We start from the raw sequence: 60,948 nt of genomic DNA, 5'->3' as shown, positions 1-60,948 counted from the left end.
CGCGCAGAGTTATGTCGTTTTGGAACGTCATATCTCCGCGCGGAGTTATGTCGTTTTGAAACGTCATATCTCCACGCGGAGTTATGTCGTTTTGGAACGTCATATCTCCGCGCGGAGTTATGTCGTTTTGGAACGTCATATCTTCTTTCGATTTTCGCAGCGACCTCGATTTTGAAAAAAAACGTGGTGATTTGAAAGGTCATATCTCCGCGCGGAGTTATGTCGTTTTGGAACGTCATATCTCCGCTCGGAGTTATGTCGTTTTGGAACGTCATATCTCCGCGCGGAGTTATGTCGTTTTGGAACGTCATATCTCCGCGCGGAGTTATGTCGTTTTGGAACGTCATATCTCCGCGCGGAGTTATGTCGTTTTGGAACGTCATATCTCCGCGCAGAGTTATGTCGTTTTGAAACGTCATATCTCCACGCGGAGAAATATTTTTTAAAATTGATAATTTGGCGCATTTTTGTTTACCGAAACTTTTTTGAAATTTCGAAAAATATATCAATATTTTTATCTACAGGGTCAATTTTCTAGAGAGTTTAGAGAAAACCGCTGCAGGATTTGTTTAACATTAATTACATTGCGAATTACGTAGTGTAGGCTCGGTGCGGATAACGCTGGCCTGATCCGCACACACACCCACACACCCACACACACACACACACACAGGTCATGCCGGCGGTGCGTGCGCCTGCAACTCACGATAGTTTCCACAACAATGTCAAGCCAATTAACACAGTAAACCGCAATTGCAACTTCCGACGACTAAGTGCACGTAGTGCTCCTATAGTTATAGTCCAACCCCAGCCACTTGCCACGCCTACTATGGGCTGGTTGGGACCATGGTCGGGGGGAGGGAAGCCTGTTGGTTGGCGGCTTGAGGGTCGTTTGTGACAAAGGCAACTAATTTAGTTTAATGCGCGTCGCGCGCGCTGCCGCAAAATTTCTTGCGGATCGTGTAGCGGCCGGCCCTCGACCAGAAACCAGGAGCCAGGCACTCTCACTGTGTATGTGTCTGTGAGTTTGTGTGTGCGTGTGTGTGCGTGTGTGTGTGTGTGTGTGTGTGTGTGTGTGTTTGCGTCCCTTACGCACTCATTAAGCATTTTTAGTCGAGCTTAGCGAGCCGTTTGTTTGCATTGTCAACTGACTTTGGCTCACAGCCCACATCCCTTGCGCGCCCATTGTTTCATGCCAGGACACAGGACCCACCCCGCGCCCCCCATTTCTCATACATAAATGTACACACACACACACACGCATACGAATATACACACACACACATGTAACTGGTTGGCTTTGGTGGTGCGACGCTTTTTAATTTCACTTCTGTTTGTTTGATTTTTAGCTTTTACAGCTGACAGTTTTGTGAGGCGACAGTTGGCAGCTCTGACACCACCCACAGCAGCCGCACCACCGGCAGCAGCCATCGGGTGGGTCAAATTAAAAATGTTGCGGCACTTTATTTGAGTTTTTGGCAGCAGCAAATGTAGCCAGCTTGACTTTGAAGTCGCTAGAAATTTGAGAGCTCTGTTAAATTTTTGCAATAAATTTTTATTTATTTCTTTATACTTTTTATATAATTTTTATATATATTTTTGTTGATTTTGTTTTTGTTTTTGCTTTCTTTTGTTTATATCGTTTATTTGCTTTGTAACTGGCCTTTTGTATACATAAAACATTTGTTCATTTCGCTTAATTACTGATAAAAATATCGACAGCTACCAAATTTAGCAATTTAATGCAATTCACTGTTCTTAATTGCTACCAAGAAGAAAAAAAAGAAAAACATCAACAATATATATATATATATATATATATATATATAGTTCGATGTGTTGCCTTTGCACTTTAAATAGGCATTTCTCATATGCAATTTTTTCATATATCAAAAACTCGAACGAAGCTAAAGGCTGTATAACTTATTAAATAAAAAAAAAAAGATGTATATATGTAGATACATGCTAAACTTAGTGTGTAAATGCGTATGTTAATGGCATACTACAGCTAGGATATATATGTATGCGGATTAATTAACGTTATACACTTAGAAGTACACTTAGCAAAATTGAACTTACGAACTTGTTGCTACTTTTTTCTTTCTTTTTTTTTAAGTATTTTTGCTTCAAATTTATTTGCCAGTTAATTAAGTTTTTGTTTAATTAATGTATTCATCTTTTTTTTAAGATTTGCTGAGCTTAGCGCGTGGGCGTGTCATAAGTTAAGGCGACTGCTTAAAAGTTGAGTATTTAGCTGCTAACTTTTCTATTTCAAATACATTTCCATCGCTTAAACTGTCTATTTCAAAAAAAAAAAAAAACTCTTAAAAATACTATTAGATATTAAAAAAAAAAATGCACAGCTTAAATACTATCAGGTACTTTGGCATAATTTTCTTAAGCAACACACACTGCTGCACATAAGTCTGCGCACGTTTGTTTTGCAAGCACATTAAATTAACTTTTCACATGCTTCTTTTACACTTCTTCCTTTTAAATTTTTTTTGTTTTTGTTTTTTCTGATTTGCGCGCCTCTTGTTGCACTTTGAAAAAAGTGTTGCCTACTTTTGAGCCGACATGGAGAGTTTCGGATATATAATTGAAGGATATGTAAGTGTTTATATAGCTTTGAGATATGAAACTGTTTAAAGGGAGAGAAAAAGTTTGTTTTTTGTATCAAAGCATAAGCCAAGCAATTATTAATCTCTTTTGCACAACATAGGCACGCAATTTGTTTTTTTTTTTCTTTCTATTTAATGTATATGTATATATATGTATCTATTTTATTTTTAAGTTTTTTCTTTTTTTGCCAGTTAAAATGTTTGTTTTCAATTGTTTGTTTGTTGTGTAATAAATAATCTTTGTAAGGCGTTTCTTAACATGCAGCAAGTTTCTAACAACTTGTAAATGCGCAACATTCTAGCTTATCCAACTATATATAGTCTATATAAATCGGGCCACTTACAACTAGCGATAGAAATTGAATTTGTTACGCCAAAGCCAAGCGGCATAGATCTGACATTCGACTAAGTTAGGCAAGAGAAAAAAATGTAGTTGCTATATATGTTTGTGTCTGTGTCTGTGTGTGTGTGTGTGTATGTGTGTGTGTGTGTGTGTGGGTGTGTAAATTTAAAGTAAAATACTAAGTATGTCTGTAGTTAGTTATAGGTCTACTAGTCCACCTAAAGTTAGCCTAGTTTCGTGCTGCCTAATCAGACGTGGCATGAGCTCTCTTTAACCTTAAGCTATACAATGCGAATTTTTGGTTGCTAAATAAAGTTGAAGGGTCCTCCAAACTTACCCCTCGACTGCCCTGTGTAACGCTCAACGCTCGCCCGCTGCCCTTGAGATCAGTCTTGCGAGTGGTTGCTTGGGCGGCTGCTTGGCTGGCGCTTAGCCTGGCCTGTTTAGGCGGCACACAGTCTGGCCGGCGTTTTGGGCAGTCGGCGCTTAGACTGCCGTCGGCGGCGGCAGCAGCGAGGAATTGGACGTGCGCAAATAGGGATTACCATAGATGGCGCTGTAGCGCGGATCCACGCTGAGGGCCATTGAGCTGGGCACCACCACGTGGGTGGTGGTGGCGGTGCTCTGATTGCTGCAGCTGCCATTTGGCGAGGAGCTCACCACCGAGGCAGTGGTCGACTGCAGGCTGGGCAGACCGTTCTCCTGGCGTATCTCGCGTCCTCCAATGATGCTGCCTGTAAGGCTGCCGCCGCTGCTGTTGGTCAAAAAGGTCATGGGAACGCTTTGCACCGCCGACTGTTGCTGTTGTTGCTGCTGCTGCTGCTGGTGATGGTGGTGCTGGTGTTGCTGCTGCTGTTGCTGCTGCAGCTGCAGCTGGTTCTGATGATTGTTCTGCAGTATGGTGGAGCTGCCATTGGACTTGGTCGAGCAAGAGGTCAGATACTGTGGCGGCGGGCTGTAGTGTGTGCTGTAGTCGCCATAGGGCACATAGCCGCCGGATATGTCCACCTTGAGATCACTGTAGTTGGAGGTGCGATCGCCGGCTTCCATTTTGCAGCTAACACCGCCATTCTTTGTGATCTGATGTTCGCTGATGACATCCGCTGGTGGCAGCTTGGTGCGCTTCTTGCACTTGAAGTAGATTACTATGATGATGGTGAGCATAAGAATGAAGAATGCCACCGCCGAAATGCCCACAATGGTCTTCAAGAGGGCAACGGTCTCTGATGAAGGGAAGAAATGGTGCGGGGGCAAGGACATACATTAATTAAGTACTAAGTGCGGCTAACAGACGTTTTTCTTATTCTAATAACTGCGTCTAAAGCTTACCTTTTGGCTGCAGTTGAATCTCGGCCACATCGTTGCCATAGTCGTTGACCACAGTGCAGTTGTATTTGCCATAGTGATAGTCCTGACTGTCGCGTATGATGAGCGTACTCTTTACGCCGCCTGGCACTGCGTCCACCAATATGGAGTAGTCGTGACCGGACTCGGAGCTGATCTCCTGGCCATTGAACGTCCACGAGACGTGGCGAGCGCGTGGCACGCTGCTGGCAAAGCACTCAATGCGCGCCGTATCGCCGACCAGGCCGTACTGGGATCGCTGCGAGCTGATGCTGGGCGAGCCCTTCAGATAGACATACGCATCCGCTGATATCTCAGCATAGCCCGGCACATTCGCCTTGCAGTAGTAGCGTCCGGCCGTCTCGTTGCTTACGCTGAACGTCAGATTGGAGCTGGTGCCAACAACTCGATCACTGGGATGCTGTATCCAGACAATCTCCGGCGGCGGATTGCTGTCCACCTCGCAATTTAGGGACACAATGCTGCCAAAGTCCGCCTCCATGGACTGTGGGCGCTGCTTGAAACTGGGCGCATCTGTTTAGGGATAGTGGAGCAGTCGTTAGGACTGCCGAACAGGATCGAACTAATGCACACTTACAGCTTATGTCCAGCGTCTCGCTGTCCTCGCTCTTGCCCACCGAATTCTGTACCTCGCATTTGACAATGGCATCATGGAATTTGCGCGTCACGTTGCGTATGACCTGCAGATGGAGATTGTGATTGCGTTTGAGATTGAGTTTGCGATTCAGTCCGAGGATTGCTGAGAATGACGGCAAATTGTGGGAACGTTATGTCTTTCCGGCAGCCGCAACTGGTTCTTGTTCGGGTTTGGTCTGGTTTACTCCCCAGCCCCAGTTGTAATTGCCATGACAAAATAGCTCAGCCCGACCCGGCCCACCAACATTACACAACATTTTTATCGCAGCGGCAGCAAACTTGCTCTAATTATGCGGCTCGCTGCTGGAATGTGGACGTGGCCAGGCCAGCAGCCACGTTTTTCTATTGCGCAACAACGGAAGAGGAACGGGGAAGGGGGCCCTGCCAGTTGCTGGAGCACTTACCATCTCAGTTTTTTGACCGCCTATAATTGGCTCGTCGTTGATGTACCAGCGATAACGGACATCGCTCGGATTGGCATCAGCACGGCACTCGAGTCGCACCTGTGCATGCTCCACGATGCGCTGAACGGCCCCAATGGCTGAGCCAGAGACAGAGCCGCTGGCGCTACCGCTTCCAGATCCAATCACATTCACCTTGACTTTCGGCGCGTACTTCACCTGTTAAACGGAAGGTTAAGCAAACAATAGAAAACGGCTAACGAAAGCAAACAATGCAAGAAATATGGCAAATAATTTAAGGGCCTAGTTCAACTTGTTGACTAGCCCAGTTGGTCTCGATGCCGATGGAATTTTTGGGACTGAAAGTATTGTTAGGAATGATGAGAGTGCAGGATTGTTGCAAGTTTTCCTATTCCTTTATTTATATCATCTTTAGTTCTTTCAAATAGTAAAAGAGCTGCGTGTGCTTCTTTGCATCTGGTCTGCTCATATTCCGGTCAGTCAAATCAGACCGAGGTATACTTTGGACAGATATTAATAAAGCGTTGAACTGAGTCTGATTGGAATGAGTTACTGGGGTTAGACTGAATTGAATTCTCATTAAGGTTAGCTTCCAGCTGTGCCCAGTCTGCCGGGACATTTGATTAGGCACCATCCATAATTAGTTTCAAGAGCGCTTCATGAATTTGTCAGCTGGTTGAGCTCCAGCTTTCAGTCAAAAAACGGAACACAGGACTGCAAATGTGTGGGCAATTGACAGACAAGTGTGGCACTCAGCCCGGATGTGTGGTAAGACTTTATTTCTGGGGCATTTTGACAGCTGGCCAAGGTCTTCGTAAGCCCTTGCATGCTTTCACTTAACTAAGGATTTACCCTTGCCCTGTGCCATATGCCTTATGTTGTACTATGAATTAGCCCATCACTGTCAGACCGTGTCCAACACAGAAGCCCATTCACAAAAAAAAAAAAAAAAAAAAAAAGAAAAAGAAAAGAAAACGAGTGGACTGGGCAACGGCACAGGCAGCACTGGACAGCATCACGTAATATTGATAGTTGGCTCAAGCGTTGACTGTGACGCGTCAGCGCATTGTGCTAGGCCCCTAGATAAGGCCTGGTCCCATTCACTGACCAGAGACTGATGCTGAAATTGCAATGGACCTGTGCAGCAACAGCACAGACAGCTGCACTGTTCGGTTGTGGGGCTTTGGGAATTGAATGGAATGGAATTTATGGGGCGGAATCTCAGGGTGGCGACGCTTACCTCGACACGTATTTTGGCTGAGCGATAGGTGCGGTCTGCCGTGTTCTGTGCCTGGCACGTGAAATTCGTGTTGTGGTGCTCCTTTTTGGGTGTGAGGCGCAGCAGCGATTTTGCCGTATAGCGTCGCAGATCGGGCAGCGGTATAACTGTATACTCTATGTTATCCGTTAGTACGTTGCCCAGGCCATCAATCCATGTAATCTGTAAGGGAGCGAGAGAGCCAGGGGAGAGAGACATGTTGCTGGTTAGTGTTAGCTCAATTTGGGGCTAGGTAGTCGTCTGGCAGTCTGGCAGCCGGGCAGCCGGGCAGCCTGACTGTCAATCGTTAACAGAGTCTAACTCGGCCACGCGGTCTGACTGGCGTCCATTGTTTGTTTGATTGGTTTCGACTGAGCTCGTGTGAAAGTACGCTTTCAACATGCTGCGGTTTGGCTGCTGCCCGGACTGTCGCGTACTGCAGTCGACTATGTACATAGCTATGTAGCATGCATGTATGCGTGCTGTTGCTTACCTCGGCTGCGGGCTTGCCGCCTATTGACACACACTCAATCTCCACCCTGCGATCCTCGGTGGCATAGATGACATCGCCCTGCGTTATTTTGGGCGCCTCCGGCGGCACCAGCACTGTGAGAGCCGCAAATGTGGAACGTATGGCTGGCTGGCCCTCTGGACCGGGACTCACTTGGCATTGATACTTGGCATCATCGTCCAGCATCACCGGATAGATATCCAGCGAATAGTCGCCCTCCTCATCGCTGCCCACCATGCCGTAGCGCTCAAACCCACTCAGATCACGGGACGTGCCCAGGCCAAAGTCATCCTTCGTCCACTGCAGTGTGCCCTGTTTGTTGATGACGCGACAGGGCAGCGTTACCCGTGCGCCGACCACAGCCGTCTGGTCCTGCGGCTCCATGGCGAAGCGCTGGTTCTGATAGCTCGTATACAGCGATGGAGTCGCCCCAGCCGCATCCACGCCCACTAGGACCAACAGCAACAGCGTTGCCAGTGCAAAATGCTTGTCCATGCCTCCTCGTTCTTGCTCTTTCCGCTTCGTTGTCATGATGCCACGCTGTAAATTGGTGGGAAAGAGAGAGCTGATTAGTCGCCGCGTTAAGTTCGTTTAATGCGCGTGCCTCGGAATTTTGCGACGCATCTAAAAGTATGCAATGTTTTTTTTGCTGGCTTGACATCGGCTCGGCCACAGAAGAAAACCAAATAGAAAAAAAAAAACGTAAAATAAACAATTCGCCATTTTGTTGCACAAATTGCTTGAGGCTCTTTTCAAGTATTATTATTGCGTTTATTGTTTATTGCTGATGTTTGCGCGTGTTTTTATATTCCATTATTTATGGTTTTATATGTTATTTCTCATTTTTTTGTTCTGCTCTGTGCCTGCAAGTGCAGACAGCCGCGTACGTGCGTACATAGGAACAACGACAAAATATATATGTATACAAGAAAATAAAAATATAGAAATAAAAAAATGAGCCAAGAAAACCGCGAACAAACAAAAAAACGAATAACATTCAAATTAGCCAAAAGTCTATAGAGTCTCAAGTGCGCGGCGCTTACACTGGTCCGCCTGGTACGGGCACGGGTACGGGCCCAGGGTTACGTTTACGACCACCGAAACATATAAACGAGGAATGTGCAAAAATGTGGCCCGGCAATTCGTAAAATGTTAAAAATGTACGCGCGTCATAAATATAAACAAGTAAGACGCTCTAGTCGGGAGCTCCCGACTAGGGGATACCCTGAACCCTCTTCTTCCAACATCAAATGCATATATATATTCTATTTTAGAAGCTATATGTCAATTTTGGGGACTCAAGCTCTTAGTATTTACCAAAATTACCCATAAAACAGGATATCGATATCGATTTTTATCGATTGTTTGAACACGGAGTAAGTTATCGATTATCGGAAACTAACTTGATCTGTGCCGGCACTAGGAGCACCTACATTTTAAGTCTATAGCTCTTATATGTTCTGAGATCCTTGCGTTCATACATACGGACGGACGGATGGATGGATGGACGGACGGACGGACGGACAGACCGACGGACATGGCTAGATCGACTCGGCTATTGATGCTGATCAAGAATATATATACTTTATGGGGTCGGAGATGCTTTCTTCTGCCTGTTACATACATTTGGATTTTGCACAAATACAAAATACCCTTATATCCATTTTTAATGGGTTCAGGGTATAAAAATAAAGATGCTAAATATGAAATGCGGCGTGCAATAAAAAAAGGATTGCCAGACAGCAGGGAGACAAACCGAACCACGACGGCTGCATACTCTGTCTCTCTGAGCATGAACAGCATATATATTCGATGTCAACCAGATCTTAGACAAGATGCACAAAGGTGCTTACGGCAGAGAGAGGGTGAGATAGGGAGGGAGCTTTGGAAAACTTTGTACATACTCTATACTATATGTATATGTCGGTTATTCTTTCTTATTATACTCTATTTCGTTAAGGGTGTTCATGAAGACTTTAAACATAGCTAGATAAGGTTTCAAGCTATTCTTACTGAAGCCTCGCTGTATGAAAAAAAGCGGGCGTTCATGCGACTTGTTCTTCAATTATGAACTATTTATATGAGTTTTGGCCATATTATTGATTTGAATATTGATCGTTGGCCTCTTACGAGCATTCGTTGAGCTTAAAAACATAATGAGTTTAACCCCAAACCAACTACAATATTTATGCAAATGTGTGTGTGTGTTTATCGATTAAATTCATAGGCAACGTTGCCGCACAGCGTTTAATAAATTGCAGCTGAAATAAATACCTACATTTGTACGGATATATACACACATATCTATAAGCACCATCTAACCAATCAGGTGGTGTGCGTGTGCACCACACGGCGCTGTCATTAAACGCTGCACTTTGGGACCGTTGATTAGCTCCCAACTGTCCAACCAGCTACGACCTCGACCCCGACTCCGTCTCCAACTCCAACTCCAACTCCGACTCCTACTGCGACTCCTACTCTAACTCCAACGGCGACTCTGTCTTCGACCAAGTGTCTGCCCTCCACTTTAACCTGTCCGCGGCTCATTGCTTGCTGTCAGGTGCGACCTGTGCTTGAATTTTCTCACGCATTTTTGTTCACATTTTCAGTATATATATTATATATGTACTTTATATCCATCTATATATATATATATATGTATATATATATGTATGTATCTATATTTCTTTGGCTAGTAAGTAGTTCGCTTCCGCCACTTGGCGTCTATTGCTTTTCAACTAATTTTGTTTTCTTGTAGTTCGCGGCTGTTATTTGTTTTTATTGCATTTATACGGAAATTGGCGCTTCTCACACACACTTACACACACACACACGCACTCGAGCAGACAGAGAAAATTATAGCAGGGCATAAAAAAAGAGACGACGCCATGACACCGAAGAAGAAGAAGCAGCAGCAGCAGCAGAAATCCATAAAACCAAAGAGCAGCCCAAAACGCACAAAGCAAAAGATTACCGCGTTTGCTTCCGTTTGTGACCAAGGGAATGGGAATGGGGAGCAGGGGATTGATGGAGGGGGACGGGTAAGGGGAATCAGGGTATACCCTAAGACCTGGAAATGACTTAAAATTAGAGCCATGCACTGAGTTTTCGGGCTCTCACATGAGTGCGAGTGGGAACCATCTGGACTGACCGAAAGACCGAGACGATGCCCGCTAATTAAAAGTGATTATAGACACGCTCGTTTATCGCCATCCCCACACCGTTTGCTACATCATTTCTGCTCCGTCTCTCTCTCTCTCTCTCTTTCTCAATCTCTGTGTGTATGGTTTTTTTATATTGTACTTCTTTTTTGTCTAACGTAATGCTGGAAAATGTCGAACAGCTAGAGATTTCACTTTCAGCTACACGCGATACATGTAAGTGTTCAGTTTATTGTCATTGGATACACGAGCACCATGTCGAATTGCAAAATAGTTGCCAAACTGCGCAGCCGGAGGTCATTTTACCTATGCGCTGTATTTTTAATTACACCATATGACACTGATTCCAATTTTATAGATAACATCGCCAATTGCTGATCTTAATGGAAGGAAAAACTATTAACTTACATAAATAATTATAAAAATATTTATTAATACTTTTATTAGTGGCTAGCAAACATAAATTTTAAGCTTTAGTATTTGGTCTTAATCAAGCTGGTAGAATATGTATTCAATAAATCGATGTGGGAAATGACAAGTTTATTGATTTCCTGAGAATTCTGCAGGCAATTTTTACGCTTTTTTATTTGCTTTAACATAAAATTGTATATTACAAAATCTCTAATCATATATTGTTTAGTAAAACCTTTAAGAACCCATACGATCAGATCAGCTAGCTGAGCAGGGCTTGAGGACCTATTCGGATGTGTACACACACACACACAGCCACACACAACCACACGCATACACAGACGCATAAAATAGGTATATTTAGCTTTTTATTTGACTTATGCAATTCTCATATCCGTATTTCAGATTAAAGATTCATTCCAAGCGCTGTTCGCATTTTATTAATTAAATATTTATTATGGGATTTATGAATTTTGATTCACTTAATTTTTAGCTGTTGTCTCTTTCCCTTTTAAATCTCTCTCTCGCCCGCTCTCTGTCTCTCTCTCTCTCTCGCTCGGGGACTCCACACACTGGCAATGACTGATTTGGCAGGCATGGGGTCCCCGTTTGAAACCAAAATGCCAATCATTCGACAAACAAAAACATTTCCGCTCCAAACGCTTTCCGCTCCAGTTTTCAATTTTTGCTGCCGCTTGCTGCTGCCAGTTGTCGGTTGCCCGTCGCCCGTCGCCCGCTGCCTGCTCCCGGTCGCTGGTTGCAAGCTGAGAGTTGCCCCAACTGGCTGCAGCTACAGTAATTATTTTCAGGCGACGCTTATCACACATAAATCTCTAGCTGGCTGTGGTCAACCAATCGATGCAGCAGCAACAGCATCGATGACTGGGGGAGCGAACAGAGCAGAGAACAGAGCGGTGGCAGCCGGGACTAGGGTAGCTTGTTTTGTCAGCATCACTTCCCTGCCATTGGGCTTCCTTTAGTGGCAGCTGCTGCTCGTAATGCTGCCGCTGCTGCTGCTGCTGCTGCTGGACACCAGACTGGCCACTGGCCACAAGATGGTTGCAGCTGCAGCATGCGTACAGCATCCTTTACGCAGCATGCCAAACATCTTTGCGATATTTATAGCCGACTGCAGCATTGGGGAACAGGTGCTGCGGCAACGCCCGATACCCAGCTCCGAGCTCCAAGCTCCGAGCGCCGAATCCCGATGCTTGACTCCAATGAAGTTATTTTTGTGATGAATGTGAGCTCTCTCAACTCAGCGCCCATCGCCCCATGCTAATTATTTTCTGCTCGACGCGCTCCGGTCGAACCAGTTTGTGGAGACAAGCCAAGCCAAGCCAAGTCAAGTCAAGCCAAGCCCCGCTTCGCTACGCCCGACCCGCCCGGTCCACTCGCATTATTATCATCTTTTAGTTATTAGATGCAAGCTGCAGCGGATGTTGAGCTTCCTTCGCTCTCAGACTTTTGTCATTTACAGTTTTGGCCTCATTGGCAGCCGGGCGACTCGACAGCGACAACGACAACGGCAACGGCAACTAGTAATCGGTCGAGCGACCTGCCTCTCTCATAAATCAATAAAAAGCCCACCTGGTACAAATAACTTTGGAACGATTTATATATATATTGAACGCTCGCCATTGAGCCGTGGCAAAGTTTTTGCCCAGCCAGGCCACTTTCTACGCCAATTTCTTGGCCAAGATTTAACGCCACAATTGCAGCTGCACACAAAGCGTACACACGTTTGTTCTGATGCAACCCATAAACCCTTCTTTTTTGTGTTCCATCTCTTCTAAGAAAGGCCAATCAATGGGGATCTTAACCCTGTACCTTTTATGACGACAGTTCAGAGAGCAGCGCGTAGTTTGACTTGCAAAACAATTAGCTTTTGTCCTGTAGACAATGAGCTGAGACACAGCGAACATATTTCTGTTGTTTCGTACCAGACAGCTTTTGTACGTAGCAGCGTAATAATAAAGAGAGAAAGATTTGATTGACGGGCCCAACAAATTGAGAGCTTCGATATAGAAGAATTTTAAAGAAGAGTTGTGGTTAAAGAGTGAACAAGGAAATGGATAGAAAGAAAGAATTATTGACATAGAAGGAAAGAGAGGGAGAGGGAGACTGAGAGAGAGAGAGAGAGCTAGAGCGAGACTCAAAGAGGGAAGCAGAAAGAAACACAAAAGTTCATGCATATGTGAGAGAAGGCAAGTCAATGCGATTGAGAAAGAGAGAGAAAACAAATCAAGCTCAATTTTAACTGTCATATTAACCAACAGTTAAAGTGTTAACTGTACCGTAAGCCAAAACCAACTGCTTTTACTCAGACTTAACTTACACGCACAGGCGCACGCACACAATCACACACACACACATAGTAGTCTTTCGGGACCGGTTAACCCCTCACAAAAAAGGGGCTACTTAAAGGACATTTGTTGAGAAAATGAAAATGGCAACTGCAAAGTGTCGGGCATGAGGGGATGCTGTTGGGAGGGTGGAAAGAGGCACAAGGACAGATGGCAACAGATAAAAGGTAACGGATATTGGAGCAGGCCAGGGTTAGGCAGAGATTAGGACAATTAAAAAAGGGAATGCTTAACAATTAAAATCAATTTGTGCACAGTCCCAAGTGCGTTAGTGTGTGCTCGTGTGTGTGTGTGGTTGTGTGTGTGTGTGTGGTTGTGTGTGTGTGTGCGTGTGTGTGTTGCACTTTGTTGTCAGTTTGTTTGCTTGAACAAATCAACTAAAAGGCAGCTGCTCCTATGCGTAAAGGGCCAAGTGGCAAAGCCAAAGCCTAGACCCAATCCCCTGCCCGAGCCCGAGCCCGAGCCCAAGCCAGAGCCCGAGTCAAAGCAAAACCAACAAATCCAAACTAACTGATGGCGCAGGGCGGCGCGGGTGGTGGGTGATTGTATCGAAGAGTGTAGTCAATAGAAATGTGTGGAGCACTTGGCAGGCGCCATGCAAAATGCTCCAAGGGCAACTCGTACCAGTGTCAATAAAAGACTGAGGCCAACGGGCAAAAAATAAACTTAAATCGCCTATTAATGGTAGTCCCTAGCAGCCCCACACACACATACACACACACACACACGCATATGCTAACAGCTACTGGTATTGGAGCCACGTGGGTGGTCCTTTCAAGAGAATAGTCCCATATCTACAAACTCAGCAAAACTTCAGTTTCGTCCTGTGCGCAGGAAATGCGAGATAAAAAGGACCACTCACTCGCCTCTCCACAAACGTGTATGTGGTTGCACGACGAGAGGGGGAGGGGGGGGGGGGGAAAGGGTTCGATCAGAAAGGGGCTCAAACATTTGCCAGCTTATCGTTTTGACATTTAATCAGTTCACTTTGCGGGCCTTTTTCTTGCTGCCCTCTCGATTAGCTGCCTCGACGAGCGCTCAGGTTGGTCGCTAAGCTGCTGCCCGAGGAGCGGGCACATCATTAGCATAATTCTAACATAATTCCTGACATGCTACAACGTTCAAGCATAAAATTATTAAACAAAAAAAATCATATGTGGCCCCCCAAAAACTCCGCTCGATGCGCGCGTCTTAACAAGCAGAAAATCAGAAAAGACCAAAAAAAAAAAAAAACGAAAAAAATTAAAAAAAAAAAAAAAAGTTGACAGCAACAACAACGCGCAGAAGAAGAAGACCAAAAAAAAAAACTGGACGCTCAACGAAAGTTGCCCAGCCACATCGAAACAGAATTTCAATCAGTAAATTGAACACCTGAACCTAACTGATTTCGTGATGTGGTTCTGCGGCTGGGGAGAAGTAGCGTGCGAAGCCGAAATTGAGAAAAGAAGATGTTGCCGCCGCAACGAGAGCGCAAACAACAACTACAACAACAGCAGCAACAACAACATGAACTACAGTAGCAGCAGGAACAACAAGCTTAAGTCGAGCAAAGGGGCGCAGCAGGAAATTAAGGCAGGCATATAAAGAAGCAGAGAAAGAGAGAGAGAGAGAATTGGATCCCCCAAATCTGCTTCGCATCGAAATGACACGCAAGACAACTTGGAAATCATCTTGCCAGCTGTCTGGTCAGCGACAGCTCCAACTCCAACTCCAACTCTAGCTCCGACTCTGAACCCAACTGCAACTCCGACGCCGACTCCAACTCCAACTCCATTTGCAAAGTGCTGTCAAAATCTGTGAAGAAATTCATGTTTATGGTTTTGTATTACAATAGTTTGGCCAGTTTCTTGGGCCCCTCTCCATCTCCATCTCCATCTCCGTCTTAGACTTAAGTTTTGTATAACTTTAAGCCTTATTAACATATTTTATGCCCCGTCGATCGTTTTGTATGCTCGATGCCAGCCCAGCTCGCTCGCTCGCCCACACACAGAAACGACTAAAATACAATTTTCGAGCCACACTTTTGCCATAAGACTCTTGACGTGAAAAGGCCGTGTGGGCTGGCCAAGATCGATCCATACCAATTCATTTCGTTCGCCCGCTTGCCGCACGCAGCAACAATAACAACAACAATAACAATTGGAGACTATGTTGAAATTTTTGTTTGACTGGGAAATGCCCAAGAAACTAGATTTTAGACCCTAACGGAATCGAACGATAAACTACGGCTGTTCACTTACATATACTCATATTCATACTCGTTGCTCTTATTATAATTAATACTAGCTCACGTCTTCATTCGTAATACTCGTTCAGATACTTAAAATACTTCTATTACAAATTCTCAGTAGTAGTCATACTCTCAATGTAATCGATTACTAAATCTGTTTCAAAAAAACTTTTTAAAATACTCGAGTATTAAAGCTTTTTGTTTTCCTCAAAACATTGCATTAGCTCACAAATATTTGGCAATTTCACTTGTATATTCAGAATATTCGTTAAGTTTCAGTTCGTGTACTCATCGTATACTCGTCGTGCTTTGTACTTATATACGTATACTTCTTAACTTATGTAATCATATATTCTTATACATATATTAACGTTCAAACACTTTATTGCTGTTGCACTCACCTTAATTTCTACACCTAACCCGATATACCTATAACAATCATTTAACATAATGTTACAGTAACTGAGTTTTCTAGTTTTCAATAGTATAGTAAGTACTATACCGAAACACTTATAAGACAATTTAAACATAGAATGCAATCTGTATTCTTAACTCGTCTATTCTCAATAATACTCTTATACTCCATCTCAATCTAGAATGCAATCAATGCGCCCTCAATTGACAAATATGACATTTCTGTGTGCCTTAGCTGCAGCCATAGCTGCCACATGGCTGGCTCTAGGTACCCCAACCGTGCACCAGCTAATTGAGTTATATACCGAAAGTCGGAGGCAAAGCCGCCGCTGGAGCCCCCCGTGTTCAATGGCCGCATGACGCAGCATTTGGGCGCAGAAAGTGCAACCAACGGGGCGCACAGGTGAACGTACAGCAAAGAAAAAACTATTTGGAATCGAAAAGAAATACAAGCACAAATCAATTCAATAAATTTAGATATATATATGGTATATATATATATCTATATATATATATATGCATGCATGCATACATATAAAAGACTTTTTCTATACAGGTTTTATTTTTATTTATTTATTTTATTTTTTCTTCTGTTTTTTTTTTTCGTTTTTGGATTGGATTGGATTGAATTCGGGTTTCGGTTGCGGGGCCTTGTTGTGGGGCGCCCCCTGGAAAACTTTGTGTGGATGTCGATGTCAGGCGCTGGCTGGCTTAGTTATTGGCTGGCTTAGTGCATTCAGAGTTTGGGCTAACGAATCGAATCAAAACGTGTTAGAAAAGAGCATAATAATGAACTAGCATAGACAACAACTGCAACAACAACCACAACAACAACAACAACTAACTGCGCGACCCACTCACGGCCGCAATCGAGTTTGAGCTTGAGTTTTTCTTTATGGTTTTTCATTTCGTTTGTGGTCGTTCAGGTTGTTTATGTGTGGGCGTGTTTGCAATAGCAAAGACCGTGCAACGACAACAACACTAAAAGCCCGGCCATAAGAGACACCTTCGGCAACGTTGTCGCCATCGACAACGCCAGCGTCGTCCAACTAAATCCGATTATAACTAATTATTATGAGCGCCAAACTCGAGCCACCGAGCGCACACCCCGAGAAAGAGACAGACAGAGACAGAGAGAGAGAGAGAGAGAGAGAAAGAGAGAGAGAGAGAGAGAACGAGAGAGAAAGAGTTGCCAGCTTTAGCAAGCAAGTGCCAGAGTTGTCAGCCACTGCGATTGCAGCGCTTAATTCAATGCTGGCAACGACGATTGCCCAAGCGGCAGCTCTCCAAGGGCTTGGCGTGGGCAGTCAGTGCCCCACAACGTTGTTCAGGTTGTTGTTGTTCATGTCGTTGTTGCTGTTGCTGCTATGTTTTTGTAGTGCATAGAGGAAGCTTGTCATAAGCTGCTCTATATAAAAACTTATTTAGCCCGGGACCAGTGAAAACAAACACAATGCAAATCTCATCTAGTTGAAACTGTCAAATGCATCATGCCCCATGCATAATTAATGTGGAGTACAAAACATGTGCACTTAAATCCACATTAATCTATTTTATATTTTTGTTTGGCTATATTTACAAAAAAGTGTTATATATGTATATGCATATATATATATATATATATATATATATATATATATATATATATATATATATATGTATATATATACATGCGAAGTTTTATGGGCGCATCTTTAAGACTGAGGGACTCGTCTATGTAGAAACAGCCAAACTCTACTTTTGATGCAGAAAAATAAATATATTTCATTGCAATTGGAGTTTCTCCTTCTGTCTCTTACGGTCAACTAAGTAAACATTTTTACCCACACGCTATAACCTATTGATTGATATAAGATGAAAGTGTAAACCACTCGTAGTAGTTATTTTAACAATTATTTGAGAAATTTTGATAGCAAATGATCAAATACTATTGTGGCGAACTTTTTGGCCAAGTTCATCGAGTATTTGTACTTTTATTTGTTTATATGACTGCTCGTCTATGAGGAGTATTTGACAAATAGACTTACCGCTGCTCTCAAGGCTATGGCTGCCTCCGACTTCGTCTGTGGCAGCGACTTTGTCAAAGCTGTAAGAACAATAATAATAGCATATGTAAATAAATATATATATATATATTTTTATATCAATATATATGAGTAGAGTTTGTGTAGAAGGCAGCTTATTAATTTGAGGTTTTCTTGTGTACATATTAATTGTTGTTATTGTGCGCAATTGTTGTTAAATTCTTGTAGTTGCTGCTGCTGCTGTTTAGACCATAAACACGCACGAGTCGTGTTAGGTCGCGCCGGCTTCCGCATTTGGCTGTTGGGGCCTTTGTCCTGGTACTTTGGGGGCGGGCATCACAAAATGTTTCTTAGACATATTATAGCCAGTGGGCCGATTGGTCTGCTGTGGTCTGCTCGGGTTCGTCTAGCTGAGGCACGCATTTTTCGCATAAAATCGACATGTTTATGCAGCCCTCATAATTACAAGCAGTAGGGTAAGGGGATTTACTAGCTGATGGCCATAATTGTTGCAGTTTTCATGTGTATTGAAAATTGATTAGTGGCCATTCCTATGGCACACAGAGGGTATGTGTCTAAGGCACAGCTTTAAACACACTGTCGGTTGGCTGGAGTCAAATTGGATTTAATTTCAAGCTAAATTTGATGCCATATTCTATTGACATGGCTGTCCACTAAGCTTCGACCACAACTCAAAATTCCAACTGGTTTACGGATGGCCACAAAGCGCAGCTGTTGGCCAAGAGCATTGGCCAAATGACCGACGACCGACGACCGACAACCGAGAGTCGAAGCAGCTGGAAAATTTCGTAGCAACAATCGCTATGCACATTCACATACATACACATATATCAAATAGTTCTTCCAGCCCACAGAGTTCTTGTTTTATGCTGCTAATGCAAGTTTTTAGTTGAATTACGCAAAAGCCGGAGACAAATGCTGAAAGATACCGACAGTCTGAACGGTCCAGACAGAGACCGAGATAACTGATGGAAATAGTTGCAATAATTTCTGCAATGTATTTTATTGCAACGCTTGCCCACAAATACTCTATGGGGTATATAAGGTTTGTATCTAAAGCTTGCAACTCTTTTCGATTCGCCTAAGAGATTCCTTGTGGCCGGTCTTCCAAATAATTGCCAACTTGTCAAGACTCGACTGCAAAAGATTTCAGATAAGGAATTCACCTTTTAAATACCCAATTTAACAAGCTCCAATAATTGATAAGAAAAGCCTTGCAATTGTGGAAAATGGGTGGAAAATAATTTTATAAGAATAAGTTGTTTACCAATCGATCTTTGTGTTAATTTAGAGCAGCTGTTTTTTATACTTTATTATTGCGGAAAATGAGGGTCAGTGAGAAAAATTTTGTTGGGCAATGTTTCGGATAAGCTGAGTTTGAATGAGGATTTGCATTGTGGAAAAGAAAAAGCCGAAACTTGAATAAGGTATTGGTAAGCGTATCTCCTAGTCGGGCTGATAGCTTCAGTACTTGCGAACTGTTTACCATGCCTGCACGTAACAAATTGAAAAATTGACATATTTGTGGAAGGGCGGGCGGTCGAGCGGTCGAGCCTGTAAGTAACCACAGATAGGGCTGTTCCTTCAGAGAGTCAGCCCGAGCCCAAGCTCCAGCCATACGGCCGGCAGACTTGCTCGCCTCCGATTGCATTTGATAAACAGCATGCCATGATTCATGAGCCAGGCTCTATTATCCTTTTGCATGCGCCAGAGCCTAACGAAAATGCATGCGGAAATGTTTGTTGCGCAGGGGCGCGACTGTGCAGGGGGGTTGGTAGCGCGGGTGGCATAAAAGTGAAATATATGCGACGTATTCATAAGAAAACATGCGATGCAATAAAAAAAAAAAAAACAACAACAAATATGAAAACAGAAATACAACGAGAAGGTACAAAACGTGTAGCACGAAACCGAAACAAACCAAATGGAACCCAAGCCCCGTTTGCTGAATGAATCAGTCCAAGTCTCTGTCTATCTATAAATGTACATATATCTGCCACTGTTTCCCTGTGTGTGTTTGTGTGCCTGCCCATGTGTGTGTGCGTGTGGGAGTAAAAAACGCACTCCAGGACATGGCCACGGGAGAACAGACAGCTACAAAATGGATGAACGTGGCAACAACCGTTAAGTGGTTGCCTGTTGTCCTTATTGTCCTCTGAAATGCTTTACAAACTCAACGGAAAATTGTTTAAAAAAAAAAACACACACACACACTCAAAAATATAAATAAATAAATGAGAACTGAAATAGCGGAAACTGATTGAGAGAACTGTCTGGCAAATGTGTTATAAGCTTCGCGGGTTTGTCTATTCCATTCTATTTTTTTCTCAGTCTTTTTCGGGGGGTGGCAACCCTCTGGCCGAGCGCGGCCCTGGGGTGTTCCAGCTGTCCCAGTCAGCTGGCCAATGCGCTAATTTACGCAGCAGGCGAGGGTGAGGGGCATAAGCCCGAAAAGGGGAGAACAAATATAAAAAAAAACATAAAATAAACAAAATAAAATAGGCATAGCAAATGAGACAAAGCTGCATGAGTCATCCTGTCACAAGGCGACATGGCGACAGGGTGACGTTGGGGTTAGAGGAGACACAATGCTGAGCTGTCAGAGGGTTGCGTTTTTTCTTTTCTTTGTTTTGTCTTTTTTTTTGACTACTCGATTTGGATTGGGGATTGGCGGAGGGGTTGTTGTGCAAGTACAACAACAACTACACAGTTTAACTGGAACTGGAACACAAAGAAGTCGGCCAAGATAAGGAACAGCTGGCGTTGGAGCGGGCGAAGTTGCCAGGGGGCAGCAATGAGTCACACCAAAGTTTAATATGACAGCTGAAATATATGTCGGAGTTGGGATAAGTCGTGCTGTGCGCGCAATTTCGATATTAAACTAGCTAGTGTTGTGCAGCGCACAGCACTTGAGTCTCCGTACAACACTGTTTGCGTGGCAAGGTAGCAGATACTGTCATTGAATGCTGCTTTGGTTTGACTGGACGTCAATTGGGTTGATTTGACAGAAAATCTTGGGAGACAGCACACAGAAAAAGCCGCATTGCACTCTCAATTTTAGCAATAAGAAAGTCTATTACATATAAGAAAGCAATATGCACTCTGTTAATACACCTCCGTCATATGTATATACATAAGTATGCTGACAAATATGCTCAATGCGCATCGAATCAAATTTATGAACATTTTTTAGCTGCTTTTACCAACCTGCAAACGCTTTTAATGTGCTTCATTGCTTTGCGTAATGTAGAAAAGGCTGTCTTTAAAAACAAAAGCTCATCAAGCACTACATGCTGTTCGCTCTATTCTAAAAAGGAGGTTGACTATACTTAAGTTTTCCAATAATCATTCAACATCACTTAATTTACCTGTATGTACTTGTAAGTACTTGTAAGTCATATACCTAGTAATTGATATATAACTAATATAATATAAAAATAAAGAAAACATATCAAGATTAATCCCAGACTTTATAGACCATTCAGCTAGTGTCATTTTGACTGAAATTTAGATATGCGGCACACATAATTGATAAATATCTTATGGAATGTAATCTAAATTGCATTCACTTGGCAGTTTATATTTATATATGTATATATTTATACATATATATATGCATGTATGATTGTATATCTGGGCAGCAATTATCTCTCTGTGTGGGAATATTCCTTTGGCAAATGGCCGCCACAGTTGGCCGCAAATATTTGCCAGTGTTTCTCGCATATCTTGTGGCCGGGCGACGCTCTCAAAGTTGGTCTTATCTAAATGCCATTTGGTTGGAGGGTACAAAGTTGCTAGCTAGATATTTAGATAGCGCATATAAGACAACCATTTGCGGTCAAACCGGGCCACTGAACTTGCCAAGAAGTTGTGCGGAGAGTCAGTCAGTCAGTTAGTTGATAAAACTGTGGCAGGGCTCAAATCCACTTGGGCCAAATGTAAATATTAAATTTGCGCATAAAAATAATACGGCCAGAGATACAAAGAAATGTTAAATGCTAGCCGAAGCTCAAGCTCAAGTTGCTGCAAATACATTGAAATATTGAAATGAAATACTGATGGGACCAAACAGCCAAAGACAAGCCTCGAGCTGAGGCACCGACTAAACCCAATCGTTGCTTGAGCTGTGCAAAAGCTGAAGTGAACTCAGGCACACACACACACACACACACACACACACATACCCACAGACGCACAGCTTGGCTTAGTGGTTGTGTTGGCAGAGCCAGGCCCGGCTATAAAAAGCTTGGCAGGACTATGAAGTGCTAGCCAAAGGTCCTGACGCAATTGACGCTCCGGCAACGTCAACGACAACGACAACGACAACGAGGTTGGAGCAAGAAAAAAAAATGGAAGACGACTCCATAATAATTTTATGCGCTTCCAAAAAACTTCCGCTCAGTCATAGCGTTGTGTTTCCGGCAAGGAGCGCCACGAAGACATTTCGCACACACACACAGACAGACACACCAGCTCGCTTACACACACACACACACGCACACACACACACACATGCCGCCAAATTGCCATAGAATTTTTGCTTTACTTGGCCCGTCAAGCTTTTCCTTTATGTTCGCCTTCGTCGGTGGCTTGATTTTTGCCTCGTCGGACGTCTTAGAATGGGAGAGGTTGGCGGGAGGATGAGTTAAGGGATTCAGTAACTGGCAGCCGGCAACCGGCAACCGGCAACTGCCAACTGCGGGCTGGGATACTGGTTACTGGGTACTGGGTACTGGGCATGGCTTGACTGAATGAATGAATGAATGTTCAACTGTCACTTCCGTTTGCCAAGCCACCCACCACACGCGTCGGACGACGACAACAGCGACAACAGCAATAGCAACAACAACAACAACAAGAACAGCAACATATCAGCATACATTCTTGCTGACGCGCTTCAGCTGAAGCAGCAGCAGCAGCAGCAGCAGGCACTGAGCCGAAGGACGAGGCGTCGACATTGTAGTTGCTGCTGCTGCTCTTGTTATTGTTGCTGCTGCTTAGAGGGGGTGTAGCCAGCAGAGGGGCAAGTTGACGGCGGCTCGGGGCTGTGTGGCAAGCAGCGACGAGTAATGACATATTCAAACGCAGCGCGAAGTTGTCGACGGGCGAAGGCGTTAACCTGCCCCGCCCCACGCTTCACCCACTCAGGCGTCTTTCTGTGTGCGAGTAGAAAGAAGTAAATGCGCACAAAAAAAAATACAAAAAATATACAAAAAAAAAAACACTGAAGCGTTGCCAGACATTTTGACAAAGCTGGCGACAAGGACGTACACTTGTAATAACATAAAAAGGATATTGTAAAACATTTTCATAAGTTCTGTCGCAGACGCTGCTTAGAAATCGCAAGACGATGGGCACGGGGTGGGTGCGCGGCGATGGGTTAGAGGCGTCGGTAATGGGAACTATTCGCTAAACTGTAACTGAGCGTTGCCAGTAGATGCAATTTTTATAAATGGCTGTATGCCCGTCTAATACATTGATCACTTGAGTTGCTTTACAGGAAGTTCCCAGTATCCGTTGCACATAGACTCTACCCCTATCTCATGTAGGGAAATAGGTAACAAAAAATTATGCACAAATTGTTGTATTGTGTGTAAAAGTTGCGAGCTACAAATGTGAGCTTTAAAAAAAATTAATTGGATAAATGCTATCATTAAAATATAAATAAGGCGGCTGGAAAGTTATACGCTCTGAAGTTTTAGTTAGGAAATGCACTTAGCAATATTTAAAAATATTATTAAATAGCAGTAAATGACCATGGATGATAATTATTATATGGAAACTAGATATACTAGAATTAAAACTAGGGGCGCTAAAAACCATTTTAAACTAATGCTTGAATAGAAATATGTGAGCGGTACTAAGAAATATTCTTCAACATTCCTAACTAATAATTGAATATAATTAAGTGACCATGCAAGAGACAAATCAAAGTGAACATGGATGACAACGAATAATTAAATGATTATAACATTGAATATCAAGCTTTATCGTAAGCTTTAGATAAGGGAAAATAAAATAATATTTAAATATACATATACATATGCGTAATAAAATATATGTTTGACTGCGATCGAACAGCAAATAACCATAGAGAACGTCGATTTGTATAATGAGAATTTAAGATTAGCAGCCTAAATAAAATCAGCTTGTCTTTATTGTTGTGGCAATTAGCGTAGGGAAGAACTTAAAATAATGAAAGCAATTTAATTTCTGGCTTTAGAGTTGTCACCATATGCCGAAACAGCTATGTGTTTTTTTTTTTTTTTTTTTTTGAGCCTAAGCAGCTGAGCCGTAATATTCGCTGATGGTTTTTGCAAAGCTGCTGCCAACAATGGGCAAATTTTATGCCCATTTGAAATCCACATTTGGCTTTCTATTTGCCATTCGGATTTGGGCTAATTTGACAGCGTTGCTTTTATTTTATTTCTTTTTTCTTTTTGGGCTGGCTGCCAACCCTTAAAGCACATGCCACGAACTACAAAGCACATACACACACACACACACAAACAGCCAAGAAGTTGGGCAGCTGGCAACCCTCAAGATAGACCAAAAACGGGGCACACTTCAACTTGCATGTGCTTTGGTTCAACTTTTCCATCAATGACTATTAATTGGCGTTCTGTTTGCGGGCCTCGTGGGTGGAAAGGGGGGAAGGGGATGCGGAATTGGTGTACAACTGGACGCTCTACTTGCATTAGGGCGGCGCCATTAAAGCTCATCCGAAATGCAGGCCAATGCCTTAGGGGGAAGCGCTGCAGAGCTGACTGCAAGCCAGAGGCCGCCCGAGCACTGCCTGCCCCCAGCACCTCCCCCTTGGCAAACCAAGTGGGGCACTTTAGAAGTGCCGCTCATAGATTCTCATTCTCATTTTAATTTTCATGAGTTCGTTTTCATTTATATTTTCATTTTCATTTGCAGCAGTTTGTTGTTGTTGCTGCAGTTGTTGTTGTTGTTGTTGTTGTTGTTGTTGTTGTTGTTGTTGTGGTTGCTTTTATGTCCATTTCCATTTGGCATGCTCCAAAGTGCCTGCCATTTGGGGTCGTCGTCGTCGTCGTCGCCGTCGTCTAATGATGATAGCTTGACAAATATTTATTGCTTAAGCATTTGAGTGCAAATATTTTAATTAGTCTGGCGACAAGGCAGGCAACACGCTCGTAAAAAGTATACATTGCCACATGCAGCACAATGCTGTGGCAAGCGAAGCCAAGCTGCCCAAACCCCTGGACATGCTGTACTGGAACTTAATGAACTGCAAAGCGGCTTTCAATTGCCTCCAATTAACCAAATTAACAATGGACCACGTCGTCCCTACTTAACGATATGAGAACTTATTGAAGACGCAGCAACAGCAACAACAACAGCAACAACAGCAGCAACAGCAGCAACAGCAGCAACAACGGCAACAACGTGTGGCAGCTGCAACACAAAATCACTGTGAATTGGAAATGGAGACGAGGCAACGTCAACCTGCAGCTTTGATCGCATCAGTTGTCAGAAATGCTGAATGACTGACAGGCCGCACGTTGCAGGGCGCGGCAGCAACATAATTTGTGGCATGCAAAGAGCTAACAAAGCGACAGCAAGGCTCATAAAAACAACAGCAGTAGCAGCAGCAGCAGTAGAAGCAGCAGCAGCAACAAAAAAAAGAAGCAAAGCAGCACAAACTTTCGACATGCTGACGAGGACGCGTCAAAACGATCGAACGAGTGTTGCCATCGTGTATCGAAGGGTTCCGCTTACCACAGCCGTTGCTGCTGCTTGTTTTTTTGCTGCTGCACAATCAATACGAGTACAGTTACAACAGCAACAGTAACTTGAGCATGTTGCACTTCCGCCGGCTGTCGTTGCCAGACATTTTAGCAATTTGCAACGCCAGCAAATTGGGCCAAATTATGAGGGGCAACAAAACTTGCTACGCCTCGGCCTGGGCCTCGGGCCTCGCTTTAATGTCCAGGTGTGGCAAGGACTGGTCGCGCAGACCAATAGCACTTCACTGCGAGCGTTGCCCGCAGCCATGCTCCAAAATGTCTTCTGTTTGGCTCCATTCAAGTATTTACCAAACACAATCTGTCGAGTCTTAAGCACTGATAATTGTTTTATATTTTCAAAATTTATTTCTCTGCTTTTCTATTTCCATCTATCGCCAGTCATAAATCATTCGAGAGTGCCGCAAGGGCAGGGGGGCGCACGTGTGCAGAGACATCTCGTGGAGCATCCAACAGCTACGAAGTTGCCAAGACGGAGCCACTAATTGTGGCTGCCGAAGAACGACTCACAGCTCAGCCGTGCTAGACTCAAGAGATTGAATCAGAAATTTGAATGAGTGTTACCCAACAATCTACAGGCCTAGCATTTGGGGCATGATCTACTGCGGCAGGGGCAGGTGCGCAGCTGGCGCTGAGACTTGAGATCTTCTGAATTGTCAGAATTCAAGTTAAATATATATAGCTTATATTAATATTCTTTCTGCTAATCACTAGTATTTGTTGCTGCCAGACTATTTAAAGATTGTTACTGAATTTAAAAATATATATTCAATATCCATGTCCATACAAAATATGTTGATTATTATGTATTTAGAGCTGTTGTTAGGTGTGTAAATTTTGAACTAGAACACACAATACCAACTAATTTAAACAATGTAAAAATAATCAAGTTACTTCGCCGCTGTCAGACAATATAGAACTATGACCTTTTGAATAAAAAGATATGCTTCGATTTCCCTTCTTTTCTCAAGCGTTTGTTTAGCTTCGTTAGATCTTTGTGTAAATCAACATTCACTAGCTAACTAGCTGCTTCAAATAAGTTTTTGTCGGTGCTGCCAGACTTTTCAATAAAAAACATTAACAAAAAGAAAAATGTTTTTCCAATAACTGCAGCTAAAACAAAAGTAGACTCCAACTTTTCGTGTGTTTTCAGCTAATGTAGTGTACGGTAATGTAATTAAAAGTAGTTTTTAGTGCTGCCAGACTGTTCAACAAAAAAAGAGAGAAAAACTCTATTGTGAATGCAGCTAAGGCAACTGTTACAAAACTGTTACAAGTGCCGCGCTGAAGCTTTTAAGCCATTTTAAGGAAATCAAGTTTTTTTTTTGCCTAATTGTTATCGAGCATCAACTTGGCAAAATTCAGTGCACTTTGGAATTTCCTTTGAAAATTACACTCTTCGCTAAAAGTTTTCCCCCCTAATTTATAATTTTATTTTATATATATATATATATTTTTTTTTTTTTTTTTTGCTTACTTTGGAGTTTGTAAACTGTGAAATCTGAATATTTGAGCCAACTTGTCAAGCCATTCAAAGGCGTCACTCGCCCCGGCTCCATCGCAAATGTCAGCCGCAACTGGCGGGCACAGCCCACTCAGCAGCTCGCCAACTGATTTGGCTGGCGGAAAAAAGGCTATAAAATATTTGGCGGCAACTGCAAAAGGTCAAAGTGCGCCTAGCGTATGCCCAAAGGCGCGTCGAGCGAGGCCAGTTCAAAGACAACAAATGTAGCGAAACGCCTTAATGCATTTACACGCGTTGCATGCAGCTTAAGTGGAGGCGACAACGCGCTGCACTTGCAGTTGTTGTTTTCAATATTTACGCACATGTTGGGCAACGTTTTGCAAAAAAAGAAGAAAAAAAAACGCAAAAAAAATGCATAATCCATCTGAAGCGGGCGGGCAAAATTGGGGGCAAAGTAAAAGTGAGAAATGCTGCGGCTGTGCCGCGGACAGGCCAAAAGCGGTTTATGGTTTTAGCTGTACTCACATTTTCAGCTGCTGCTGCTGCTGCTGCTGCAACCTCTTGTTGTTGCTGCCTCCTGTTGTTGCAAGCTCAATTGGCACGGCAAAAAAATGTAAATAAACAGCTGGCAAATTTCACTGACGCGCTGACAATTATAATCATATATTTGATTGATTTAAATTTGTTGTTGTTTTGGCACTTTTTTTTTTAATGTTGCAACTTGCGGCTGCTGCGGCGCCAATGCATGCACTTCATAACTCTTGAGACTGTTGCAGTTGCATCAGATAACACACTGGTAATCCACGCCGCAGTTGTTTCTCTTTTCTTATTTTTATTTATTTTTTTTACTTATATCGAGCACACTCAAAAAAAAAGAAGAAAATTCATGTGAATATCATTTTTTTTTACTTGCTTCAAAAATATAAACAAACGCACGTTGTCTTTGGGAATTGTTTTCGAGAATACGAGTTGAAACGACGCTGTCGAAATCGGAATTTTGTAGTTGTTGTTGTCTTGGGTTTCGTGTTAAGTCCGCCGACACGAAACGCACGCCACGAGCTAACGAAACGCAATGCGAGCAGCAGGTGAGGGTGCAGATACAGATTCAGGCACAACTGGAGTCGAGCCGAGCGCTTGCAACGCGAACATGTTCGAACGTGTTGCGCGCTGTTATGTTAAGCCACTGTTAAACGCCTGCCGATGCGCTGTTAAGCAGCAGTCAAAGACGAGACTGAAGAGAAAAAGGCTGTATAATAATGCCCATGAGTGAATGCTTATCAATCGAATGGAAATAAAGGAAATTTGTCTATAAAAAACTCTTCAAGTTCTGGTAATTCCTCAGCTCTGTCTGAAGCAACATTTGAGACCGAAGAGGAAAGCCACATGAAAAGGCACGTTCTTTTGAGGTTATAAAATAATGCCTATGAGTGCGCGTGAGTGAAAATAAACGAGAGTAGTCTATGAAAAACACTAGATAGAATTCAAATTCTGGTAGTTCCTCAGTTCTGATTAAAGAACAATATGGATACAATATTTAAATTGTCTTCTTTGTCTGCGTGTTCACTTTAATCTTCTTCCGTTGAACACACTTGTTAACTTAGGCATTTTCTTTTCTTCTGGCTTAGTTGCCAACTGCAGGCTTGGGTATCACCTCCATGTTAACTTGCATCACTTGACCGAGTGACCTGCTACATTTGTGTAGCTTAGATACGATATCAGTTGGCTTATTGCTCTACTAGTTCCCAATTCTGTCTAGCTGAGCCCTGTCAAGCGCCCATCCGAGCCAAGAGTTCTGTTCGTGGCGAGCCGCTGATCTGCTGTTCATCATTAAGATGATTGCTGGGGTATCATTTGGCGTTGTTGCCTATAATTTAGCTGGATTTGCTCAGCTATTGCCCGGCTGTCGATTGCCACTGAGGTAGCCCCCGCTGCTGGACCAGTCCCAGCAGCAGTTGCAGCTTAATTGTGATTTGTGGGGGGCATTTGGAGGGTTGATCAACGCGTGGGCTTTGGCCAATTGCAACTGCAACTGTTGCCCAAATTGAAGAATTCGCCTGAGGTCAATGCTGTCATGACACTCAGTGGAAATTTTAGCTTTTTTTTGTCTTTTTTTTCCTGCACTTACTGATAAATGGGTATATTGCTTTTGTGCAAATGTTTGTAACAGGTCTGCTCGGAAACTTTAAAAGCTACAAATTATATTCTTATATTCCTCTTATTTCCTTAATATCGTTAGCTTTCGATTATGAAATGAGGTTTCTTAAGCCGAATTTAAAGACCAGAAGAGCTACAGACACAAAAAATTGTATGTAGGCTTACGTTTCGAGTACTTTTTATAAAACTCTATCCGCACGCCCTAACTCTTAAAGTATATGTTGATAATGCCATATGCTTAGGATAATTTGTCGAATGCTTGATTCAGTGTTGCTGGGTGCAAGGTATCTTCGGGTCGTAGACACCCGGCTTGCGCACTATTGATTGCTATTTTTTGTCTTTTCGTTGAGCCGCAATCAAAGCCACAGCTGTTGCACCCACAACTGCTGCTGCCAACGGAAGACGGCCGTCTGCCGACTCCCGGCTCCCGAGTCCAGACTCTGGCAAGAGCTTGGCGCTGGGTCAGGCAATCAGTGTCGGCAACATCTTGCTTGAGACGCCGGCATATGGCGCGATCGTGAATAGGCGCTTGTGTCTGGCACAGGTTTTGCCAAAAAAAAAAAAGAGAAGAGAAGAGCAGAACAGATCAGAGTAGAGAGAGAGAGAGAGAGAGAGAGAGAGAGAGAGAGAGAGAGAGAGAAAGAGAGAGAGTTAGAGAGGTTAGGAGAAGGGCAATGAGAAAATTACAGCTGAAGACGAGAAGATCCAACACTGTGGGAGCCGCTTTGGATGCGACGTGTTAATCAGTTGTCTGCATGATGCGCCGATTCGGAGATCATGCATAATTGAATCGATACACAGACTAAACAACTGACAAAATGACGAACTGATAGACTGACAAACGGAATGACTGACACACTGCGATGGGCAAAGATATTTTCGAAAAGGCCAAAGAAAATGTTTATTTTAACTTTTTGTATGTGTAGAAAATTTATGGCACGACGCATCGCAGCGCAATTTAAACTACGCGTGTGAGTGCGAGGTGTGAGCGAGAAGTAAATAGGGTATTCCAGCGGGCTGTGAGGGTGAGCTCCAGAGCAGCTGATGAGCGAGCCAGCAGCTGAAAGTCTGTGCGTGGATGTGCTAGGGCGAGGGGAGAGGGAGAGGCTGTGTTGTCAGTTCTCTGCAGTTCTGTTCGATTCGGTTTAGTCGCGTATCCCTTGCATTGGTATCTCCAGTGATAAAGTGTCCGCCACGCTGCGCTCTATCCAATTTTCTCAGTGGAGTGCGTGTGTGTGTCTTTTCCTATTTTTTCTATTTTTTTTTTTTTTTTTTTTTTGGTAATTGTCGTGTAATTTATGGTCCACGCATGGGAATATCAATGTTTTCTGGTCTAAATTTACACATACATAGTTAGATAGTTGAGCAGAGAGAGGGAAAGGGCCGAGAGAGATGCGCTAGCTCGCAGCGTCAGTCTTTGAATGGGGCCTGTACGATTTTTTTTCTTGTGTTACATTTAACGATATCACAATTGTTTATAAACAATGCACAATCGACAGCGGCGAACCAGTTGGTTCAACCATATTTGTGTCGGATAGGTCACGGGCTGAGCTCGCAATGGCGCACAAAATGTGTTTGAATAAAGCAATTATTTCAGATTGGAAAATTCGGAAAAAGGTTTTCACATTTTAAATAACATTTTTAAAGCGAAAGAGACGAGTTTAAAGCGGGTAGACGAGTTCGTCTTTTAGGCAATCATTTTCCTTAGCCTGACTCAACTTATTTTCTTAATGCTGTCTTAAATTTCTAAATCTATCTAAATTCCGTATCTTGAGAGTCTTAAGATATTAAATTAGCTATTTTCTTGGGCACTTAATGAAGCTATTTCTTTTCGTTTACTCTTTTTATAAATAATTTGGTTGTTGTTGTAATTTTCAAAATATTGTATATTCCATCTTCCCCACTCGTCGCTGTCGTCGCAGCGTTTCCTGTTTTTTTTTTGTGGATAGTTTCTTTCTCCCCCACCCTCCAATAGCCATGCCGTTTTCATTGCAAGCATTTCGACAGATTTCCCTCATTTTCCAACAGTTCGCTTTCAAGTTTGTGAGTAGTGTTTCTCGTCAAAATTGTATAGCTTACACTTGAAAACTGTTTTGTGGAATTCCCAGTTTCAGAGAACTATGTAATTTTTACGTTATGCGACTAATTTAGTTGCAGAGCGGAACAGGCCCCTGGACAGAGTTCCCAAGATACTGGAGGTGGCATTGCTGTATTCTATGTTTAAAACGCGACACCCCAAAAACAATTAGACATTCTTCTGGCTCTTGACGCCGCTCAACGCGCCGACTTCGTACCTCGAGTGCAGTTATTTTTAACTGCTTGTCCCCGCCCCGCATGCACTTGGAAGTGCGGAGAGCGGGGGATGCTCTTAATGAATTCAATTCCATCAAATCAAATGAAATTTAATGTAATCCCTTTTACACCCAACGCGTAGGCACTCGCAAGAGTTGCAACACTCAACCACCACCTAGCCCAGGTCCCCGTTTAGTTGACAGTTTTGCTGTTCATTAGACAGATACCCTGTGTTGGTGGTGCTGGTTGTGCTGGTGGTGGTTTGGGGCATTGCTTAGACCATGTCCATGGCAACAGCAGTCAATGTCAAAGCTATTTGCAAAACTCGTGCCGCAGTCGTTTTTGCTGTCGCCATCTCATCTCATCTCAACTCGCCTCCTCTCCCAGCGCACTCGTATTGTTGTCACAGCCAGCAGCGGATGCAACGTTGCTTAAAATATCAGCCATGTCGCTTTGGGGTGGCCAATGCGCCCAGTGCCGGTGTCTGGGTCTGGGCCTGCTCCTGGGCCTGGGCCGGGCTCTGCCCTCGTATTCCGGACAGCTGTATTTCATTCAGATGGCGGCGGTTGCCATTTGGCACGCTTCTTCTCCAGCAACAACAACAGCAATAACACCAACGGCAAATGAGTTGTGCCAAATTCAAGGGCGTGCAGCCCATTTTATGGCACAAAAGCCAAGACGCCGCCAATCTAAACGAATTCCATCCAATCCCATGCAATGCTATTCCCCGTCTCCCATTCGAAGCACTCGCACTATTTTTGAACGTCCGGCCGTATCTCGTTACGCTTCCATATACCCTATTATGCATGGGGTATGCTAATTGGAATATGGTTTAGACGAGAGGCGTATTAAAGACAGAAGAATGGGAATGGAATGGGACTAGGCTTAGGTATTAATAATCATTATATATTCGACATTATTATATATAAGATCCAAGAGAGTGTACTACAATATTTTTTGCCTACCATTATTTATATTTTCTTGATTTTTGATTGTGGTTTAAAGAAAAACTTTGAGGTAGACTCAGGTTAAAGCATCAATAACTTGGGTCCATCTAAATTTGTGTGACACATGCACATTTTGGGTAATAATAAAATGTAGCCGGAACTTCTTTATGAAAATATCGATGGTTTGCAATATTTTCAGTAGAACGGGCGGTAATAAAATAAAAAATCAATTATGGCATTTGCATTTTGTATATAAGAGAAAGGTTTGAATCTGTAAGTCGGCTCAGACGTAACACGAAGCCACGTTTTTCTTCCTCAGCAGGCAGCCTTGGAAATATATCTTTATTCTGTACATTTTAAAATGCCTTTTAGTTCTTCTGTCATTTTGTATTCCCATTTCTTTTGAAGTCTTTCAGATGTATAAAGTTTAGTTAGTAATTCTTTATAGGCTGAACCCTACTTTGTCTCCAGTTTTCCTACGAATAATAGATATTAATTCAACTCGAATTTCAACAGCTAGTCTTATTCATTCTGACCCAGACAATGCACAGTTTTGCTGAGTATTTGATAGTCAGCTAAGTTGATAGCTTGTGGCTTGGCAGGGGTTGATGGCTGCCATTTTATTATCTTCGGGCTGGAGGCCTCCTGAAAAAACCATCAGCAACGTTGTGAACGACACGAGCGTCTCTTTTTATGTGTGTTTACTGTGAAATTTATTTTTAATTTAAACGACGCGCTGCCTGCAACTGGAGTGACTGTAGAGATATGAAAAAAATAACACGGGAAAACATTTAAACAGGATGCAGCAGCAGAGCGGCATCCCCCCATTCTTCGGCTGCATCCCCATTGGCGAGCAAGTCGAGTCAAGTCATGCAGCCGAGCTGAAATTGCTTAAAAATTGCCAGACAGTGCAAATATGTTTCGGGGGAGAAATGGCCCGGGGCCGCTTGCCGGGTTTCGGCTGGTTTCAGTTGCTGTTGCTGTCATTGTTGTTGTTGTTGTTCTTCTTCTTGTTGTTGTTGCTGGATCTCCGTGTACTGTTGCCAGCCTCGAGTTGACAGTGGCTGCAACAAATAGTTTGCCCCAAAAAAGAAACAAAACACAAGAGTACAAAAAGCGAGAATCGCACAAAGATCAACTGCTGGCTGCCTACCAGCCCCCATCTGCACACCTCCGGCCCTCCGGCCCACCGCCCGCCAGCCGCTGCGGGACGTCATGGGGCCAGCTGTCAGTCTGGGCGCATTAAAATGCAAAAGCATTTCATTTGCTGCCTCGCAGACAAAATTCAAAATCAGCAAATTACGTGCCAGCGGAATGGCGGCCATGTAACTAACACTTGGCAAACTGCAACAGCAACAGCAGCAGCAGCAGCAGCAGCAGCGGCAGTAGCCACCCCTGGGCGGAGGAAGCTTTCCTTTTCCAATGCCATGGCCATTGACAGTTTTGGTCTCGTTCTGTGTGCCTGTGCTGCCGCTGGAGCCGCTTAAGACGACATGTAATTATCGTTGGCAAAAAGGGAATTTGCGGAGCGTGTGTCACCAACGTTGCCGGCACTGAGCCAAACAGTGACTCCATCATTCACGGCCAGTCACAGTGACTGCTTTAATCTGGTAAGCTATACGAAGCTGGCTCTATCTAAAGCTAAAGTACAAAGCGAAACGCAAGTCAGATTACAAAGCAGAGAGAAGCAATTTAAAGAGAAAGACTCTGTTCTGTTGCATGAACTTTGATCCATTCGTAATTTATATATGCTAAAGCAAATGACTAGTCTGAGAGAAGTTTAGTAGAGCTGAGAGCTATCAGAGCCTTGTCAAGCAATAGAATTCTGTCTGTAAATATGCATGTGAAGTTGGATCTAATCTTCCTTTAGGTTGGGCAATTAATGGCTAGAGAAGCGAGTGTGAGATTTTAGAAAAAGAAAGGGATGATTCGAGCCAAACAGTGACTATGTTGATCAAGTTAGCTTTGAAAAGCTGCTTCTATCTTAATCTAAAGTACAAAGCGAACAAAAAGTCTGATTACTAAGTAGAGATAAGCGATGAGAGAAGCAATATGATAAGCGACTCAAAGCTGAGCGCTGTAGCGAGAAGCAACTAAAGAAGTTAAGCAGATCTAAGAGTTATCAGAGCCTTGTCAAGCAACATAAATTGGTGAATTCCTTAAGATAAAATAATCATTGTCGAGAGAGCAACTCTGATTACTTAATCTCTCATAGACAGCTAACAGGCATAAGGCGTAAGAAGCGATGTGAGAAGTTTTCAATCGACTTAGCTAGTTAAATTGGCAAACACAACAAAAACAATTTGTATAACTAAGTTGAGTGCTTTTCGCTTCGCACTGAAATGAACTTTAAGACAGTCACCCGATTTTGTGCTCATCACTGTTCCTGCTGGTCGCAAAGGTGCCTCAAGCAGTGCTGCTCGAGCGAGTACGAGTACGTTTGGCAACACCCTCGCCGTCTGAACGCAGGGCTTAGAGAAGTGCTGAATTCCTCGTGACTGGCAACAGCTGGCGATGGACACCGGCAACCGTTCGCAAGCCCAATGCCAATCGCCAGTTAATGAAGTCGGCTCCACTCTTAGTGCTTCCCCCCTTTTGAGCGGTCCGCCAAACGAGGCGGGTGGATGGGTTGGCCCCTGGGCCAAGTATTGGCCTGCTAGCACACGTGTTGGTATTTTTCGCTCAAGCTAAAGTTTATTTAAATTTTACGCCAGCCTTTCAGCTTGTCGCCCCGTCTGTCGCCCAGTCTGTCCCGGTGTCCAACTGTCCCGCCATCCGATTACTTTCGCTGTCTAAATAATTTCGCAAAACGGTTTCGGGTTATTTGAGCTGCGCTTTGGGGCTGCCTCAAGGTGAATGGCAAGCGAGCGAACGGTAATTACTTAAAAAGCTGCCACCTGCCGCCCACTGTCGCCATCCCCTGCTGCCGCCTGCTTCAACTCGAAATCGGACTCGGACTCGAACTCGAACTCGTGACTGGAGCAGTGACTGTTTACTCCTTGTGCGTGTGCCGGTTTATGGCACGTTTGGGAGCTGCTCGAGTCAGGGCGGGAACTGGAGCTGTGCCAGAGGGTGGTTGGATTGGGTTGGACTGGGTTGGCTCTGGTTGGGGTTTGGCTGCTCTGCACTTGAGCGGCTGCTGCCCGTTTGAAAAAGTGAAATGTAAGTAATTAAAAATGCCAGCATTACGTCTCGTAACAAGTTACTCGATACTCGCAGCTGGTAACTCCACATGCCAGACAATAGTTTCTTCTTTTTTTTTTTCTTGTGCCTGCAAGATCTGAGCTGGGCTCACACTTGCTGATTAGGCTCAATATTGACCGGTAGCTGTTTCCATTAACGCATTCCCTTTGCCAGTCACTGTCAACAATTACGATGCGTAGGTTCGCACGGCCCTACCAAACCCAATCCAAGCCATATCATATACCATTCCCAGACCCACTCTCAGTCTCAGTGTCGGACCTCGGCCTTACTTCCATGTCGATGAGAGCATTGTTTGTTGCCGGAAATTCCTCTCGCTTTGCACTACGGCTCTGGTTGCTCTGGCTGTGCCCATCTATATTACGTATATTATTTTTTGGCTATTTGTTTTTTCAGACACGGCTGCAGAAGAGGCTGCAAAAACGCCGAAAAGGCACGTAGCTCATTGCCGGAACAGCAAACGGAGCCGTGGCCATGGCACTTTACCACGTTGCCTGGCACTTTGCTTTCATTTCATTTCGTTTCGTTTCGTTTTCGATTTTCCATTTCTTTATGAAAATTGCTGATAATCACACAGAGCAACAGCAGCCAGCAGCCAGCGGCCCCCCTCATGCCAAGTGCGAAGCCCAAGCACTTGCCGCAGATCACTCGATATATACTTATATTTAAAGGGCTCTGAAGTGGCAGAGGGGGCAGGGAGGGTGCAGCGGAGGCTGTCAAGCTGTGTGGGAGCTGTGCGCAAGCACGAGGAATATAATTCTCTGGGGGCACAGTATGTGAGGCAGCGCATCGAAACTCGAGCCAATGCAAATGATTCGTTAGAAATTGCCAAACTAGTTAAAGCGCATTAAATGAAGCAAATAACTCGTGACCATTTGCAAATACCGAGCGTTTGTCTCGGTCCCAGCAAATGCAAGTGAAACGTTTGCCGTTTGCCGTTTGCCGTTTGCCAAGCTTTGGTTAGCCTCGCACTTTTTCATTTCGAGCTAGAGCTTGAATGCAATGAATTGGTCTTTCAAATGTACTTAAAAGTACTTGTTAGGCCGCAACTGAATGCAAATGCTGAGAGTGAAAATAGAAAAACTAACTTTCTTCAAGCACATTTTAATCATTGCCGAGTGGCGCTTTTCAAATCTCAGCTGCAAATGAGCAGCAAGAGCTAACAGAATTCAGGCAGAGACAATTCAAGAGTTAACCTAAACAAATGCATTCGGTTCTGCAGCCGAAAACGTATCCTGACTGCATCAAAAAACATGTTTAATAAATGAAATTCTCATGCCCGATGGGTTTGTGATGTGGCGTCTCGCTGCGAAGGGGAATCAACTTAAGATGACAACGTCATGGCTATGCCTCATGCTGATGCTGATGATGATGATGATGATCAAGATGATGATGAAGATGATGCTGCTGCTGTAGATGCTGTTGATGCTTTTGCCAGCTGACAATGACAATGTTGACGTTGTCGCTGCTGTTGATGACTTTGAATGACTCAACTCGGAATCAACTGACTGCTGGCAGCCAGTGTTTGCCTTTGCTATATTGAAAACACATCGAGCTGAAAAATCAGTTCTTCCCCAGCTTGATTCCAGACCGAAGCTTCGCTCTATCATTGGAGCTGAGTGTAATTATTACAAGCAGGCAGCCAGACAGCCAGACAGCCAGACAGCCAGACAGCCAGCCAGCCAGCCAGCCAGCCAGCCAGCCGGCTAGGCAGGCATTATCATTATGACTATGAGTGACTGATAAAAATAATGTACAAGTACCTCCACTCACCCCCAGCGGCCGCCCCATGCCCCCTTCCCGCTGTCGCAGAGCACACATCGAAGCTCCCCCAAAACGCTTTATGTTTCCCCAAGTTTAGCTTCAGCTTCGTCTGTCGCCATCAGCCGCGTCGTCAGCATCATCTCCATCTCCAGTTCCAACTCTATCTTCATTCAGACATTATTTTCATTGAATTGCTTCATGCTCGAAAATTTATTGTTATTATTAGTTGAGCGGGGGCTGCGGGGTGTGCAGCGCGCACAGCGGCGACACTCTTCGCACTCTTCAAGTTTTTTTCATTTGGCTTGATGTGCCTCGTCTTTTTTATTTTCTTTTCTTTTTTTTTGGGTTCGAGTTCGAGTTGAGTAAAAATTTATGTGAAAATTCATAATTGGATTATGGCATTTTCAGCTCTTTCAGCGGTCGTTGGCGTCGCCTTTGCCCATGCTTAAAGGGGGTCCCTCCACAGCCTGTTATCTGCATCTGCAGCGGCGCTATCTGCATCTGTAGAAGTGAATGCATGCGTAGCTGTATCTCAGTCCAAGTGACAATGAACTTGAAAACCAAAAGTCTTGGCCGGATTGTTGCCTTTGTGTTTTATTATTTTCCTTCCATTTTTGGCTTGTTCACAAAGGCGAAAATATTTTGTCAACTCTATTAAAAGTTTTTATAGGAGACCTTGCGAAAAGACTGTGTGTGTTTTTAAATAAATAAAACTCAAAAGTTGCAGCTCCTTTAAACTCGGTCAGTTTAACGATGCTCGTGAAATACCTGAAGTCTGTATATACTCGCAGAGAAAGGTATATCTTATATTTCTCGAGCCATGTTTGAAAGTCCGTGTATCTAAATTGAAAATGGGATATGATATGAAATGATTGATATGATATGATAAGCTCGTGCTGCGTTAAGGAAAATATGTATTTAAAAGATCAAGTAAAAGCTACATCGAGTCAGCTCGTTGCTCTGATCAGGCATACGTATGCCTTCTGGGGTCGGGCTGTTAAGTACATTTTCACAAAACCATTTCACTGATTTTAACCTTTTTAAAAGGGTGCATGCTATAATATGTTAGCGCTACGATAAGTGTAACAAGAAACGAAAACAAATTTTCATAAATGAAATTTCCAACCCAAATCAATCGCATAAAAATGAAATGCGTTTGTTTTGATAAGATTTTGGAAGTGCAAACGGCATTTGGATCGATTAAAGATAACTGGAAAAACTTTAAAAATGCGCAATCTTGTCGCAATGAATGGGATTTAAGCGATGGGGGTTTACGTTTCTTTTTTTTTCTAGATAAAATATGCATGCGTTTAAATGCGTTACAATACATTTTTGATTTATTTGCGACGCCATTGACTGAATTTTAAATTACGCCGATTTATAACAGATTTATATATACTATACTACTATATATATATATATATATATATATATAAGCAATGACAACAACAAAACAGAAACAAGTGCAAAGCAGCTGCCATGCAAATTGAGTGGATATGGATGTGAATCGGAGCCTGAATGGGATTGTGATTGTGAGTGTGAATGTGAATGTTAAACTGAATTTGGATGGCACTTAGGATCTGTGTTCGGTTCAGAGTACAGAGTACACCTAGAAATAACAAACTCTGTTTTTTATGAGCACGATTTGTGCACAGCCCATATGCTATGTATGCATCTGCATATGTAGTTATATAAATGTAGGGTATATATGTTAAGTATTTAGTATGCGGACTTACATGTATTTTTTGATTGCCATTTTGCAGTTATTTTGGATGTGCTTTTTGCTGTGGTCGTGTTTTGCTGCAAATGGCCAAATGAAAAATGGGAAAATGTTTTCCCATTTTTCACAGCATCGTCGCCGGCGTCAACGTCGCACTTTTGTTTTCATTTGATTTAATTCGCTGCAATTCAATTTATTTGTTGTCGTTAGTTAGTTGCTCTCATCGTTGTATTTACTAACTATATGTGTGCATAGAGTGCATACATATTTATTTTTTTTCGCTTGCCGCGTAACTGAGGCATTCAAATTATTTATGAAAGGCCGCTGGAAAATGTGGCATAACTAAAAAAAAAACAAAAAACGGTTTAAAACAATGTTTTTTTCTTACGCGTTTCTCTTCCCTTCCCGACTCGAAACCCTGCACCCGAAATTGCTCGAGTGACTGGCTGGCTGGCTGGTAACTTAATTAAGTCGGCTCATGTTAACTTAAGCGCAGCTTTTACTTTGGCCTGGGAAATCGCGCGACGCGGCGTCTTTAAATGAAAAGCGAGCTGCGCCAAGCGACAAAGCCAAAAAAAAAAAAAAAACCAAAAAACAAGTATAAACGCCAACAAATTATCAAAAGCAAAATAAAAAAAAAAAAAACAAAAACAAAGCGAAAGAAAAATGGGGGAAAATAGAGTCCAACTTAAATAGTGGAGGCTGGTAATTATGCCGTTTGTTTGTCGTTTGGCTGCCTTGTTCACATGCCTCAAATTGTGGGCTCTGCAATGGAAATCGGCTAAAGTGAGTGTGGCTTTAAGATTAAAGTACAAACTGAATAGCATATATTTATATATACATATATCTGCCAGTTACGTATGTTAGCCAGCCAACAGATTGCTGCCGATCAAAGCTGGTTTGGTTTCTTTTTTTAACCCATTCCCACAGCTAGATGGTGCAGTTGTCAGCTAGTTCTGATTGATCTTGTGCAATGAAGGAGTTCAGCGTGACGACAAAGTCAGCGTCGAGTATCCTGCTAGCCTTGAATAACAGATAATAAATACTACGCCTGGGCTTTGAACCCTGTGCTTTGCTGCTCAGTGACCCAACTGACTAAAGCACTTGCACATCTTATCAAACGAGAACTGAATTATTTAACGGTAGTTCACATCATAATCATAAAATGATGATCTTAGTAAGACTTCTAGCCAATGACATGGCAAGACGAGGATCCCTTGCCTCATCGGCATGCATCCATGAAATTCGTTGTCTAAATATAGAGGACCCACCACAACTGGAGCAGCTGTAAGCTGAGCTTGTGTATCACAAATCATCACCAAAACCGAGTCTTTTCAAGCTCAAGTGCTCTCTGCCAGCCATAAGTGCTCCAGACTGTCTAACATCGGAGGGAAAGAATCCAGAAATAGCTGCAAAACGTCTACAATTTCAGAAATGTTCGTCTGTTGAGTAATTCGTATGAAATATCGCCTGGGAATCGGTCGTGTCTCCTGCCTATGTATATGCATTTGATGGGCATTAAAGACATCTAATGAGCATCATTAGTATGTGGAAAGTCCATGTGAGAGCCCAAAATATCAACCACAAGCGCGACCTGTGGCTGGGCAGGAGAGATAAGATACCGTTTCCAATAAGCCAACTGTAAGGCTGTGTGTTGTAGATACATCTGTATCTTTAACTGTGTGTGAGTGTGCGTGTGTGTGTGCGCGTATGTGTGTACAGGCTGCTAATGAAGTGGAAAAAGGTTGTACGTGATCGTGCGAGTAAAAAAGGATTCGTGTGGCCAGACTTCTGTTGCCTGTCTGACTGCCAACCCCTGCGCTGAGCCGACAAATTCCCATTTCTTAATTTTACGATCGCAGTCTCGTTGAGCTGGGCCAGCTGGCAAGTATCCCACAGCCAGAGACGGAGATGGAGATGGAGACGAAGACGCAGATGGAGATGGAGCTCGAGACGGAACCAGTCGCCAGTTCGAATCCCGATCAGACAGCCCGTTTGACTTTGATCGAAAGTGTTGGAGTTTCTTTTTTTCGCTCTCTTCTTTTTTTCGGGACTGGGGGGAATATGTCAATTTGAAAGTCCAATTTTGAATGATGATCAAATGACTGTGTTTTAATCTGTGCTACACAACATGCGAGCAGACTACGTGTGTGTGTGTGTGTGTGTGTCTGTGTGTGGGCGGGTTTACTGAACTACAAATATGATTGTATCTATTTCCATCTCCTTCTCTCTCTCTCTCTCTCTCTCTCTCTCTCTCTCTTTTAGCTGTTCTCTCCCTGTGCTTAGCTGTTTTAGATGCCTCTGCAATATTCTTGGCAGTTTTATGTGCACCCATTGCTGTTGCAAGTTTATTGTTCTTTGGGTCACTTCCCAAGCCCAGCTGACATTTCCATTTGTCCCATGTGTTTGGTTTACCTACAAAAATGTTGTCGTAATTAAATAAAATTTATAATAATTTCTTATGCACTCTGTGTTTTGCTTGTGTTTCATTGTTTTTTTATTTGTGTTCCTCTTGTTTTTATTTTCATTTTCATTTCTCAGTTTTTCCACTTTTCGATTTGTTTTTCCTTTTCTACTTTTGCTTTATTGAGGCACAGATTTTGTTCTCACAGCGTCTCGTCTCGTCTCGTCTCGTCTCGGGGGGCTATTAAATAGCATGTCCAGTGACTCGTTCGTAGTTTTTATACTATTATTATTATTATTATTATTATTATTGTTACAACACACACACACATACGAACACACGCACATTTTTTGGTATTCTGTGTCATTTTCGTATTGCGTGCGTTAAAAGAAACAACGACAACAACAACAACAACAGCAACAATTATAACAAGAGCTAAGCGCACAATAAACACCTCAGTCTTAGACATAGTCTTTGACTCGTCCGCATTCCTCGTCTGCGTCTCGCCCTCGTTCCCGGTCTCTTTGGCAGCTTCCGCCTCAGTTAAAAATAATGACAATTGAAACTTGGACATTCACGTATTCATGGAAGGAAATCCACAGATAACAAGCACTCATTACGGCAACCATTATCCATAGCTCTCATGTATGCAGGGGAACCAGTTTTTAGTTTCTATCTTCTGTCACATAAATAATTGGATATATCTGCAAATACGTAGCCACATTTTTATGCGTTTCTATTTGGCGTGAGACTCAACAAAAAACCTGTTACCTAAAAAAAAACAATATACTTAGATTTTGGATATTGTACTTCTTGAAATTAGGAAGATGGTCTATAACAACATTATTAATAACAGAGATCTTAAGTTAAGGGAATTGACAAAAATGTCTAAGAAATCTCTCAACTTTCAGAAGAAACAAAAGCTTTTCGAAAGCTAGATAAAGGTTATCCACTCGGCTGTTGATGCTGATCTAGATTATATGTGCTTTATGCGTTTTTCAAATAAGTCAAAGTGTTCCATTGTAAATCTTAAGTGCGATATACACAAGTAAACATGGTAATATTTTAATATTTAAGGTAGTTTAATATTTCATATAATTTTATTGCACAGAAAGTATGTCAAGCGGCATTCAGCATAAGCTTATAGTGCGTAGTTTTTATTTCTTAAGCTACAATGGTGCCCCCTTGGGGCAGACACACAACACACACACACACACTCACACACACACACACACACATGCACACTGAGAGACAGATGAATCGCCAGGTAAATCGCTGGAATCGCACAATGGGGGTTTCACAGTCAATTGGCAACCTTGTGCTGCTTGAGAATGGTAGCAGCGTTGCCACCGGGGAGCAATGCGAATAAACTGTATGACTTGAGGAGGGGCGAGGGTGGCGGAGGGCATTAAAATTTGTGCATAATTTGTAGGCCAGGAAAAGTAGCTCAAAGCCACCAAGAGATTTGAATGCAGTAAAGTGATAATAACCTTGGCCAGAGTCGTGCCGGGAAACATGTCAGTGGCATGTGGGAAAATGATGAAAAGACCAACAGCAAAAGCCCTGTCCCTCCCTTTCTCTCTCTCTCTCTCTCTCTCTCTCTCTCTCTCTCTGTGTATATATATATGTTTATATATATATATATCTGTCTCTCTCTGCCGCTCTCACTATCTATCCGTAGAAGCGGCCCTAGAGTCTGGGCTAATTGCAGGCGCGGATTTTGCCATCGCTCGGGTGTCAATTAAATTCACTTAGTAGGTGCGACGACGACTGTGCCACATGTGCGTCGCAGCTGCTTGCGTCTGTCCCTTGCTCTTCCTCTTCCTCTGCTGCTGGGATCGCTTCTGGTTCTGGTTTTCTCTGCGTCTACGCCTGGTGGGCTTGCCTTTGTCTCTGTTTCTTGTTCTGTTTCTGTTGCTGTTCCTGTTTCTGCTTCTGGTATTTGTCAACGCAGACTGATGCGTGCTGGCGGCTGAGGATTGGTAGATTGAAGACCGGGAGGCAACTCCGCCTCAAAGGTCAGCCAGTTGTTGGGGCCAAGGCGCCGAATGCTTTAACAGAATTTATGGACGGGAACAAGTGCAGCAGCAGCAGCAGCAGCAGCAACAACTGCAACAGCAGGAGGCACTTTCATGTGGCATGCCATTAATGCGCCTTATTTCATTTACTTTTCCATTATGTTCCCCGGCTGAAAAAATGCAGCCTAGAGACAATTTGTAATGCGATTAATCCGCATGATTAGGTTGGGGTTATCTAACAGAGCATATTGGCAACAAGGCAAACAGCCTGCCAGCAAAAGTCAAAGCAAAGTGCTTTTTCATATGTGGCTAACACGATTTATTATCAAAACTACAAAAAAGGAAGACGAGGTTATCTAAGTAGAGCAGAAGAACTTGTATCTATATCTATATCTATATCTATATCTATATCTATATCTATATCTATATCTATATCTATATCTATATATCTATATCTATATCAAGGCGACCAGCTCTAATCATAGCTGTGGTCTTTTCTGTGCCACGAAGCAACCTTCACAGCTGTTGCTGCTGAGAGTTGCAGCGAGTGCAGCAGCACGCACTGCCTTGGACCCTGCAACATTTGGCCCAGCAAACGTCCCTCTAGGTTCTGTTGCTGTTGCTGTGCGTTGAAGTCTTTGAAATGTGCTGCATTTCCGGTAGCTGCCGCTGAACAGAAACTGGAATAGAGACAGAGGGAAGCGTAGAGGCACAGAGACTGTATCTTAGGCAGGGGCAGGTTGTGCATTAATACAAAGGCGCTGTGCGTGTTTTATGCGTATGCGTGTGCGGTTCATTCATCTCCGATGTTGAATGTGGATCTCAGCCAGAGGCACAGGCTCAGTCGCAGCCGGTGCTGTGGCCGTCAACTCGGCTGGACGTGTCTTTTGGCTTGCAATTGATTTCTTTGAATTTTTCGCTCGTTTGTTTTGTGCACATTTATTTATCTAGTTTTGTGTGAAGTCATTTTGTACCTGCCGCCTGGCTACCCCGTCGCTCGAAATATTTTTGTATCACTTGCCACAGGCGTCTGTCTTGAGTCTGCGTCGGGGACTGGGCCTGGGTCTGGACTTGGGCCCGAGCCTGGGTCTGGCTTCCTGTGAAGCAAGCGTTTGCTGGCGCGGCTGTCAGATCCTGTGAAAATTACACACACTAAAGTGTAATTAACAAACAGAAATGAGGCTGCCGTTCGGGGATTAGACGTGCCAGCATCTTTAGCATCTTTAGGCCTATTTGTATCTGTGTCTCAGTATCTTTGTATCTGTGCCTGACTTGTCACTGTCCATTTCCCACACGCGGCCAACAATCATAATTTGTTAGTTATATAATTTGTGAGCCAGTGCAGGTCCTTAAGCATGGGCATTGTTCAGGGGGCGTGGCACTGCCTCAATTCGTGCGACCTTGCGCGGCAATTAACGCATCGTTGTCAGAGCTGGCATCTGGCCCCTGCGATAGCGAGAGTCGTTCCTCAGGCTACCTGCCTCAACATTGTGCAACATTTTTAACATATACCCCTTGGTCTCATTACCACAACAAGCCGCAACAGCAACTCGACCAAATCAAAGCGTTTTATGCCGACCAAATAGCTGCAGACAGCTCCCAGTAATTGTTCAAATGAACCAGCAAATTCGAGTGAATATGTTGATTAAAATAATTTCAAAATAATTTCGAAATTATTTAGAAAGTGCAGCAAATTTGAGCAGCTATTCTGGAGTTCAATTGCGGGGAATTTGCAGCACATTTCTTATATTTTTTAGCTAAAGATTTAAATTATTGGTAAATCAAAAATTAGTCTCTATAAGCAGACTTGAACGAAAATGTCTCAAATATATTATTAATGCTTAGAAAAACCCAAAATAAACTTGAAGGGTTTAAATAATTCCATTGCGACTGGCTTCGGGTTTTGCCCCTAACCTTACATAATACAAAACTCTTAAATTCGATTTTAGGTGCTACCAAGTTCCTTGTGGCCTTATAGATACACATGCATAAAAATTGTGTTTTGTGATTCTCCCGATGAATTCAATAAGCCTTATCAACCGCTTTAAGTTTGGATTTGATAGAACTGGTCAATGAGTAAGCTCTTCATTTGCTGTCAGTCTTTTTTAGCTAAATACAATCATGTTAATAGATTTGATTGTATATGAAGATTGACAATAAATTGTTATAATTTTGCGACATTTCGCAAAAATGTTTCAAGATAGACAGTCGGTCAATATACATTATATAATATTTATAAGATATTCCCCTTAAGTTACACAAGCTTACCCTACATTCTTGGTAGCGATCAGAAGGCACTGATCGAGCCAGCACACAGTAAGCAAACGAAAATAAAATATTAAAAGAAGTGTAAGAAAATGTAAGTCCAAAAATTTGCTTTGATATTTTTATACCAAAAACAAATATCAATGGCTTGGCTCACGGCTTGAACCAACTTCATGCCTAAGAACTCGGTTTGTGAACCTGGTTTTCGTCATGCGTACTAACAAAATGTTAATAAATGAAGTTATTGTGTATATATTATTGCCTGTTCTACAGAAAATATTGAGGATATCAAATATTTCCATGAACGGAATATTGACAACCTATAGTTGGCTGTTAAGTGTTAAATGCTGGTTTGTCTGTTTTTTTTTTCTTTTATACAACTAGCTTGGCTGAGAGTCGGTTCGCTTCAAACTCGACTTACGGCCCTGATATATAAAATAAGCATTTACAGATGGGGTGTCCTTGGTTTTAGTTCGAGTTTTACCTTAAGAATTTCTTGATTTTTATTGCATGCACTTGACTGAAGTCAACTCTGCTTGCGCTTGGCCCTCGTTAGGGCTGACTGGTCTGGCTGTCTGCGATCATATTGGCTAACATTCAATCAGTTTCGCATTACTCTGGCGGCGATTCGGTTACAGTTACCTGAAATTCTCTACATTCGCTGTCGCCGACGTCACGTGCGCCGCAATTAGTCGGCGGGCGGACAGACTGGGCAGCAGACGGGGGCGGGCTGGTTAGAGGGACAAGGTGTGCGACAGACAACCATTTCTTCAATGGGCAGCCCATCAAGTGCAGGGGCTGGCAGTTGTTGCTGTTGTGCTTTGCATAATTTGCGCTTATCAAACAGCAGACATGCACCCTCGCCCACACACACAGACTCTCGCTCGAGCCAAGGAAAAAAAAGGTTCTACGATGACTTTCGCTTGGCTGACTCAGTGTGCCGGGCACCGGGCGCCGGGTTGCGAGCGGTGAGCTCCGAGCTGGTGTCCTTCTCAGCGATATTCGGTACTTGGTATTTGGAATTTGGTATTTGGTATTTGGTTTTTAGTGTTCAGTATTCGGGGTGCATAGTCGGTTAGTCGCGTGCCCGGCGCAGGTGCACTGATTACCCGCGCCCGGCTGACTCATAGCCACCACCCGCCGCACTCCCGTTCTACCGCACTCCCTCGCCGCAGTGCTACCTTAAATAAGAATGGCTGGCCGGGTCCCGCTCCCTGTCCGGAGCATTTGTCAACGTCACGCCGCGGCGTGGGCGGCTCTCAACTCTGAACGCGACTCTGCGTTTTTAAGGATTTCTTTTCTATTTCGTATTTCGTACTTTTTCCTATTGAGTATGGCTCGGTGTTTGTTTTGAGTTGCGCTTGCTGCCTTTTTCTGCATCATTCGCTTCCGGTGGTCGCCGGCGAAGTTGACGTTGTTGTTGGCTGACGGTTGTCGGTTGTCGGTTGTCGGTTGTTGTTGTTGTTGTTGTTGCTGTTGTTGGTGGTGTTGTTGTCGTTGTCGCAACGTGACTCACTTCACAAAATGGGGGAAACCCTTTTGCGTTTACGACTTTTGACTATTTGTATTTGTAGTTGGGCGTCGGTAGCTGTGTGCGGTCTTTGCTTGCTGCTTTATAATGCCAAATGCTAATTGGCCACGCCCACAATATGCAACCCTAGCCCCTCGTAGCATGGCCCAGCAACGGTGCTTTGCAGCAGCAGCAGCATCAGCCGCAGCAGTAGCAGCAGTCTGGGCCGTCAGCCACTCGAAAGTTCGAGTACATGTCACATGGGTTGTTGCCCCAATCACACACACACACACACACACACACAAAGTAAAGACACAAGCACACGCACACAATGCTAATGATACTGCACAACCAAATAAGGTGGTCAAGCATTAAGAAAGGTTCTTATCGATACTTCAAATATCGATAACAATCACATATAATCGCAAATTCGTATCGGAATAGAGTTTAAGTAAAATTAGTTCGTGCGTAGAATACAATAAGAAATATGTAAGAACAACATAATTTTTATCTAAACGAATAGAATTTAGACTTGCATTGAAAAATCAGAGTATTTCGAGTTTCAGATCATTTAGTTGAAATTAATTTCTTGTTAAATACAACATGAACATATATTTAAAGCAGCTACTAATGAGACCCGCATCGAATCCTTTGTTCACGTGAGTCACCTGTGTAGGAGAGTGTAATCAGCAAAAGCTTGAAGAAATGTAAAGTCAGGCAACAGGATATGCAGGGGTCTGGGCAGGCTGTTGGCTGCCAGAAGGATGTTGGCAGCATGCCGGGAGGATGCTGCGAGGAAGGCTGCAAGGATTCAGCGAGGATGTGGCTGCTGTGCTCAGAAAAATGCAAAGCACGCTTGATTTAGCGTCATTAAAGGGGTCGCTTGCAGCGGGGGCGAGGCAAATTGCGCCAGACAGGCTGTGGGCCGTGCGGCCAGCCACGCCCCCAGAATCTGCAGCAACAAAGGCCCAACACACACACACACACATAGAGAGAGACATGTGCCTGGCGGTGGCATTTTAATTGGCAGCCAGGATGACAACAACGCCAGCATTCTATTTGGGGCAAAGACGGAAGCATATCCTTGTGGCAAGGCACTCATAATAGCCGCATGCCGTTGCATGTCCTGTGCTGTGCGAGAGATGGGGAAGGGGAGAGGTAAAGCGAGCGACGGCGGCGCAGAGCGTAGTACGGGCGTAGTATTTATCACAGCCACTGACTGACTGACTGAATGAATGAATGAAATGTGAGTTCATTCATAAAATAAATCACAGCCGCCACAAGAGCCACCAGCGAGCGCTCTAGGTGTCTTGTGGGCAGCGGATTCGGGCGGGATTGGCAAAGTTGCAGCGAGATGCTGAGATAAGTTCTCAATGAAATGGATTAGTCAGCAGAACGAGGGGCTCCGGCAGCAGCAGTAGCAGCAGCAGCAGCAGTGTCAGCAGCTGCACAAAAGCCCAGCCAAGCAGGAAGTTGTTGTTGACTAGCAGATGGATGAAAGGGAGTGTGGTGTTGGGGGAAGAGGGTAGACACCAGGACAGGCATCAGGCAGGACTCAGCTCTCATTAACGTTGGCTGGCCAAGGTGCTAGACGAAGTTGTCACATTCTGGAACTGCTCCTGCTGCTTCTGGTGTTGCTGGAGTTGAGGGTGTGCTCGGCGCCTTGTTTGTCTGCTTCATCTACAGCAGCAACAGCAGCAGCAGCAGCAGCAGCAGCAACAGCAACAACAACAATTCATTCTATTTACCAGCATTTGTATGCAGAGATTCGAAAGAAAGGGGTAAGAAAAAAATGTTGTACACTCTATTGACAGTTCACTGCACGACACTTGACTGTTTGAGTTGGCATTCAAAACAACATCACGCTCACACACATGCACACACACCAAGCACACACACGCACACACATACAGCAACACTTTAAAGCAAACATAAACATGTCCTCGGCGGACAGCGTACTTTCTTCAGCCGCAACAAGAACGTAGAGTTTGTTGGCCAAGGGGGGATGGGAGGTCGGTGGGTAGGTCGCAAGGTGGTTGAGGGGCTGTGGTAAGAAGAAGGTTGCAATTGCAGGCAAGCAGCGACACGTCGCTTTCAACAATGCAAGTTAATTAAGTCGCAATTAAACACAGACCAAAAGCCAAGCAATGAGCTCTGCTGCATACACATACGTACAATAAATTTACGAGCTGCACTGAGCGAAAAACGTGCATAGAATATGCTCACTGCTCACAAGAGAGCAAAGCTCATGCACAGAACAAGCTGCAGCAGCTTATTGAATAAAGTATAAAGCATAATAAAACACATGTCTCATGCTTGTTAATTTTTGAATTAACATTTTTAATCACATTTTAATCTGAGTGTAACGTCCATTTTGCTCAGTCTGGACAATGGTTTTAATGAGCGGGCGCGTATGCCTAGTGAACACTGTGGGCTTGGCACTCTGATGAGCTTGTTATTTAATGCGCCACATACAACCATGCCCAAGATATAGATCTTAATGCAATCAGAAGAGCAGACAAATATACCGTACAAACAAAATGATGAATAAACAAGCCAAACAAGTGTGCATGCTGCTATCGGCTGCTACCGACTGCGCAATACCCGTGCAGAGTTCAATAACAGCTGAAAATATTTAGACTTTTCGCTACAGTAGACTGATTTTCCACGCTGCCCAGTAAAATAGATCCACAGAGCCAAGGTTGTTTGCAGTCAGCATATGTTAAATTTTGTCTGTCTAGCCTTTAAATTGCCCTGCTTGGGCGTTAGCATATTCTCTAAACAGCATATCGGACTCGAAAATAGAATTTCAGGCTTCTATTAATGCCTGTAAACCAATATACTTTTCTTACTCTATGAACGAGCAGAGAAGTAACACATTAATTAAATTTAAATGAAAAGTGATTTTAAAGGTTTTCCAGATTGAAACAATCCAAAACCCACCTTACACAATTCTGAGGGGCTTGGCTTTATGTTCAGTCAATCACTGCACTCACTAGAGCTGAACTTAAACTATTTGAGAATTGTAAGCTAATTTACTAGTTTAAACGCTTTGCCTGCGTCTCAAATTTACAATTTTGTATATTGTTAAGTATAAAAATATTCTGCATTTTATATCCCGATAATATGCTGGTGAAAATTTTACAAAATTAAAATTCATAAGGATATGAAAATGTTGTTTCCCAACAGCTGCATTTAGCTGCATAATCGGCGTGGCCATCGATAATTGATCACCGAAATCGATACTTGCATTAATCGATAAGCAAATCAATAAACATGCTAAAAAATATCGCTATTATCGCTTATTATTTTCTGGCTTTTTACCTCAGAGCTGAAGATCCACGATTTGCCAATTGCTTTGGTTTTGGGCATACAAAGAGGATCGGACCTGTGATGGGCGAGCACATCTGCTGTTAAAGATTAACACTAATTTATCAAATGGCCAGCCGCCTCTTGGCTGCCTTGCTGCCCGATTACTTGGCTGCCTCGACGCCTGGCTGCCGGCGTGCCGCAGATTGTTGGCCACGTTTTCAGCTGGCTTGCGGCAGCCAAAGACAAGCTCTAGCTGCTGACCGCAGCATTTGGCCAGCTGAAGCCGGAGTTGGCCAAGTTCTGCATAGTCGGGGCCATAGTTTTCGTGCGAAACTTTTCAGCTGCTTGTAATTATTTATAGCACCTCCAAGGAGTGGAGCTTCTAGCCATAGCTCAGCCCCCGCACTTCAGTATAATTGTTAAGAGCTGCTTTGATTTTTGTTGCAGCAAACAGGAAAATAACAAGAAAATGCTTCTATATGCTTCTACAACTGTGCATGTATGTGTAGCTATGTAAGTGTGGCCAGCATCTGCAGCTAGGGCCAGGCCGGGTAGCTGGTCAGCCCCGAAAAAAAAAACAAGAAACCAAGGCACAAAGTTGCCAGAAAACTTTGCAACAATGAAAGTAACCAAATTGCGTAACAAAAACAAATAAACGCAGCCGAAAATAAATTCTAATCCTTGCAATGCTTTTCCATAAAGTTGGCTTGCGTGCAACCAAAGCTAGGGGGGGGAGGCGGAGGGGGTTGCTGCCACTGGCAGGTGCATGCGTCATCGTAGAAAAGGTTAAAGTATGTGCCGCAAACTTGTAAATAATTTCGGGTTTGGCCGCACCAAAAACAAAAACAAAACAAAAAAAAGTTGCCCAGCAACCTGTGCAAATATCAAACGTGCATCGAAGATGTGGAAAAACAGCAAACGGCTTTTCGCTTTTCGCTTGTTGTTGCTGTTGCTGTTGTTGTTGTTGTTGTTGTTGTTGTTGTTGTTGTTGTTTTGTATTTGGGAGTGGAAGCGGCAGGCAATATGCCACGCCTCCTGCCACCGCTGCCACAGTGTGCAATTAGTGGCTTTGACTTGTGTCTGCATCTGTGTTTGTGTGCAGTATATGTGCCACATGACAGGAGGTGCACTGAAATTAGTGGGCCAGCGCAGGCAAAAAACAAAACCAAGTCGAGCTGGAAGCCTCAGTAACAGCAGCAGCAGCAGCAGCAGCAGCAGCAGCAGCAGCAGCAGACCGCAGAGCAAAAATTGAGGTTGGGCCAAGTGGATGCAGTTGCCGATCCCGTTCCCGTTCCCGTCTCCGTTCCCTTTCCCGATACCAATACCGCTCTCGCTTCCCCGTCTCCCTGCATCCGATTTTGGCCAGTAAACCAGTTTTGGCGCCAAGAGCCGACAAACTTTCAATTTCGCAAACGTAGCCGCAGCCACCGAAACAAAAAGGTTAAATGTGAGCTCCACCAAGCGGCCAGAGCGAAGAAATAGTAGCTGCAGGTTTAGCTACAGACCAACCTCTTAGAGTCGGGGAAGGGGGGGAGGGGGTTACTGTCCGGCGACAGGCCTGACAAGCCACTGATAAGCGCCCCGCGTGTGCAAAATTCGCAATAGGTTTTTGGGTTCGGCTTTGGGTTTTTCTTTTTTGTTTCTGTCTCGGTTTCAGTGTCTCTGACTGCTTGCGGTTCTGTCTTCTGATAACATTTTCCTTCGCCAACTGCAAGAGGGGTATATTGGTTCTCCTCATGCCATGTGCGTCGTGAAAAACATTTTTATTTTCTTCTATTAGCAATAAATATATATCCAAAAATAAATCGTGCAATATATCCCCTTATATGTACGCAATATCTATAAACTTCTGCCAAAGCTTGGCAATTAGACAACTGCAGATGACCCTCTCCGTCTGTATAAACTCGGAAGCTACATACTTGAAGTTTGAAGTTTGATATATTCTCGCCTACTATACGCAGCACGTGCTTATGACTTATCATTCGATATCTCTCTTGATTTTCATAATATCGATAAATATCGATTTCGATACTAGGCTTATTAAACATAGCTTGAGGATTCTAAAACTAGATGCAGCAAATTTGGCCTGGTCTTCTTATGGTTCACGGTCAAAGTAGTGCCAAGTTAGCTTGGCGTTTGGTTTGGGGTATTTATTATTCAGGCACTTTCAAGTAGAGCACTCCTGCTGAAGTAAGTTCTGGTTAACAAAACTGTGAATAGGGTATTGCGCGGGCGCTACGCCCGACTGAGACCTTTTTACGTGCTCTTATACGTGCTACTTTTTTTTGCATAAGCAAAACAAATGATGCAAGAGCAGCAAACGGGCAGCAGGCAGGAGATAAGATGTTGGCTTGTACAAGCCGAAAGCCGCGCCAAGGTAAGACAAATCGCGGTCAGGACGCATTGGGCAGTCGATGTGCCCGATCATATTTCTGATATGCTATGGGTTATGAAACTGCTAAACTCTTAAAGTGTTCGAACACTCGACAGAAATTTTTTTCAGTTTTTTTTTCGACAGAACAAAAAAGAAAACAACAGGTAAAGAGCGGACAAACACTTGTGCGGCGCGTGAAAAACGCGTTAAAAACGCGCCAAAAACGCGCGCGTGCGCAGCAAAAATAAATAAATAAAATTGGGCGACTATTTGTTATATTTCTGATTGTGCGGCGGCAAAAAAAACAACACTTGAAATTAGTCAACGTTCGAATTTGGCAAACACATCATAAATCATTTGCAATACACTCCACGCACACACACACACACACACACACACACACACACACAAACACAAACACATGCACACACGACTTGGACTGGATGCAAATGCTGGTGATTTGTGCCTCGAACCCAAAACCAAAAGCCAAAAATTCAGGCGTCAAAGCGTCATCATCATTTTGGTGTTTGATTGTTGTTGTTGCTGTTGTTGTTGTTGTTGTTGTTGTTGTTGTTTTTGTTGTTGTTGGTGGTGCTGCCTATTCTTGTTTTTGTGATAATCAAAAAGTAGACACATATTTTATGGCCACGCCAAGGCATGATAATTTTTTGTTGCTTCTGCTGTGAAATATTTAAAGCTCATATTCAACACATATTTTATATGGCATTTTAAGATGACTTTAAGATATATTTTAGTGTACCATTTAAAGTAGCACAGCAATTTGTTACACTCGCCATCTCGCACGTCACATGGGTCAAGTTTTCGGGCTGTGCGCGTGTTTCTTTACGATATGTGGGAATCATCAGGTATGCCAAGGTGTTACTGTTGCTCCTCATACTAGGCACAAACACACACACACACACACACACACACACACACACGCCATCCCATTTATGCATGAGCTTAAGTAGTGGCCAGTGCTCAGGCTGAATGCATTGCATTGTTTGCATTCAACTTTGAGGTTTTATATTTGCCACACTGTTTAGGAAGTATTTATGCAATAAAATGTTGAGTATTGATTACTGATAAATGGTAAAGCTGCCTCGGTATCTCAAGGAAACGGATGTTGTTATATTTTTATCTTATATATGTATATATATATATATATATATAGATAGATAGATAGTTACTTTTGTGTTGCACGTCTATTTTTCCAAGCAGTTACTTTTGTATCTTATAGATACTTTTGCATCTCACAGATACTTATGTATTATACAGGATATATTGTACCACACGGATTGCTAACCGATACTATTCTATTTACAGATATTTTTACATCTGACCAATACCTTAAAATCAATATTGCATATACTTTTTGTCTCGCATATATATATATATATATCTAACAGATACAGTTTCATACTTAAACGTTTGTGTTTTAAGTATGCATTTGTAGCGTGCCGAAAATGTTTTTACATATCACAGATACTTTTTAGCTTTCCAATGTATGTAAGCATGTAAGAACGCTGCGATCGGTAGAATCCGACTGCACAATACTCATTACTGAGTTTCATCAGAGCTTAGAACAACGAAAATATAAATTTTAGTTTTTGAAAGGAAGATATACAACGTATTATAAATATTTCTAGATAGATGTTTTCAGCTGAAAGCCATTACGAATAGACAGACGGGCAGTAAAACGGACATTGCAAAATGCAATATACTCGTGGTAAACTTGCGAACATGGCATCTTGATACTCTTCCAACAGATTATCTCCTACACGAGCTTCAATTGCTTGAAGCTATCGATTTTGACTTTAAAATTGTTAAGATACCAGAGTATATTTCAGAAGGTTGTGCTGCCTTGTATTTAGATTGCATGACATAAATTAGAGTCAAAGCTAAAGTTTAAGGTAAACTTAAAGTTTATTTAATACCTTTCAATTTTGAAATATCAGAATCCCTTTTCTTGAAAAGCTTGTGTAACTAAGGTTTAAGGGGAAAATAGATAAACAGCTGGCCTTTCCATTCGCCTTTGAAGCCTGATTTAGATAAATTGTGCTTCTTTAATTGCATCAAAGTTCTTAAGTATTTGCTTTGCTTTATCTTTAACTATGTGCACATTTTCCTTTTTCCGTTTTTACCTTAGATTAAATAACTTGAACCCGTTTAGTTTGACTTGTTAGCTCGGCCCCGTTGCCCGCACCTAAGGCCAACCTTAAACTTTATGAGCGTGCTGCCAGAATCTAAACCTGCTTAAGCTACCCTGCCAGCTGCACAGCCCCTTTGCCGCCGTTGCAAGGGTCGTCGCCTTTGAAGGCTGCAGCTCTTGTTTGAGCGCCAGTTGCAGCTTCCCTAAGAAAGTGCACAATTAATCTATGGCTTAATTAGAATGCTAGCTAAGTGCTTGGACAGACAACTTGGCTTAAAAACTTTCTACGTGGACTAAATAAGAAAACTTTAGCTCTGTCCTGCCTTTAGCAGCAGTGCACCAGCCGCAAATGCGTGGCGACAAGTGCAAAACATTTCGTTGCACATCATCAAGCCTAAATCAAATACTCGGTGGCAACAACAGCAACCGCGGCAACAACATCAAAACACAATTGTTGAACAGTTTCAACGCTTAATGAACAAAAATTACTAGACGGCAACCGCAGCCGTTGACAACTAACCAAATATTGAGTTTCACAAACTGCTTAACGTTGTATACCCTGTAAGCCGTATAAGCAGAGGCTAGAATGACTCACAATACTCCGACTTTAAGAGTCTCTAAAGGGTTTAGCTGGCAAAGGGTATGCCATAGTCGAATACTCTCCGGCTTGCATTTGTATGGCAATTGCTGTAATAAGATCAACAGCTGCTTTGATGCGTGCGTGGCAAATGGAGTTGCGAATGCAAATTGTGCGATTATGCGAACAGTGAATAACAGCAACAACAACAACAACGACAGCAACAGCAAACATAAAAAAGATACAAAAGTGCTGAATGAGAAAACAAATTTGAGTTTCACATAGTTATTCCCATTACAGTTGGGCAGCTTGTCTAAGTTTAGTCGGGTTTAGTTTGAAGTTTGCTCAGCTGAGCAAAGGCGAACAAGCAGCAGAGCGAGTAGCTGCAGTTGGCAAGGGAAAGAGCAGCGGAAGAGTGTGAGAAAGTGAAAGTGCAATGGGGCAAATGCCGAGTAAAAAAATGCGCAGGCTGCAGCAACAAGGCAGGTATGCAAATAAGTGGGGCAGAAGCACAGGGCTATAAAAGAATCTAACAAGAGAGAAGGGATAGGGCAAAAGCAGCCAGTTAAGCCGCGAAGAATGCGAAAGAGCAAGAGAGAAAACCAGCGTAGATATAATATTATTTCCTACATTAACAAATCATTTACAATAATTATTCCTCAAAAGATTAGATGCTTAAGTTATTATATTGATCAAATTATATTAAGTATAATTATGTAGAAATAATAAAAAAAGTTAATCAGTTTGAATGCTGTGCCAACGATTACGTTGTTACCCCTACTAAATTGATACGATAAAGAAATAACATTGGAAAGCATTAAATAAGAAAAAGATAAACGAATATGAAGTATGAAATTACTTGATTTGTATATACTATTTTGGAAGCTACATGGTAAGCTAGCTAATAAAGCCTGAGAGATTTGCTTAAAGAACAGGATTTCGATATTTTTATCGATAACTTAGAAGCAGAGTATATGATCGATTATCGGAAACAAACTCGTACTGCGCGAGCACTAGAAGGATCTACGCGTTTATACATACGTACAGACAGACGGGCGAACAGACAGACAGCCGGACGGACATGGCTAGATCGACTCGACTATTGAAGTTGATAGAGAATATTTATGCTTTATGGGATCGAAGATGCTTCGTTCTGCCTGTTACATACATTCGCACAAAAATAATTTACCATTCTTACCCATTTTTAATTGGTTCAGGTAAAGTGAAAAAGTAAAAATATTGTATAAATCATTTAAATATATTAGTATATTATAATAGAGCACACAAGGTTTATACACTTGGGGTTCAAAGTGTGACCCACTTCTGGGCACCTCGAATGGCATGGCCGACCAAGTTGGACACATAATGTGCTGTACATAAATCAGTGATAAATCAACTCACTTTCACGATATTAACGCCCTCGGCCAACGCAGAGCCAAAAGACAAATCGCAGACAAATCAGAGACGGCAAAAATTCCATTTGATTACAATGGATTAATTGATTTGCTTTATCAAATTGTTGTTCAAAATTATTTATGACGATTTTGAATTCCAATAGCCAAAAAAGAATTAAATATATATATATATATATATATATATATATATAAAAACATTCGAGCACTCAATGACAGACATTTGACCAAAAACGGCAGCAAATACGATTTTCGGAGGCGCCTACAACATAAACCAAAACAAAGAGACAAAAAAACAACAACAAATATAAAACAAAAATTGCAGTCGAACATTTTGTATTTTGTTTGCCATAAAAATCAGGTAGTTAAATAAGCAGAACAACAAAAAACAACAACTCTGACAGCACCAACAAAATTTAAATTAAATGCGCAAAAGAATATATAAAAATCGCTTAAAAATATCGAAAACCAACAAGAAATCGACCACAGATAAATATGTCTATATATATATATAAATACATATATATATAAATATATATAAAGACGGAGCTTGATTAAAGTTGAGGCTGGCGACACAATAAAAAGTGCTTAAAACTTTTTCTTCTTCTTCTTTTTCTTTTTTTTTTTAAATTAAGCATTTTGAACAGTTTGAACATTGAATAAGAAAACAACAACAATAACAACAACAAAAAGCGGCAAGTAGTGGACACGAGATATCAACAAAAAGTTGGCCAACAGCAGGCAGAATGAAGCGAAAACGGCTCCGAAAAAAGCCGAATGTTCTATACCCTTAATATACATGGGGAAGTTTTAATAGTACATCATTAAAAAAGCTTTATGTAATTAATGTTAACAAAAAGAAATGTATTATTTTATAAATTTAAACCCTTAAGTAAGAGACACAAATACAATAATAAATTATAATAGCTTTCATTTCGTGGAATTTCTTCATGGGAATTGCGTTAAGGCTTAGACAAATGCACAAATTCCTTACTTGTGCAATAAATAATATATATATATTTTTTCTATTTACACACTCAAGTTAATAAAGCATAAGCTTGTTTATATACATAGGAATATATTATTTATGTATGGCATAGAATGCACTTTTCCATCAAGTCAAGCTATAGAAATAAAAGTTCACAGCTGCCTCTATTGGCTACGAACTTAATAATAATGTTATGATACCCATCTGCGATTCGTATAGGGCATTTGCTATAGAGAAACTCGTTTCGAATCGAATTTTAGCTGTGCGCTGCCCATTTTATGTTTTTGTTATTGTTATTAGCATTTTTCTCTGTCATTTGCTGCTGTCAATTTGGTTGCTGTTGTTGTTTTTGTTGTTGTTGCTGCTGCCGTTGTTGTTATTGCAATAAAATCAAAACAAATCCAAAGTTATAGCCAAGAGCTGTGGGGCAGGTTTTTATCTGGCTCTTGCCGTTGTCGAAGACGCAACGCCCACGCGACCAACATTTTTTCATGTCTCGCGCTTTTTGTTAGCTGCCGCGTTGCGCATACGTCGCGTGGTCCATGCCAGCGTCGCCTTTTGATTTGGCTGCTCGACTTGAAAACATAAAGACGCACAAAACCCGTCCGTTGCCTGGCTGGCACACACACACACGCGCGCACACAACAAATAATATAAAAATATATAAATTCAAAGTGTTACACGACAATTCGTGCAGGTGTCATTGAGACTTGCGAATGATTTGGCGCCAGTTTATGGCATTATATGACAGTCAAACAGCACGCACAGCAACTACATATACAACATATATACATATATGCATATGTATACATAATAAAAGACATTGGCTATCTTAAGATTGTGCTTGTTTATATCGCTCTCCTGGCGCTATGAAAAATCACTCTGTTTTGCATTTAAATTGATCAGTTGCAATAGTAAAGCAACAATAAAAATATTATTTTTAAGCCAATTGGTTGTCATAGCTTTTCGATGTAAATGCACGTAAGTTTCAGCTTAAGTTGTGGCGCACACTTTTGCCACTTCTTTGGGGAAAGTTCATCTTGTGGCCATATCTGAATATTGGCAAGACAAAGCTGATGATTATCTGTTGTTCGATACCCTGACCAGCTGCTTGGCTTTGTTAGAGCTATGCATTGTATACAATTTTTATAATGTTGTGCATATCGTAAATTATATTCGGCGAGAGCGAGAGCAATAAGAACAAGTGCACTGAAACTTGGACGCCTTAAACAAAAACTCGTAAATTTTCATAATTGCATTGGTGGGACGACAGTCGCCAGTCGCCAGTCGCCAGACGCGTATGTCATGCGCACATCTCGCAATGGATATCGCTTTAAGGGTCGCCGCCGGATTACACTAAACACATTTCCGCCGCAGCCGGGCAACGTGTCGTATGAGTAATGTCTCGGTGCAAAAGTTGCGCCGGATGTGTAATCATTTTATCATATTACCCATGCCCGGACTCGTACAGACCCAACTATATGATGGCGCCCGCGTGGCCCACTAGCACTTGCCAGCCAGTGGAGCTCTGTCTGGACCCCGATCTGGTTGGCCAGTTTGGGGGGCCAGCGGGCCACGTTTCGCTCGTTAAGTTCATCATCGTCATCGTCATCGTCATCGTTGACGGCGACGCAAATTCAATTAAATTAAATACATGGCAACAACGCTCACTACTACCACTTAGCAAGAGGTACACTCTAGCGGGGGCAGCGAGCAGCGGTGGGGCAAACGGGGCCAAAGACTATGTGAAAATTTTCGCACAACAAGCAACCGAGCAAAGAGCCCACTTGTCTTGCTCTTGCATTTAAATTTCCGCTGAATTGCTCTGCCTGCCTGCTTATAAATCTTAATTAATTAAAGTACACACAACACTAAGCAAAAAAACAAAAAAAAAAAAAACCAAACACAAACAACAACAACAACAAACAGCGACAGGCGGCGCTGAAGGCTAGTCCAAGCCCAAACCCGAACTTTAGACACTCTCCACAAAAATCAGCCGACTGAAATACGACAAATATAATATTACGAGTATTACAGGTTGCCGTAGTTCCTGCATTTTGGGAATTTTTCTTGAAAATAAGATGGAAATTTGCGCAAACAAAACTTTTATTTGAATTTGTGAAAGTTATATGAAACTATGCGGACTTTTTTGCACATTGCACAGTTATAGAAATAAGAAAAGGGAACACAGCTGATTAAATGAAGAGGTTAGCAACATATATTAAATTGTTTATAATTAATAATTTGCATTAAGTATCACGCACTATTATTCAGGCCATATAAAGGCAGGTAAGCAATGAATTTCAAAAGAATTCAATGAAGAGAATTGTAAAAATTAAGGAAGAATGGAATATCTATTTACCACTTTTGAAGCTCAAGTGAGAAATGGCTCATGTAAATATAACAATTAAATGATATTTGCTTCCTTTAGGGAAACAGCTTATATAGAGTTTGTTAAGGTGTAGGCAACTATACAGTAGTATGCTAACCTACTGGAGTCCAACTGGAAGACAGCCTGTTCAGTTGGGTGCTGTCACTTGGACAATATTATGAGCCACGTGCGAGCTCTTGAAGATAAGCCAGCTCTAGTGCTGCGACAAAAGCGCTGACATAGCTATTATGCCTGTCGCTTGACAGGCTTGAGGAGTAGCGCTCTAATGCCCAGCCGACGAAGAGAATTCGTAGTGTGCCCGCATTTGGTAGCGGACCCTTCCTTTGCGCAGTTTCTCCGTTTGTTAGCACCGCGTGAACCGCGACATTTGTGAGGCAACATCATTGTCATCGTCATCATCTCCAGTGCCAGCTTCATCTCCAGCTCCAACTATAGCTTCAGCTTCAGCT

The 60,948-nt window shown here is 42.8% G+C and overlaps 1 protein-coding gene across 2 annotated transcripts; it reads right to left on the bottom strand.

Annotated features, from left to right (window-relative positions):
• Window positions 1-2,447: 2,447 nt before the first annotated feature.
• On the bottom strand, window positions 2,448-28,098 carry rst (roughest). 2 transcript variants are annotated; one of them, XM_002058892.4, is made up of 8 exons: window positions 27,543-28,098; window positions 17,766-17,824; window positions 7,139-7,696; window positions 6,628-6,828; window positions 5,370-5,585; window positions 4,907-5,009; window positions 4,294-4,842; window positions 2,448-4,187 (listed from the first exon to the last, which is right to left on the bottom strand). In XM_002058892.4, exons 3-8 carry the CDS (start codon window positions 7,685-7,687, stop codon window positions 3,451-3,453), a joined length of 2,355 nt encoding a protein of 784 aa, XP_002058928.1. In that variant the 5' UTR covers window positions 7,688-7,696; window positions 17,766-17,824; window positions 27,543-28,098; the 3' UTR covers window positions 2,448-3,450. The 2 variants fall into 2 exon arrangements, with proteins under 2 accessions (XP_002058928.1, XP_070064223.1); XM_070208122.1 differs by lacking the exon at window positions 17,766-17,824.
• Between the last annotated feature and the right edge of the window lie 32,850 nt (window positions 28,099-60,948).

Source organism: Drosophila virilis, chromosome X (assembly GCF_030788295.1).
Source record: "Drosophila virilis strain 15010-1051.87 chromosome X, Dvir_AGI_RSII-ME, whole genome shotgun sequence".
Taxonomy (NCBI): Eukaryota; Metazoa; Arthropoda; class Insecta; order Diptera; family Drosophilidae; genus Drosophila; species Drosophila virilis.
This window is presented reverse-complemented; position numbering and strand designations above follow the sequence as displayed.

What these genes read in the sequence shown, in the direction of transcription:
- rst (XM_002058892.4), bottom strand. Translation starts at nt 7,687, where the DNA reads ATGACAACGAAGCGGAAAGAGCAAGAACGAGGAGGCATGGACAAGCAT. An exon ending in GCGGCAAGCCCGCAGCCGAG is followed by an intron (nt 6,829 to 7,138) that starts GTAAGCAACAGC and finishes GCTCCCTTACAG; the next exon opens with ATTACATGGATTGATGGCCT. An exon ending in GATTCAACTGCAGCCAAAAG is followed by an intron (nt 4,188 to 4,293) that starts GTAAGCTTTAGA and finishes TCCCTTCATCAG; the next exon opens with AGACCGTTGCCCTCTTGAAG.